The sequence below is a fragment of the Myotis yumanensis genome, unplaced genomic scaffold (genome assembly GCF_028538775.1).
Source record: "Myotis yumanensis isolate MYYU_CA2020_CCGP unplaced genomic scaffold, mMyoYum1.0.hap1 SCAF_1, whole genome shotgun sequence".
Taxonomy (NCBI): Eukaryota; Metazoa; Chordata; class Mammalia; order Chiroptera; family Vespertilionidae; genus Myotis; species Myotis yumanensis.
The window spans coordinates 79,828,805-79,891,869 of NW_027223752.1; the positions used below are offsets into that span (position 1 = coordinate 79,828,805).

General features: G+C 41.4%; 4 protein-coding genes, 1 non-coding gene and 1 pseudogene across 6 annotated transcripts in view; all 6 read left to right on the forward strand.

The window, feature by feature from the left end:
• LOC139003640 (dehydrogenase/reductase SDR family member 2, mitochondrial-like) overlaps positions 1-7,591 on the forward strand; it is a 17,787-nt gene extending 10,196 nt beyond the window's left edge. Inside the window, exons 2-9 of the mRNA XM_070405766.1 lie at positions 913-1,103; positions 2,879-3,056; positions 3,394-3,495; positions 4,656-4,726; positions 6,325-6,376; positions 6,696-6,830; positions 7,104-7,159; positions 7,429-7,591. Coding sequence (XP_070261867.1) covers positions 955-1,103; positions 2,879-3,056; positions 3,394-3,495; positions 4,656-4,726; positions 6,325-6,376; positions 6,696-6,830; positions 7,104-7,159; positions 7,429-7,540 — 855 coding nt within the window. The 5' untranslated portion in view covers positions 913-954 and the 3' untranslated portion in view covers positions 7,541-7,591. The remainder of the gene's footprint in view (positions 1-912; positions 1,104-2,878; positions 3,057-3,393; positions 3,496-4,655; positions 4,727-6,324; positions 6,377-6,695; positions 6,831-7,103; positions 7,160-7,428) is intronic.
• Positions 7,592-24,181: 16,590 nt separating this feature from the next.
• LOC139003647 (olfactory receptor 11H6-like) lies at positions 24,182-25,123 on the forward strand. The gene has a single exon (XM_070405776.1). The coding sequence runs from the start codon at positions 24,182-24,184 to the stop codon at positions 25,121-25,123; it is 942 nt and encodes a 313-aa protein (XP_070261877.1).
• Positions 25,124-31,870: 6,747 nt separating this feature from the next.
• LOC139006266 (sodium/potassium-transporting ATPase subunit alpha-1 pseudogene) lies at positions 31,871-33,469 on the forward strand (annotated as a pseudogene).
• A 3,562-nt stretch (positions 33,470-37,031) lies between these two features.
• On the forward strand, positions 37,032-38,043 carry LOC139003653 (olfactory receptor 11G2-like). The gene has a single exon (XM_070405789.1). It carries the CDS (start codon positions 37,087-37,089, stop codon positions 38,041-38,043), a length of 957 nt encoding a protein of 318 aa, XP_070261890.1. The 5' UTR covers positions 37,032-37,086.
• A 10,486-nt stretch (positions 38,044-48,529) lies between these two features.
• LOC139000042 (U6 spliceosomal RNA) lies at positions 48,530-48,635 on the forward strand. Its single transcript, XR_011469512.1, has one exon. It is a non-coding gene; the product is annotated as a U6 spliceosomal RNA (small nuclear RNA).
• A 4,149-nt stretch (positions 48,636-52,784) lies between these two features.
• LOC139003660 (olfactory receptor 11G2) lies at positions 52,785-55,737 on the forward strand. 2 transcript variants are annotated; one of them, XM_070405798.1, is made up of 2 exons: positions 52,785-52,819; positions 54,834-55,737. In XM_070405798.1, exons 1-2 carry the CDS (start codon positions 52,785-52,787, stop codon positions 55,735-55,737), a joined length of 939 nt encoding a protein of 312 aa, XP_070261899.1. The 2 variants fall into 2 exon arrangements, with proteins under 2 accessions (XP_070261899.1, XP_070261908.1); XM_070405807.1 differs by lacking the exon at positions 52,785-52,819 and adding an exon at positions 53,088-53,169 and having other exon boundaries at positions 54,797-55,737.
• The last annotated feature ends 7,328 nt before the right edge of the window (positions 55,738-63,065 follow it).

Consider the following 63,065-nt stretch of genomic DNA (forward strand, 5'->3'; position numbering starts at 1 on the left):
TTCAGTTACCAATAGACATAACTCACTTGATAATGTACCATTTATGGGCTATTTCCCCTTCTGTCGCACTCCTTCCACTCCCCTAACATTGCTTCCCAAGGCCATCTCCAAAAAAACTATTTGATTTTTTTTAGTGTGATTCTGAGGTAGCCAACCCAAGACAACTATTGTTCCTTGATCTCCCCATAAGATGGAGGGAAGGTTTGGGATGAAAGGTGTGGGTTTAGAGAAAGTTACTGAAGAAATGAGGTATTGCTGAAACAGTTACAATGAAACAGGTGCCATAGGATCTTTGGGCAGGTGGGGCTGGAAAATATGGCCTGGAGTTCAAGAGATGTGAGGTATAGGCCCTATGAAAGATTTTTAAACAAAGGGGGAGTGGCTGGACTTTTATCTCAGTTGGATCAGAGTCATTTGTGATGTGAGAAAACAACTTGCCTCCCAGAAATGCTGACACATCTGGTATATTTGATGAGGGGACAATCGCTGTTGCTTCAGGTGAGGAGCTGAAGGAAGAGGAGTTTGCAGCAGGTGGGGAAGGTGACAAGAACTTGGACCGGGGTGGTTGCAACAGGCTGGGGAAAGATAAGAAGAAAGCCCAATGCAATTTCTTTGTGGAAGAATAGATGTATGGAGAGAAGTACAAAGGTGACTCTCAGAAGACCACAGTGATATTCCTTGTTAGGGGCTGGGGAGGTGAGTCAGGCAAGTATCACTCAGGCATCTACCAGGGACCCAGCATTGCAGGGAAGCCCATTTGGGGAACTGGTCATGGAAAGGACATGAGCAGCTCTGTGCTTCCTGGTAAGTTTAAAGGATGGTAGGACACCTATCAGAGACTTCAGTGGAACCCTCCCACGAAGAATGGGTGGAGTCAGATTCTAACATGGTTCATGGTGATTGTCTTCCCAGGTTCTTCCCCAGCTTTGAGTCCAGGAGGCCGGAGGCCAGACAATGACTAGCATGTTCAGGGCCACGTCTTGGGCCTTTAAGGGTCTTCAATGCTCCTCAGTCCTTCTCTCAGCAAGAATGAGCAGCAAAACAGCAGATAGAAGCTGTCCACTGGCTGGGAAATTGGCTGTGGTCACTGGGTCCACAAGCGGGTGAGTGAATGGGAGTCCATGTAATCAACAGATTTAGAGTCCCATCCAGGGCAGGGGATGTCCTTCTCACACATCCTTCCTGACACCCCCATCTCATTACACAGCCTGGTGTTTATCATTAACCCCAAACTCAGTGTTTCTTCCTAAAACATCCCGTTTCTAAGTTCCAAGAATGATAGATTTGGAAAATCAACTGCTTTTGGTTCAATCAGAGCAGTGTTTGAATCTAGCCTCTGCCGCTTACTGGCTGGGTAACCCTCAGGTATTTAACTTATCATCATCAAGACAGCTCTCTCTCCCCATCCTTCATGGGCACGTGGCCATGGGCTTTTAGGGTCCTGGTCTAATAGGGAGAAGCCAGAGACCTATTGGTCTCTCAGACTTAGGCATTCCATTGACTGCAGAGTGTTCACTGGCAGTAGGGCACCGGGCAAGGAGAAATCTCAAGATCAGCTCAGAGAGCTCACATAGATGACCCTCTCCTGGTCACATCTCTTCCTATGTACCTCCAATTCCACTCATCCTCTAACTGCCATAATGGGCCACAGTCTTTAATGAGTCATTACCACAGGCAGGAGGGGGGAATTCTGGTGTTCAGGGACTCTGTCTTCCTTTTGACCTTTCATGGTCAAATTTAGAACGCTTTATTTTAGAACTGTTAATATCCCAGACTTCCACATCACCATGATGTTTTATTTTTTTAATATGTTTTTATTGATTTCAGAGAGAGGAAGGGAGAAGGAAAGATAAAAACATCAATGATGAGAATCATTGATTGGCTGCTTCCTACACGTCCCCTAATGGGGTTCCAGACAGCAACCCAGAAATGTGTCCTGACCAGGAATCAAATCATAACCTCCTGGTACATAGGTCAATGCTCACTACTGAGCAAAACTGGCTGGGCCCCAATGATGTTTTAAATCTGCGTGTCCCCAATGCCCAGCCCTCATCACAAATGAGTAATTCAAAACTCTATGTTGCCCTAGCAGTTTCTATAAGAGAAGGGACATATGCCTTCTGCCCTTGATCACAGGTACTCAACCAGCCCAAGTCAAGTGTGCTTCAGACCTCCTTAAAGTAAGAAGACGGAGAATGGAGGCAGAACATGGTCTCAGCATCAAAGTTTTTAAATTGCAGGACAGACAAAAACTTTAAGGCTTAGAGAAAGTGCAATTTACAACAGAGGCCTCTGGCTAGAACAGCCGTGGGCAAACTATGGCCCGCGGGCCCGATCCGGCCCGTTTGAAATGAATAAAACTAAAAAAAAAAAAAAAGATCGTACCCTTTTATGTAATGATGTTTACTTTGAATTTATATTAGTTCACACAAACACTCCATCCATGCTTTTGTTCCGGCCCTCCGGTCCAGTTTAAGAACCCATTGTGGCCCTCGAGTCAAAAAGTTTGCCCACCCCTGGGCTAGAACCAAGGGAGAAAACACTGGGCAGTTAAAGATTCTCTACCATTCACGCTTGATGCCCCGCACATGTACACGTGTTCTGAAGGATCATTACTTTTTTAAAATTCCCTTCAATTAAATTGTTATGAAAATTTTCTCATCCATATGATTATTGTACATATAGTTGTGAGAATTAACTGGGTTAGTCTTGGTGAAGGCCTGATATATAGAAAATGTTCAATAGTTCCTCTTTCCCACTCAAAAGATTTGGATGCAGTTCTTGAACCACACTGTGGAACTCAATTTGTGTCTCATGATTAGCCTCCCAGGAGGAGGATGGGGAGGGCTGAAGCTGTCATAGCCATCTCTGCCCTCAGGATTGGCTTCGCCATTGCCCGGCGTCTGGCCCAGGACGGGGCCCACATGGTGGTCAGCAGCCGGAAGCAGCAGAACGTGGACCAGGCACTGGCAGCACTGCAGGGGGAGGGGCTGAGCGTGTCTGGCACCGTGTGCCACGTGGGGAAGGCTGAGGACCGAGACCGGCTGGTGGCCACGGTGAGGAGATGGGTAGGGTTTGGACGGAGAAAGAGGAAGAGTGGTTATTTTAAGAACATAACCTGATCAAATGAACAAGCGAACAAGCGCAGGAATGAAGGCTGACCATGTGCTCTGCATTGGTTACTCCAGAGCCTGAACAGGTTTACAGATCTGGGTGGAGAGATGTTTTAAGTCTGATGAGGAGAGACAGCTCTCCACCCTCACTTGGTGTGGTCCCCTCCTGGATTTAGCCAGGCAGAGACCCAGGGAGAGCAAACAGGAAATACCTCCCACTGCAACAGGAAACTTCTTCTGCTTCCTGACCCTGGTCCTCATTGTCCCCTTCTCCCTGCAGGCCCTGAGACATTCTGGGAATGTTGACTTCCTGGTGTGTGTGGCAGGAGTCAATCCCTACGTGGGAAGTACCTTGGGGAGCAGTGAGGAGGTCTGGGACAAGGTGAGGTCTGGGGACACCCGGTAGGGCTGACGGATGTCATCCTCACCCTCTGTACGACCCTCTTTCCATCTCAGCTCCCACACACCTTCCCCTCACAGACTCACTGGCACCAAGCAGGCCAGGTGCCTGGACTCTGACCCTTAATTCCCCATCTGTGAGATGGAGGTAGGAGTGTCTACACCAAGCATGTCAAACTCTCAGCCACCAGGAGTTTGACATGCTTGCTACACCCTAGTTCTGATCCCCACTGTTCATGAGCTCCCAGTTTGCTGGTAAGGTCCAACAGAGAACCAGATCATCACAATAAATGTGGGGCACAGAGAAGGGAATGACTCCCTTCCTTGCCTAAGAATGCTTTATGTCCAAGGCTTAAACCCTGAAATCCAGCTGTATTAGTTTCAGAGGGCTGCTGTAACAAACTACCACAATCCAGGTGGCTTACATACAGAATTTATTCTCACAGTCTTGGAGTCAGAAGGCATCAGCAGGGTTTGTTCCTTCTGATGGCTATGAGAGAATCTATTCATGCCACTCCCCTAGCTACTGGTGGTTTGCTGGCAATTTTTGATGTTATTTGGCTTATAGAAAAAAGCATCACTCCAACCTCTGCCTTCATCTTCACATGGTATTCTCAGTGTGTATTTGTGTGTGCACGCACATGCGTGCAAACTTGCCTTCTTAGGACACCATTCATTTTGAATTAGGGCCCATTCTATGACCTTATTTTAACTACGTCTACAATGACTCTAGTTCCAAATAAGGTCACATTATGAGGTACTAGGGGTTATGACTTTACCATAGAGTTTGGGTGGTACACAATTCAGCTTATAATACCAACTTTCCCCAGACTCAATTGGCCAGTGCCTTCTCAGACCCAGATGGGGCATTTTTTTCTAACCGATACCCTTACAGACACAGGGAGACATCCTGCAGACTCTGGGTCTTATGCCTGCAAAGGCTTCCTGATCCCCATATTCCTGCTTTTTCAGGATGCCTCCCCCCGCCCCCCATGTATGTCAAAGAAAGCCAGCACTCTCCCCACTTCCCATTGTCAGAAGCCATCACGCCCATGTTCTAATGTGGTGTATTTGCTAATACAGTGAGAACATGCACTGGACTGAATGTCTCTCCTCCCCCACCCTCATTTGCTCTGATTTCAGATCTTGAATGTCAATGTGAAGGCTCCAGCCCTGCTGCTGAGCCAGCTGCTGCCCCACATGGAGAACAGGAGGTGAGGGCAGGGAAGGGGAGAGGGATGGAGACATTAAGTGTCAAATATGAAGCAGAGGTGGTAAACAAGAGCCAGGTGTTGAGTTAGATCTTTCTTCTGGGCAGCAGGCTTAGCTGAGCCAGTAACACAGGAGAAGTGAGAATTTGACTTTCAGACTCTATCCATTAGTGTCATTCTCTCATAGCTAGAATGCCCATGGGATCTAGCAAGGACTCTACTAGTAGCACAATAAGGGATCTACAGACAGAAAGATCCAGAGTCCTCACAGCTTTCCTGGAATCAGAGGAATGCAAGTGGTCTCTCTAGAATAGTGAAAGTTTAGCATCATATTTCTAGGTCACAAAAGAGAAAAAAAATCCTGTCTTCTTGCATGAATACCCAATTTCTAGAGTGCCCAGAAATCGGCAAGGACTGGAAGAGAGAAATGGAATTCTAATGACAGGAAGGCCCAGAGTTCCCATCACTGTCCTGGAGTTGGGGAACTGAAAGTGGCCTCTCTTAGGCTGCATGCAGCAGGTCAGGGCACAAAAGTCCAGGTTGATGGCACTGAGGCACCCTGCAGCCTGTCCATAATAAGGGTAGTGGAGTTTCCAAGTCCCACTCAACTCTTATCTCTCAAACTTTTTTACTCTTGGGCTAGCCATGTCCTCCATTATCTTCCCCATCATCCCTGCTCTGTGTGTGTTGCACAGAACGACCTTTAGATCCAGGGTGAGTGAAGAGAAGAGGTCAGAGACAAGGCTGGACAAGCAGGATGTTGCTAAATTATGGATAGCCTTGAATGTTGTGATAAGGAATTTTGTCAACATTTAGGAGACAAAGGTGAAAATTATATGATTGTTTTAATTATTTTAGGCATACTTCATCTTCTTCCTAAATTAAAAGAGAGCATGAAGAGAAAACACTTGCGGGACAATGAAAGCATCTTGATTTACGGGCCTGCACAGAATAGACACTGAGGGAAAGGGAATGAGTAGGTAAAGGGGAAAAGAGAGGCAAGAGTGCAGATTTCTCAAGAGGACCAAACAGGTTCCAGAAAGGAAATTTTAGTCTACAGTATCTGATGTGAAAGGAAACTGGAGGGTAGAGAAGTGAGGTCTGAACAAGGGTCATTAGACTTGGTGAGTGAGGGAGCACTGAGGATCCTTAAGAAAAACTTTTCCAGAGGATTTTGGGGTAGGGTTGTGGGGGGCGTGGAGCTTCTGAGATTAAGATTCCAAAGGATCCACTGGGAAGTACTTTGAATATTACTCTTAAGAATGCCTGGTATAGAACACCCTCAAAGTCAGTAAATGGAACAATAGTCTAGAATAAAGGCAAGTGTTGGCTGTATTTGATAAAAGTGTTCATACTAGTTCTCCTTAATGGATTGAGCATCCAAGTATAGGTGAAAACATAAACTTGGTCCTGGTCCTCAGGATGCTCTAGGTCAGAGGAGATAGGCTGAAGGAAGGCAGGAGCAGGCTCTAATCTGAACCTAAATTTCTTTCACTCACTTTCATGGTCCACCGTCTCCACTTCCTTTCATGCCCCAGATGTGTCTATTTGCTTCACTTATATGTGGCTCCATCGTATTTATCCCATCTTTCTCTTCCCAGGGGAAGCTCTGTGGTTCTGGTCTCCTCAATTGGGGCATACTTACCTGAAGCTGTAAGTATAAACTTCTTTGACGCTAGATGAAAAGGAAGGAAAGAGCCCCATTTGCCAAGAAACGTGGAGAGGGCCAGGAAGATCCCAGAATAGGCCATTGCTGGTGGGGCACACCTTCACCCACATTTGATCAATGGGTGTCTCAGACCCTCCTTCTCCAGAAAGGACACACATGGCAGGCTTTTAACCTTTCTTTGTGAGATTCTCAATTATCTCTGCATTGCTGAAGAGATATATTTCTACACACAGGCCTAGACATCCAATAGAAACTCTCCTCCTCAGTTACTTATTTGCCATCCACTTCCCTTTGTGTTCACAGAGGCTAGGGGCCTACGGTGTCAGTAAAGCAGCCATTCTGGGACTCACCAAGACCCTGTCATTGGAGCTGGCACCAAAGGATATCCGGGTGAACTGCCTAGTTCCAGGAGCAATTGACACAGCCTTCAGCAAAGTGGTAAGGACCAAAGACAACTTCTGCTCCTGCCCCACTGAGTGCCAGGGTCCCTTCCCCTACCAGGCCATGTCCCAGAGAAACCTGGCCCTGTGGCCTCTTGTTCTGATGCTCTGGTCCACCACCTTTGGGATCAGCGGCAGAATCAGGATTGTAGTCCTCTGTGAGGGACGAGCCCAGAGTGTCCCAGAAGCCCCTCCACAAAGGTGTTTATGGGGTGGTGCCATTGTGATTCCATCTGGATGAGCAGCACTAACCTTTTGACTTTTCCTTTAGCTGTTTGAGGATCCAGACTTTTGGAACCATATGAAGGGACGCCATGGAATACAGAGGTAGGTTGTGCATGAGGCAGTGTCCTTTTTAGATCTGGGTTAATGTAACTTCAGACCTTCATGATGAATAAAGATCACCATCACCTCTCTGCATTCCTCTTTCTGAGATTTGAGCCCTGGGGTGAGTAAAAGTCCCTGTAGAGCCCACATATCTCCACTTGCAGCCTTTCTCTCATGACCATAGGGGTCTTGACTTCCCAACATCTGACAGGAGCCCAGGGCTCACGGGAAGCATCATCACTCTCAGCCCATCTCCTCTTTCCATACAGAGTGGGTCAGCCTGAGGACTGTTCGGGGCTGGTGTCCTTCCTCTGCTCTCCAGATGCCAGCTACATCACCGGTGAGAGCATTGTGGTGGCCGGCTTCTCACCCCGCCTCTGAAGGACATGAGCTCAGAGCTCGGGCTTGCCTCTCATTGTAGAAGCGCCCTGTGGCTCTGGGGCCACCATGTGGGGACACCTCTATATATGATGAGCCTGTGCTTCAAATACACACTTTAAGTTCAACATAATCAGAGTATGAAACAATAAAGAACATCAGAAAAAAAGTTTACAGCATGAAACTGTCATTAATGTTGTCACTTTTCTTCAGCCCTTTCCCACCTTGGTAATTAGGAACCATGGTCTGAGAGAGCATGGTTACCAGAAGATCAGAGTTCTCAGGGATGAAAGTCTGGTCCATTCTATGAGGGATGAGCAACCTAGACTAGAGGACTTGCTGACCAAGGGTGAAGGGAATTTAGAAAGGGTGTAGACTGAGCTCATTTGTAGCTGCGGGAAATTCCTGGCACACTGACTTTCTCAAGCATCTGCATCTCCCAGCACCATGGGAGATTGCTTGGATATACACAGAAACAACTCAGAAAAACAAGGGAGTTAATGTGAGGAGAGACAACCCTCTACAACAGAGGAATGGAATGGATGAATCAATGCTGAGCCTCCCCAGTTGGTTTTTCAGAGTGTCAGGCAAGAATGAGACTCTGGCCAGGCCTGTGTGGTTCAGTGGTTGAGCATCAACCTATGAACCAGGAGGTCACAGTTTGATTCCAGGTCAGGGCACATGCCCAGGTTGCTGGCTCAATCCCTGGTGTGGGGTGTGTAGGAGGCAGCCGATCAATGATTTTGTCTCATCATTGATGTTTCTATCTTTCCCTTTCCCTTCTTCTCTGAAATCAATTAAAAAAAAAAATGAGACCCTGTTACTCACAATGGTAACCTTCACAGTAATATTGACTTTTTTTCTTCCTTGTCTCATTTTTCCCACTTGTTTCTTGACCTGGGTCATAGTTATTTAGGCATTGGTTTTAAAATACTTAAACTCTACATTATATTTTATTACTTTTTGTATATATATTACATTTCTCAATTAAATCTTACAATATACTAGGTGTGAGTAGGACTTTGGTTTTGATTCATTGTAACATCAATGAAAGAATTCATAATTTAAAAAATAATAAATAAGATGACATATAAGTTGGAAGGGAGTAAACAGAGTTAGACTACTTTAGGTTCATATACTGTCTATGTCTCAGTCAGAATCCTAGGAAGAAACAAACTTTTAAACTGAGTAATTTGAGAAGGGTTTCATAAAAGTATCTACAAAGCTGTGGACAGGGTTTAAGGAAACCAATAGTAGGGAGCCAGCACCACCTCTAGGCCCAAAGGAAAAGAGGTGAGAACAGATGCAGGAACCAAATGGGGTAGCTCTAAGGAATAGGCCAACTGACAGGTACCCCAGACTTTAGTAGAGTCCCAGCCCACGCATTGTGACCTAGCAGAGGGAGTTGGGGAAATAAATACCCAACCAGAGGGAAGGGGACCAGTTGATCAATCTATACGGATCAATCTCCTGAGGCACAGAGCAGAGAGAGGAAGGGAGGAAATAGGCTATGGACAGGTAAACAGAAGCTATCCAGCTAGAGTAGGAGGATGGTAAAGTTATTAATCCTAGATTTTGACAGTTAAGCTAATGCATTGTAATTTCTAGAGTAACCACTAAATGAAATTAGAGATATTATACCAAAGTAGCAGACAGAGAAAAATAAAATGACTTTAAAAAATCAATCCAGTGTGGTGAGGGCCTGAGGTGGGCAGGAGCTGGGTGGAGGAGGGAAGTAGGAGGAAAATAGAGGACATCTGTAATAATGTCAACAATAAAAAGTAAACTTAATCCAGTGGTTGAGAGTCAAACTATGAACCAGGAGGTCACAGTTCAATTCCCCATCAGGGCACAGGCCCAGGATGTGGGCTCGGTCCCCAGGAGGGGACATGCAGAAGGCAACTGATCAATGATTCTCTCTTATCATTGATGTTTCTATCTTTACCACTCCCTTTCTCTTTGAAATCAATAAAAAATAGATTTTTTTTAAAAAACTTTAAAAAATGAAAACAAAACAAAAATCAATCCAAAATAAAGCTTAAAAAGAAAATACCAAACACCTAGGATAAGTAGAAAGTAAAAAATAAGAGGATGTATATAAACACAAATATATATATATATATATATATATATATATATATATATATATATATATAATATATATATATACTAGAGGCCTGGTGCACAAAAATTTGTGCACTGGCAGGGGAGGGGGGTGGGGAGGTGTCCCTCAGCCCCACTTGTGCCCTCTCACAGTCTGGGACCCCTAGGGAGATAACCACCTGCTGGCTTAGGCCCGCTCCCTGGGTGGCAGATGGCAGGCCCAATCCCTCGGTGCCTGCCCCGCCTCCCCAGGTCATGCACACAGCAGGGCCAATCCGGGGGTTGGGGCGCCCCAGGTCGGGTCGCACACGGACACCCACTGCCCCGGGTCGCAGATAGCAGGCCCAGATGGCAGCGGGGCAGGCGGGATGGCGCTGTCCTGCCCTACGTGCAGTATGCAAATTAGCCGCCATCTTTGTTGGCGGTTAATTTGCATATCACACTGATTAGCCAATTGGAGGCGTAGCAAAGGTATGGTCAATTACCATATTTGTCTATTAATAGATAGGATATATATATATACACACACACACACACACACACACACATACACACTCACACTAGAGGCCCAGTGCACAAAATATGTGCAGTGGGGGTGGGAGTCTCTCAGCCCAGCCTGCACTCTCTCACAGTCTGAGACCCCTTGCTCCTTACCACCCACCTTCTCACTGCTCCATACTGCTCAGGTCACTGCTCCTTAGCTCTGCCAAAGAGGCAGGAGAGGCTCCCACTACCACCGCTGTGCTCGCCAGCTGTAAGCCTGGCTCAGAGCTTCTGGCTGAATGGCACTCCCCCTATGGGAGCACACTGACCACCAGTGGGGAGCTCCTGCATTGAGCATCTGTTCCCTGGTGGTCAGTGTGCATCATAGCAACTGGTCATTCTGCCGTAACGGTTGCTTAGGCTTTTATATACATATATGTGTATGTATAAATAGACTGACTGCTTTACTTTAAAAAAAAAAAAGGTTATCAAACTGGATAAGAAAGGAAGCAAGGAATCCAACCATATGCTGTCAACAATAAACACATATGAAGTGTTAAAGATAAAATCTCAAGTATATAAGGAGGTTGAAAGTAAAAGCATGGAAAAGGGTATATATACTGTGTTGAGGGCCCCCAAGATCACAGTCAGGCTTGATGATTCACTAAAAGGACTCACAGGATTCAGAAAAGTTGTAATACTCATAGTTTATTACAGTGAAAAAATACAGATTAAAATCAACAAAGGGAAAAGGCAAATCGGATAGAGCCCCAGAGCAACCAGGTGCAAGCTTCCATGGGTCTCCTCATAGTGAAGTCATATGGGAACATGCTTAATTGTCCTAGCAACAGTATTGACAATTACATGCAAAGTGTTGTCAACCAGGGAAGCTCACCCAATCCTTGGTGTCCAGAGTTTTTATTGGGGGTTAGTTATGAAGCACTCACATGACTGATCTTAACTACTCAGTCTCCAGCCCTCAAGAGATCAAACTAATACAGTGTGTCCCAAGGCCTCAGGCACACAAAAACACTTACCAGGAAAAATACTCCCAGTTTATCCTCCAGGAGGCAGTCATGGGCCAGTACTAAAAACAGGCCAATTTGGGGAATGTATAGTTTGACCACACAGCCCTACTGAGTTAACCCTTTCCTGCACATATATAGATGTTTTTTTAAAAAAAGAATTTATAGCAAAATATACATATAATTAGGTATAAGGAAGGTAACTTCATTTAAAAAGATTCAACTCAATAGAACAATATGTAAAATTTAGCTTACAGACCTAATGAGGTGGCTCAGTTGATTGAAGCATCCCCCATACACCAAAAAGGTTATGGGTTCAATTCCCAGTAGGGGCACAAACATAGGTTGGGAGTTCAATCTCAGATTGCAGCATGTATGGGAGTATCAGTTTTCTTTCTCTCTCTCTCTTTCTTTCTTCCTTTCTTTCTTTCTTTCTTTCTTTCTTTCTTCCTTTCTTTCTTTCTGTCTTTTTCTTTCTTTTGTTCTTTCTTTCTTTCTTTCTTCCTTCCTTCCTTTCATTTCATTTCTTCTTTCTTTCTCTCTCTCTCTTTTCCCCTCCTCCCTTCCTTTCTCTCTAAAAATCAATAAAAATTTATCTTCTGGTAAGGATTAAAAGAATGTTTTTTTTAGCTTACATAAACATAACCTTAAATTACATAAAAGAAATCTGGACAGAAATACAACAAGAATCAGCAATTATGTTGAACTTTTCTTGGTAACTGATAGCATAAGCAGATCAAAAGTCACTATGGCCCTAACTGGTTTGGCTCAGTGGATAGAGCATTGGCCTGTGGACTGAAAGGTCCCAGGTTCGATTCTGGTCAAGAGCATGTACCTTGGTTGCAGGCACATTTCCAGTAGGAGGTGTGCAGGAGGCAGATGATCGATGTTTCTCTCTCATCGATGTTTCTAACTCTCTATCACTCTCCCTTCCTCTCTGTAAAAAAAAATTAATAAAATATATATTTTTTAAAAAGTCACTATGAACATAGAAGATTTAAATGATGTGATTAACAAATTGATTTAATGGTCATATATAAGATCATACACAGCATACACATTATTTTTAAGAAAACTGACCATGTTCTAGACCAAAATATAAGTCTCAAAACTTTTTGAAATTATTGAAATTATGTAGATTATATTATTTGACCACAATGCAACCCAACTGGAAATCACTAATAAAATGAGAATTATACTGTCCCTATGTGTTAGAAATTAAGGATATACTTCTAAATTACCTTAGCTTGAAGAAGAAATTATAAAGTAAATTAGAAAATATTTAGAAGTAAATAATAAGTGAAACTTTCACTATCTAAACTTACCAAATGCAGTTTAAACAGTACTTAGAGGGAAAGTTATATCTACCTTATTTATATTAGAAAAGCCAAAAATTAATGAAATAAGCATCACAAGAAGTTTGAAATATACATATATATATGTATATATACGTATATATATACATATATATACATATACATATATATGTATATATATTAGAGGCCTGTTGCACAAAGAGATTTGTGCAATAGGCCTTCCCTTCTCCTGGCTGCCGACACCGGTTTTCCTCCAGCACCCGGGACCCAGGCCTTCGCTCCTGCTGGAGCCGCCTTCCGTCCTCCGTCTTCACAGCCCCAGCTGAAGCTGCCTTCCATCTTCCATCTTCGTGGCTCCAGCTCACCTTCAGTCTTCACTCCACTGCTTGGAGCCTATGTATGCAAATTAACCGCCATCTTTGTTGGCAGTTAATTTGCATATTGCACTGATTAGCCAATGGGAGGAGTAGCGAAGGAACAGTCAATTACTCTGTCTATTATTAGATAGGATATATATATATATATATATATATATATATATATCAAAATAAAGTATAAATAAGAATATAATGAAAATGTGAGTGGAGATTAGCAAATAGAAAACATGTAATAGAAAGAATTTTTTAAAAGAATTGGTTCTGTTAAAAGACTCAGTAAAATTGACAAAAATCTGGAGAGAGTGGTTAAGAAAAAAGAGTTAGTGGAAAATAGTTAATATCAGAAATAAAAAAAGAGGACTACTAAATAGACACCTTTCAAAAGAGGACATTCAGAAAGCCAAGAGACATATGAAAACATGCTCAAAGTCACTAATCATCCGAGAGATGCAAATCAAAACAACAATGAGGTACCATCTCACACCTGTCAGATTGGCTATTATCAACAAATCAACAAACGACAAGTGCTGGAGAGGATGAGGAGAAAAAGGAACACTTGTGCACTGCTGGTGGGAATGCAGACTAGTGCAGCCACTGTGGAGAACAGTATGGAGTTTCCTCAAAAAACTAAAAATGGAACTCCCATTTGACCCTGTGATCCCACTTCTAGGAATATATCCCAAGAAACCAGAAACACCAATCAGAAAGGATCTATGCACCCCTATGTTCATAGCAGCACAATTCACCATAGCTAAGATCTGGAAACAGCGTAAGTGCCCATCAGTAGATGAATGGATTAGAAAACTGTGGTAAATCTACACGATGGAATACTATGCTGCTGTAAAAAAGAAGGAACTCTTACCATTTGCAACAGCATGGATGGAACTGGAGAGCATTATGCTAAGTGAAATAAGCCAGTCAATGAAGGAAAAATACCACATGATCTCACCCATTTATGAATAATAAAGACCACTATAAACTTTTGAACAAAAATAGATACAGAGGCAGAGCTGCCTCGAACAGACTGTCGAACTACAACGGGAAGGCCGGGGAGGGTTGGGGGACAGGAGGGGGTGGTAAGAGATCAACCGAAGAACTTGTATGCATGCATATAAGCATAACCAATGGACATAAGACACTGGGGGGTAGGGGAGGCTGGGGGATTGTCAAGGGTGAGGGGGAAAAAAAGGAGACATATGTAATACTCTTTGTAATACTTTAAGCAATTAAAAAAAGAAAAAAACTTTAAAAAAATTATTTAAAAAATTATAAATAGATAGATAGATAGCATTTCAGAAAGGCAAAAAAAAGGGGGGGGGGCAGGGGCAGCTAGAACAAACAAGATAGGTGTTCCTTTAATCAGAGAAAGAGGCTCAGAATTGCATGCCAAATGGACAGTGCAAATGGAATAGAATCTTTGGCCTAATGTGAAAAAAGAACTTATCAGATGTTTGAAATAAACTCATCCAAAGCTGGGTCCCTGGGGTAATGTCCATCCAGCTGAGAGAATCTCAGCACAAAGTCCCGTTAGGGAAGTTGGCTGTGGTCCAGCAATAGCTTCACGGGGGACAAGTGGAGAATCCAGGCTTTCATTCTTATTATTGCTGGGGGAAGAAACACATATTTTCCAACCTCAAAAAAAATTTTTCCCCAAGTGCACTGCATGTGAAACGCCCAGGGACAGAACTCTGAGGTCCAGAGGACGTGAAGAGCAGGGGAAGGCTTATCTGCAGACAATTCCTTGTTCCTAATCAGTGACTGAATCAACTCCAACAAAGGGAAGGTACCAATATTTCATGAATATGGGGCAAAGAAAAATATGTGTTATATTTTGAGTGTGGAAATGTAAGTTTGATAAAGTGCCTTTCTAGTTGAAAAAGAAACTATTACTTTCAAATTTTGTTAACTGAAAGGCAAAATTATTTTATTATTTTTATATTGTCTTCATTTCATCCTTTCTACTATTTGCCATGGGTTTTGTGACATTTATTCTAAACTACAGGGTGCTCCTTAAAATAAAACTTACTGAAGAAAAGTAAAAGCCAAATTGGAAACTAATATCATTTTCCTTTTTGTTTCTTGTAGGGAACAAAAGTATACTGAAGATGAGATGTGACTCTTTCCAATGGGAAAAGTAACAACACAAATCCTCTCTGGAAGGTGGTGGCTATTATTTCTCACAACACTGCATTTGAATTTTTAAACTTACCTGCTAATTCCTGTCCTAGGCTTATGAAATGGTGTTGGTCACCCAAAAGTAAAATGCAGCCTTCAGATGCCCTGTTGGAAATGTTCCCTTTCTCCTCAACCCTGGCACAGAGGCTGATTTCATTGACATGTGAAGGGGAGATGATACCCTGCATGGTAAGTCAATCATGACACAAATAGTGATGAACTTGCTTATTATTAATTTTTTCTAGACCTCTGATTGCTACTTAATGGGTATAAATGTTTTAAAGATCTGGGTATTTCCAAATTACCTGCTAGAAAAAAAATTTATGAGTTTATATTCTCTCCAACAATTCTTCTGAATATCTTTTCATTGCACCTTCACCAACACTGCTATCATGATTATTTATCTGTGCTAATTTGAAAAGCAAAAGAAAAATTATATTTTTCATACATAAATTAGCAACCTTCATCCAGAAATATAGAGGTCATATAAACCTAACTCCCACAATTTACACTAGGATTTCATATTCACTTCTTAAAATTTCCCTTCACTTTACTGAGAAGAATAGTTCTAATTGTTAAGACATTTCAACATGCAGAAATATAAATATACATCCTTAAACATCCCTTGCATTGAAAAGTAAACAAGAATACAGTAGGCCTGCCCTAACAGGTTTGGCTCAGTGGATAGAGCGTCGGCCTGCAGACTCAGGGGTCCCGGGTTCAATTCCGGTCGGGGCACGTGCCTTGGTTGTGGGCACATCCCCAGTGGGGAGTGTGCAAGAGGCAGCTGATCAGTGTTTCTCTCTCATCGATGTTTCTAACTCTCTATCCCTCTCCCTCCTTCTCTGTAAAGAAATCAATAAAATATATATATTTTTAAAAAGAATACAGTAGGCCCTCCATGAACTTTCACTCAGTTCTTGAAATGCTTTAGGCCAGCAATCAGCTATGAAGTTTAGAAGATAAGCTTGAAAAGACTGTACCCACCACATCAATATTCAATAAATGGTGGCTAAGTGATAGTTAATAGAAAATGAATTTAAATTCATGATGGACAGTAATAAAAAGTTAATGCTGATATTTAAAAACATTTTGCCAAAAATGTTATGAAATATTGTTCTTTAATTATATAAGTACTGAAACTATATAAGATGGGTAGTGTTGTAGCCAGTTCTTAAATTTCCCAGGGTCAGAAATCCAAAGTCATATTGCAATCTTAGAAGTAACTCTAAGAAAATAAGTAACTGGAGGGAACGAGAGGAAGAGACAAACATACTAAGAGACAAGTGAAATAAAGTGATTATAAAGAAAGAATGAGTTTCTCTAAGGAATTTAGTGAGCTTTTCGCTGGATTAATGCCTGAATAAGAAAGTATTTCTATGTAATACCTTAATCAATAAAGAAAAGGAAAAAAAAACTGAAGAAAAAGAAAGAACATATTTCTAGCACCACCTGATAGCATTATGGTGAAAGTCTCCTTATTTGCAAAGTTTATGAGATGAACGGAAAAGACTGGGCCATGTCTTTCCTCTGGAGAGAGAAAGAGATGCAACCCATCAATTTAAAATAGAGTACGGACAGCTCCAAAGGAAGATCTTTCCAAAAGGAGAAGTACTTGAAATTAGTCTGAATTGATATGTGCTATAAGCATAAAACACATGCTGGATATTTTAGACCTGGTATTTAAAGATGCAAAAGAGCACATTGGTAGTTTTTAAAAGTAATTTCATGTTAAAATGACATTATTTGGGATAAATTGGGTTAAACAATATATATTATTAAAATAATTTCACCAGGAAAAGAAGGGATTGACATGACAATAAAATAAAACAGCACTCAATTACCTATATAATAAAGAGCTATGTGCTAATTAGACTGGATGGCAGAAGGACCTTCTGGACGACCAGTGGGCGGGAGGTGGGGGGCAGGGCCAAGAGGCAGCCTGGGCTGCTGCGAGGACCAAGCCCCTTGCACGAATTTTGTGCATCGTGCCTCTAGTTTTAAATAAGCTTAAACTTTTAGACATAGGCAAATTATATCCCAGGTGCAGAGCGAATTTACAGATATGATTTAAAAATCACTAATGGTGTCTTTAAAGAATCTTCGAGAATGAAAGAACATTTTTTAAAAACTGAACAAGTATACCAGTTTAAAGTCCAAAACTTGTTTTTAAAATTTTTCATAAGCCATTTGTTTTATAATTTTTGCCAGAATGTTTTCCAGAAATACAAGGTCATTTTCATCACCTTTGTATTATTTATCTATTTTTAGCTTAGCTATCTTTCTACAATTGTTGGTAATAGTAGGTGTTAACCTAGAAAAAGTTTCAAGTGATCTGAAAAACATTTTCTTGTATTCTACATAATATTTTAATCAAAGATGTAGGTGAAACACACAAGAAATTTTATCGAATTTATACGCAAAAAAATAGGAGGGAAGGCTAATATTTGAAAGTATTAAAATATTAATAGACTGAAACACTTGGTGAAATTCAGTCATTAACGTCTCTCACTTAAAAAAATTAATGACCCAAGCATCAGATGGGACCAATCTGGTTTTAAAGAAATCCTTGTGAACAAACTCTAAGGGCTTTGGTAAAATGAAAATTCAATAAACGTAAAAGTATAAAGTTACTGCCAATGTCAACTAAAGTCGACATGACTTTCTAGAGATTACTAGAATACTACTGTGCACTGCATCAGTCAAAGTAGGAGGAATGTTATGTTTGGTTTTAGTAAGATCACATCTTAGAAAGCATAGAACAATCACAAGAAGGCACCGAGGATGGTGAGCACCCTGGGAAGTATGTCATATTCAGTTGAAACCAAGAGTGCTAGTGTAAATAGAGAAGACTCAAAGAAACATGTGTACCTTCCTCAAATACATTTTTTAATCTTTATTGTTGGAAGTGTTGCATGTGTCCCCTTTTTCCCCCATTGACCTCTCCCATCCCCTCCCACCCACCCCCCAGGTCTTCAACATCCTATTGTCTGTGTCTATGGGTTATGCATATACATATATGAGTTCATTTGTTGATCTCTTCCCCTCCCTACCCTACCCTGCCTTTCCTCTGAGGTTTGACAATCTGTTTAATGTTCCTCAAATATTTTTTAAGTGCTACTGTGTAGATTTATTCTGAGCAATCAGTATAATGTGGTTGAAAGAATTCAAATATGCCTAGCACTGCTACTTGTGGCTTTCATATGGCTCAATCACTACCTCTGTAATTGTTAGAAGAGTAAGAAAGAAAATGCATGTTCAAAATCCTAACAGAATCTGTGCCTATGATGGTCACATAGTGTTAACCTCTCTTCCCTGAGGCAGAAGTAAGACCAACAGGATAAATCAAGATGGCAAAACTACCCAGGAATGTAAGAGAGAACAAGGAAGTTTATTACAACTTCTAAAAATGAAAGCTGTTTGCCTTTCAGCGAGCACTTTGTCATGGATTATTCCAGCAGAAGCTAGATAACCAACTAGCAAGAAGGTAGAAGAGAGAGGGTCTTACTGCTGATTGAAGGAGAGCTTAGAGAACCCCTTAACTCTCGTCCTGCTCCAAGATTCAGTGAGTTCAGATCAGTAAGAAAATGTGATTTTGTATGTCCATTCTAATCCATGATATCTCTGAGACTAGTGAATATGAGCAATACATTATTCCAAGAAACAGAAGGCTTGACTTGACAGATTTTTTATTTCCTCCAGAGCACAGGAGAAAACATGTGAACATGGAACAGAACTCAACTACTCCCTTAAGTGAGTCCTTAGGACATAACACATTGACTCACTCGTCCTTTATGCTGCAAAAACATTTGGAAAATAAAGACTCAGGAAGGCAGTGGTAGAAATCAAATGGCATCTAATTGGTGAAAAATTCTTAAATGATGAAAGTAATGATAAATCAAAGGCTCCAACAAATAGAATTATAACATCCCAGAATATAAGGAAATGTGTGGTGTATCTCTTTTCCATGTCTCCTCAGCATCTATCGTTGCTTCCTAGTTTATTTTCTCTATTTTTTAAATCTTCTTTTGATTTTACTTCATTTATCTTGATTTTGTGTAAATGGATGAATGGTGATTTGCCTCAGGTTATGGATAATGATGGGGAGCTGAATATTGCAGATCATACAGGTCAGGTAAGAGTAAAATAACTCTACATCTAACTGCCTCTCTGCCCTTCTCATGTCAGTTCATTTGAGAGGGATCAGCTCTCCTCTCTTTTTTTTAAATTACTGCCATGAAATAACACCTTCAACATCTCATTTTCAATGGCCAATTGGTGCCATTTTATGAACATACTTGGGAATACATTCAGTTCAGCTCTTGAAATATGTACATGCTTTATGACTTATTACAAAAAATAAGATAGTCATATAAAAATGAAAAGAACATAATTCTACCTAAGTGGTATGATTGAGGGGTATTAGGAAGGCCTCACTTCTTCCCTTCAAATGATGTGTCACACTAGCTATAGTTACTCATTTTATTAATCCAATTAACTTTTTTTCCCTGCAGTGAGGGACATTTTGGACATTATGCTGGAGGTCCTCTAAAGCAGTAAAAAAAAGAAATCTGTAAAGTAGGAGCCGAAAAGCATGGAATCTTGTCCTGACCCTGTCATTCACTGGTTTGGGTTTAACCTCTTCCAGTCTTTAACCTCCTCATATATAAAATAGAAGCCATAATCCTATCATTCCCCCACTGAGTAATTAAGAAAGCCCTTCCCAAAACAAAATACATGTTAGACATAAGGATTAACTTGTTCAAAACTAATCCCTTTCAAAGTGCCCTCCCAAAGCGGAAGTTGCCTCCTGTTAACCTCCATGGAAATGGAGTGACTGTTGCCCAATGGTTAAGGCAATTACTTTCTCTGTCACATGGCTGATGTAAAGAATCCTGCTATTTGCTTTATCATTTCCCACAACTGCAGCTGCAAAGCTTGAACCACAGCCCCCAATCACACCAGGAGAAGATCTGGTGTCCTTCTTTCCCCCCAGCCACAAGCTCTGAGCCTGGGAACAGGACTAGAGCCAAGTTTTCTTCATCTTGACATTAAAATAGCATTAAGGGAGCGGTTAGCACTTCCCTAATGACACAGTTAAAAGAAAACTCATAGTTCAAAGGTTGTGGTGCTCTCTTGGAATGGAGTATCCTAGATCTCTGTGTGCCACTGTAGTTACAATGAGCAAAAGGGATCTGCACACCTGTGACAGGTCTACAAGTTTCCTCCAGTAAATGCCACTCCAATAAATTTGGTGAGTGTGCCATCTGCTAAAATCTTCACAGATGCTGGATTTAAGCCTATGCATGTGTTCATTGGATTTCTTTGTTCCCGGATAAGAAAACCTGAACAGAGAATGTAAACTCTGAGCACTTAAAATGGGAAAGCAGGAAAAAAAAAAAAAAAAAGAAAAAGAAAAAGAGATGAAGCAAAAATGTAAGCCCATATTCCAAACTTCATCTAGATTAAACTTTTGCCTAGGCCAAAGCCTATATTTCAGAAATACTTCTCTCTATTCCCCTTTATTCAAAATAGTTAAGCTTTCCTCCAGGGCTGAATAAACCACAAAATCAAAGAACACCAGGAAGAAAAAAGATTGCACCAAAAACCAGATTTTCATAAGGCTACCTATGTTGAAATAGTATCTGTTGGCGCTCCTCTGTTATGAACATTTGAGTACAGCTGATCCTCATTTCCCAGGAAATCCCACAGGTGTGTGTGGAGGGTGGGGATGAAGTGTGGGAAAGGATCACTCAGGAAGCTTGGCAGATTCTACTAGGTGGCCTTAGTACAATCTACAGTGTAACTATCAGGGAAATGATCCTATCATTTATTTTTTTATTAAATTTGCTAGAGGCCCAGTGCACGGGGTCCCTAAGCCTGGCCAGTGATCAGGGCCGATCTGTGGGGAGACCAGCAAGGTGATCGGGGGACCCCCGCTGGCATCCACCTTGGACAGCCTGGGGCCTGCAGGTTGGGGGCAGCTCCTTCGTTAAGTGTGGTGGTCAGTAAGCGTCATAGTGTCCGGTTGTTCCATCATTTGGTCAATTTGCATATTAGGCTTTTATTATATAGGACTAGAGGCCCGGTGCATGAAATTCATGCATGGGCGGTCCCTCAGCCTGGCCTGTGCACTCTTGCAATCTGGGACATCCCTCTCACAATTTGGGACCACTGGCTCCTAACTAATCACCTGCCTGGGTGCCTGCCTAATCACCCCTAACTGCTCTGCCTGTCTGCCTGATTGCCCCTAACCATTCTGCCTGCCTGCCTGATCACCCCTAACCGCTCTGCCTGCCTACTTGATCACCTCTAACTGCTCGCCTTCCTGCCTGATGGCCCCTAACTGCTTGCCTGTCTGCCTGCTCAGTGCACATCATAGCAACTGATAGTTCCACTCTTCAGTCAATTTGCATATTAACCTTTTATTATATAGGATTGGGGCAACATTGGTTAATAAGATTTTATAGGTTTCAAGTATACATTTCTATGATACTTTATCTGTATATCACATTGTGTGCCCACCACCCAAAGTCAAATCTTCTTCTGTCACCATATATTTGATCCCCTTTACCCTTTACTATCCCCCACCCCCCTTTCCCTCTGGGAACCACCATACTGTTGTCTGTGTCTATGAGTTTTTGTTTGTTTTTCTTGTTTGTTCATGTGTTGCTTTCAGTTTTATATCCCACATATAAATGAAATCATATAGTTCTCAACTTTTTCTGTCTGACTTATTTTGCTTAGCATGGTATTCTCAAGGTCCATCCATGCTTCTCAAATGGCAGTATTTCATCTTTTCTTATGCCTGAGTACTAATCCATTGTATATATGTATCACATCTTTATCCACTCATCTATTGAAGGACACTTCAGTTGTTTCCATGTCTTGGCCACCATGAATAATGATCACTGAAAACTATAATGGTAATCCCTATAAGGAAGGCAGTCAATACAGAATAAAATGAGCACTCTGGTGTGTTTTATGGGTAAAAAATTGTCTTAAAAGGAAGCTTATTAGGGAGTTGTAATGGTTGTGGTCTGCGAGGACTGAGGAGTGCCCTCCTATTCATACACACACACATACAAACATGTACTTAGCCTGTCACATGACTAAAATTCCACAAACAAAAAACTTTCCTTGGCATTTGGAAATTAGCTCTATTTATAAAAATTAGTAAGGGATAGTTAATAAGCTAGCATCATAATAACATAAAATCCTATATAATAAAAGGCTAATATGCAAATCAACCAAATGGCAGAACAACTGGTTGCTATGACGTGCACTGACCACCAGGGGGTAGATGCTCAATGCAGAAGCTGCCCCCTGGTGGTCAGTGTGCTCCCACAGGGAGAGTGCCGCTCAGCCAGAAGCCAGCAGTAGTGGTAGTAGGAGCCTCTCCCACCTCTGCGGCAGTGCTAAGGATATCCAACTGATGGCTTAGGTCCACTCCATCCCCCAAGGCTCCCAGACTGTGAGAGGGTGCAGGCCAGGCTGAGAGACACCCCTCAAGTGCACAAATTTCATGCACCAGGTCTCTAGTAATAACATAAAATTCCTGAATGGTTTTTAATAATTTACATTTCTATAACATTTTATAATTTGTAAACTGCTTTTGTACATATCATTTTATGCAATTCTCATACCATCCTTGCTATGGAGGTATTATTATTCATATTTTACAGAGCAAGTAACATAGTCTCAGAACTTAAGTCTGTCCCTGAGGAAATGCTCCCTGGGAAGTGGGAGAGCCAGGACCTGTAATCCCAAAGCCCGTGCTTGGTTATGCCCAAACCCGAACTGGAGCCCAGAAATCTACACCTTTCAATGGTTCCTCCATAAAATTCTGATAATATCAAAGTCTGGAGCCAATGTACCACACCATCCTATAAAGAGAGAAATCTATATATATAAAAGCCTAAGTGACCGAACAACCAAACGACTGGTCAACCAATCTCTATGATGTGCACTGACCACCACACTCAACACAGGAGCTGCACTCTGGTGGTCAGTGCACTCCCACAGCGGGAGCGCCACTCAGCTGACTGAGGGGTGCCAGCCGTAGGGTTCATGGCTGGCGAGCCTCTCCCACCTCCGCAGCAGTGCTACCAAGTGACGATAGCAGATGTAGCAGGGCCGGGATGAGAGGGAGCAGTCTGGGCGTGGGATCCTCCCCAGCCATCGGCCACTTTATGCACTACTCCATCCCTAGGGGGATGTTGGACTGCCGTTTTCAGCCCGATCTTTGGCCTATCCTGCAGGGACCGAGCCTCTAGCATACTAATAATGGCCTATAAATGGTCACTTAATATAGCCAAATTGTAACTTACTTAAAGTCACTCTGTAGTTATTTTCACTCCTGGCTATCTCATGCTCCCTCCTTTATGTCACTTACCTGATATCACTGTTTTGTTCAGTATATTTGTCAGTTCTAGTTGTTTTAGGATTGAATTGCCCATGTTAAAGTTTACATCTCATTTTTAAAGTTTATCTTTATTGTTGAAAGCATTACAGATGTCCCCTTTTCTTTCCTCTATTGTACATCTCAAGTTAGCTTTAGCCAGCCACCTATCTGTATTTAGAATGTTCTTCAGGGTTGCGTGTACCAGGAAACCCAATGAAGGATGCAGAAAGGAAGTATCTGAATTCCTATTTTTAATTTAATTCTAAGAAAGTTTTTGTCAAAATATTTACCAATATTTACTATAGTGATTGATAGTAGTTTGTATACAGTTTATTTTTTTTAATGTATTTTATTGATTTTTTACAGAGAGGAAGGGAGAGAGATAGAGAGTTAGAAACATTGATGAGAGAGAAACATCGATCAGCTGCCTCCTGCACATCTCCTACTGGGGATGTGCCCCCAACCCAGGTACATTCCCTTGACCGGAATCGAACCCGGGACCTTTCAGTCCACAGGCCGATGCTCTACCCACTGAGCCAAACCGGTTTCAGCTTGTATACAGTTTAAGAGCAAATAGTCATATATAAGAGAGTGTACTCAATAACTGTATTGTTGGGGTGCCCAATTAAAAACAGAAACCACTGGTCTAGACCCCTTCCCTATGAGCAGGAAAATGTGCTCACTCTCCTGGGGAAGAATAGGGAGGCAAAATTCTCTTTGTATATGTAATTTCTGTCGTAATCCTCACAGGATGGAAGAAAATGACCTCAGAGCCCAGGAACATTTCTCACACTGTGAGTGAGTTTATTCTCCTGGGCTTCTCTTGCCGCTGGGAAATACAGATCCTCCTCTTTTCCATATTCTTAGTGACTTACATCCTGACCCTCTTTGGAAACATGGCCATCATGTGTGCAGTGCGCTGGGACCACCGGCTCCACACCCCAATGTACATTCTGCTAGCTAACTTCTCCTTCCTGGAGATCTGCTATGTCAACTCTGATGTGCCCAACATGCTGGCCAACTTCCTCTCCCAGACCAAAACCATCTCCTTTGCACGATGCCTGCTCCAGTTGTACTTCTTCTTCTCACTGGGTACAACCGAATGCTTATTTCTCTCCATCATGGCCTATGACCGGTTCCTGGCCATCTGCCGCCCCCTGCACTACCCCACCGTCATGACTATTAAGTTCTGCAGCAGCCTGGTTATTTTTTGCTGGGTGTATGGATTCCTCTGGTTTCTGATTCCGGTGATACTCGTCACACAGCTACCATTTTGTGGCCTGAATGTGATTGATGACTTTCTGTGTGACCTGGGTCCTCTGCTGGCCCTGGCTTCAACCTGTGCCCCAATTCCAGGGACTGTTCTTATGTGTGGCACCATGAGCTCCCTCCTCATATTTGCCACCTTTTTCTACATTATTGGCTCCTATACCTTGGTGCTGAGGGCCGTAATCCAAGTCCCCTCTGTTGCTGGCCGGAAGAAGGCCTTCTCCACCTGCTCCTCACACCTGGCCGTTGTGTTTTTATTCTATGGTTCTGTGATGATGACATATGTAAACCCAGGGAAAGGACAAGCAGAGAGCATGCAGAAGCTCACAACTTTGTTCTACTCAGTTTTGACCCCTTTTTTCAACCCCATGATCTACAGCCTTCGGAATAAAGAAATGAAGGATGCCCTGAAGAAAGTTCTAAGAGGTTCCTAAAATTGGTCTGTGACTTAGTGACTTATTCCCCAATAAATTCAAACTGTGAGTCTCCTGTCAGTGAACTTAAGAAACTGGAAAATAGGTGTGAACTTTTTGAAGGAGCCATTTCAAAATCCTAAGTGCCAGGACACTGATGAAGTCTTTCCTTGGGCAGAATTAATTGCCTCTTCCATAGTACATTACTTATACTTCTACTTAACATGTCCTTTCTTCTTTCTTGTATTATAGTTAGCTGTTCACAAATCCATCTCCACATGCCTCCCCATCCTTATTAGACTGTGAATTTCTTAAGAGCAGAGACTATGCTTTATTTATTTCTATATTCCCAGAACCTAGCACAAAAATGTCAATAATGTCAATTTAAATAAAAATATATATACTATTCATATTTCCTCATTAGACTATCATTCCTGACATTCAGGACAATATATAAAGAAACTATGCAAATTCTGTAACAATCTGTATTTTATATGTCCTATGGATGAAATGAAAAGAACTTTCCTAGAAAAATGTGAGATTGACCTGAATTGGTTGGACTAATCATTACATGATAATCCAATCAATGGAAAAGTCTCACCAGATGAAAATTAATGTCTAAGAAATTATCTGCTTCCTGCCCTTCACCAATCCCTTTTACCTAATAAGGTAACTACTTTATTTCATTTTCTTCTTACTAACCATACTTCCACTACTGCATATTTTAAAACACATTATGCAACCCTTATCACTGAAATATGGTTTGGGGATCATTAGCCAGGCATCACTAGGAAACATTTATTTATTTATTTATTTTTATTGAAAACTATTTTTCTTCATTTTTTAAATTTTGTTTTTCAATTACAGTTTACATTCAAAATTACACAGCATGATCAAGTGAGATCTATCTCTGGGATAAAATGTGGTTTTAACATATGCAAGTCAATAATTATGATCCTTCACATTGACAAACTGAAGAAGAAAAATCATATAGTCCTCTCAGTAAATGCAGAAAAGTATTTGACAGAAAATTTAATCATGCATGAGTTTTAAAAAACTTTCAACAAATTAGGTATAGCAGAAACATACCTCAACATAATAAAGGCCATATGAGATAAGCCCACAGCTAACATACTCAAAGGTGAAAGCTGGGAGCTCTTCCTTTATATTGAGAAACAAGACAAGAGTGTCAATTCTCAGTATTCTTATTCAACTCTAGAGGCCCAGTGCACAGATTCGTGCACTGGTGGGATCCCTCGGCCTGGCCTGTGGACATTGGGCCGAAACTGACTCTCTGACATCCCCTGAGGGGTCCCAGATTGTGAGAGGGTGTCTTGCAGGTGATGCACCCTGGAATCGGGCTCCCTCCTCTTTGGTTCTGGGTGCATCACCCAAGAACCACAGCTGCCAAATCACCACAGTTCGGCAAATCCTGAGTTGTGGTCAGTGGGCTTCATAGCCACCAGTCGGAGTGTCTGCCCCCTGGTGGTCATTGCTCATTATAGCTACCAGTCCAACAGTCGCTTATATATATAATTGCTCTTGCTAGGACTATTACTGGAAGTCGTAGCCAGAGCAATTAAACAAGAAGAAGAAATAAAAAGCATCCAAATTTGAAAGAAATAAAACTGTATTGGTTGCAGATGACATGATCTTACAAAAATAAATAAATAAATAAATACAATTTTTAAAAACATCTTAAATACTTCACCAAAAAACTGTTAGAACTAAAAAACTATTTCAATAAGGTTCAGTAATACAAAATCAGTATACAAAAATCAGTTGTGTTTTTATACACTAACAGCATACTACCCAAAAAAAGAAATTACAAAACAATCCCATTTACAATAGCATAATAAAAAATACATAGGAGTAAATTTAACCAAGAAAGTGAAAATCTGTACACTAAAAATGATGAAACATGGATGAAAGAAACTGAATAAGAGGCAAAACATGGAAATGTATCCTGTTTTGGTAGATTGGAAGAATTAATATTATTAAAATGTCTATAACACTCAAAACAATCTATAAATTCAATACAAACCTTATCAAAATTCCAATGGCATTTTTTACAAAAATAGAAAAAATCATTTTAAAATTTGTACTAAAACCATGAAAATCCTGAACAGCCAAAACAATCCTGAGAAAAAAGAACAAAGCTGGGGGGCGAAGGCAGGGTGGAAGAGGTCAATGGGGGGGCAGGAGGGGACAAAGGGCACATCTGTAATACTTTCAACAATAAAGAGAAAAAAATAAAAAAAGCAATAAATTAATCATCTAGCTAAAAAAAAAGAACAAAGCCAAAAGTATCACACATGCTTATATCAAACTCTACTGCAAAGCTACAGCGATCAAAAGAGTAGCACTAGCATAAAAACAGACTCGTAAACCAATGTAATAGCATTGAAAGGCCAGATAAAACCCATACTTATGCGGTAAACTAATCATGACAAAGATGCAAAGAATACACAATGAAGAAAGGGTAATCTCTTCAATAAACAGTGTTAAAAAAAAACAAATATCAACTTGTAAAAGAATAAAATTGGAATATCTTACATCAAAATTAATTCAAAATAAATTAAAGACTTACATGTAAGGCCTGAAACTATAAACTCCAAGAAAAAAAAATACAAGGAGAAAGCTCCTTGACATAATATCAAAATCACAAGCAACTGCCTGGCCAGTGTGGCTTGGTGTTGAGCATCAGCCCATGAACCACGAGGTCAGGGTTCAATTCCCAGTCAGGCACATGCCCAGGTTGCAGGCTCAATCCCCAGCAGGGGGTGTACAAGAGGCAGCCCATCAATGACTCTCTCTCATCGTTGATGTTTCTATCTCTCTCTCCTTTTCCCCTCCTCTCTCTGAAATCAATAAAAACATCTTTTTTTAAAAAATAACAAATGCATAAAAAGATGGGGGTGGGGGAAACTACATCAAACTAAAACATTTCTGTAGAGCAAAGGAAACAGCAAGCAAAATGAAAGGCAACCTCTGCAATGGGAGAATAACTGCAAACCATGCCTAATAAGGGGTTCATTCCAAAATATATAAAGAAACCCTATAACTCAATAGCAAAAGTAAACATATAACCTTATTAAAAATGGGTGAAGGACCTGAAAAGTCACTTTCCAAAGAAGATATGCAAATGGCCAACAGATATAGGGGAAAAAATGCTCAACATCACTAATCACCTGGGAAATGCAAATCAAAACCATAATGAGATATTACCTAACACATGATATAATGGTTTTTGTAAAATAAAAAAGAGAGAGAGATAGCAAATGCTAGTAAAAATATGAAGAAGCATTATTTACAATAGACAAGACAGGGAAACAACCTACACGAATAAATGGATAAAGTTGTGGAATACAGATGCAATGAAGTTTTACTCAGATATAAAAGTAGAATAAACTTTTGGCAAGCTGATTTTGCTTGTGTTTGTTTGTTTTCCAATACATGGACTTTAATCAGATTTCACCCATTGTCTTACTTATCTTGTGTAGTAAGAATTTTTGAGAGATAGCATTTAATCCAAGATCACCTGTTACACTTCAGTTTGTCATGTCTCTTTAGCCCGCCTTCATCTGAATCACTCTTAGTCTTTCTTTATCCTTTAGCTTTGACATTTTGAAAAGATGGGGCCAGTTATTTTGTAGAATGTCCCTCAATTTGGTTCATCTGATACTTCAGTAGAGTCAGGTTATGCATAGTTGGCAAGAATACCGCAAAAGTGATGCTGTGTTCTCCTCATTGATCCTATCAGGTGGCAGGTGATTGTGACTTGTTCCCATATTGGTGATATTAGCTCCATCACCAAATCCTGGACATGTCCTCCAACTTTCTCTAATGTAAATTACTATTTTCCCATCTGTAATTAACAACTAACCTGTGGGGAGATTATTTGAAGTTATGTGACTATCCTTACAGTACATTACTATAAGGATTGCCAGATAGTGGTTTTTAAACTCTATCATCCCTTCTGCATTTATTACTTAACATTTTACTGTAAGGGTCTTTCCTTCTTCCTTACTTATTTACTTTTGTTAATATGGATCCATGGTTTCTGATTTCATTCAATGGGTTGTGACTGATTATTATTATTACTTATTTTGAAGCTCAGATTGCCCCAGATTTGGCCAGTGGGAAGCTCCTTTCAGCTAACTTCTATGACTGTAATTTTCTGAGAAAATTATTACTTCTATCACAAGGTGGTCCAGGCTTACTATCCCAAACATAGCGCTGGACTCAGCCATTTTGCTAAGGTCCCCTTCCTTTTTCATGAAGAGTGATATTTGAACCTGAGATCACTAGGTGTGTTCATAGCTACTAAGGTGTCATTGCTCATCCTTTTAGTGGACAAACTGGGGAAAATAGCCATTTCATATTATTCTTTTCTTTCACCATTTTATATTTATAGTTCCTTTCTCTCACCATGAGAAGTCTGGCTCCTAAGAAAATAAATATATTTACTCCTTTGCACAATTCTATAATGCACATAAACTTGTTTCAGAATTACTATACCCATACCTCTATTAACAATAAACATATTAACTTATTTAGCTAAATTAAAGTTTTCTTTGGAGTTCGTTTGGTTCTTTTATCTTCACTTTTCTTTAATATGATTGTTACCTATTTGATATACAGTTTAAGTTTATTTTATTGTTTGTTTCCAACTTTGAAGTTTAAAAAAAAAATCCTTGTTGATTTAACTTTGGGCATTTTAATTATCATGTTATATTATGTTATAATATGTTAATTATGATGTGTGTTGCTGTGGATTTCTTTAGGTTCATCTTATTTGGGGCTCTCTGCACTTCCTGGACATGGATGTCTGTTTCCTTTACCAGGTTGGGGAAGTTTTCATTCATTATTTCTTTAAGTACTTTTTTTGGTCACTTTTTCTCTCTCTCTTCTCCTTCTGGTACCCCTATAATGTGAATGTTGGTATGCCTGATGTTGTCCTAGAGGTTCTTTAAACTATCCTCATTTTTTTTTCTTATTTCTGTTTCCTGTTCCAAGTGGGTGTTTTTTGCTACCTTGTCTTCCAAATCTCTCATTTGACCCTCTGCTTCATCTAATGTGGTATTGACTTCCTCTAATGGATTCTTCATTTCAGTTATTGTATTTGTCATTTCTTTTTTATGTTTTCTATCTCATTGCTGAAATTCTCACTGAGTTCATCTATGCTTCTCCCAAGTTCACTGAAAATCCTTATAACCAGTATTGTGAGCTCTTTATCTGATAGATTGCTTGTCTTTGTTTTATTCAGTTCTTTTTCTGGGCCTTTGTCTGGTCTTTCATGTGGGACATATTTCTCTGTCTCCTTATTTTGGCTGTCTCTCTACATTTGTTTCTATGAAGTATACAGAGGAGTGACCTTGTGTAGGAGATACCTCTCTGTAGACTGTGTGTGCTGGGTGTCTTTGATGGACTAGATGGAGCTGGAGCATGTGTGGGTCACTGGGGGCAAACCTTACCAGGGCCTGGAGTGGTAGCTGGAATAGAGAGGGGTCAAGGGCAAGCTGCACTGGGACACTCTTGACAGGCCACTTGAAGTTGTAGATGGAGTGGGCTCAGGCCTTAGGTAGTGCCAGGGGCAAGTCACACCAGGACCTGGAGCTAAAGCTGGACTGGTGTGACTTGTAGGGATTCCCAGAAGTAAGCCACTGGGAGTGTACCTGAAGCTGATGTGGTCTACAGGAAGTCCAGGGGACAAGCCACACCTGAGAAGGAGCTGTAGCTAGAACTACAGCTGAGGGAAGTCACATGGCTAGAATCTGGAGCTAGAGCAGGCTGCAGAGAGACCTGCTTCTGTGTCATCTCTCATGTGCAGAAGCTGTTCAATTGGCCCTCAGTTTTTCTTCAGGGGAATGCTCTGTCTGCAAATGTAAATTAGATGTGTTCCTGGAAGGAGGTGAGTTCAGGATCTTCCTATGCCACCAGCTTGGACTGAAAGCCAAGCTAATTTTTAAATTCATGTGGGAATGCAAAGAACTTAGACTAGACAAAACGAAGTTGGAGGAGTAATCCTATCTGATTTTTAAAAGCTTATCATAAAATTTTAATGATCAAAACAATGTGGCATTGTCATTAATTTGAACAAATAGATCAATGGTACAAATAGAGAATCCAGAAATAACACCATATACATGGAAAGATGATTTTTAACAAAGGTGCAAAAGCAATTCAGTGTGGAAAGGAGAGCATTTTTAATAAATTGTGCTGGAATAGTTAGATATTCATATCAAAAAAATAAACTTTAATATTTCAACACCTCACAAAATACACAAAAAATAGCTTAAATTGTTTGTAGGTTATAAAACCTAAAACTATAAAATATCTAAAAGAAAATAGAAGGGAAAATCTTTGTGACTCTTGGCTTAGGCAAAGATTTCTTAAACACATCACCAGAAGCACAATCCATAAAAGAACAAAGTGATAAACTGGACTCCAATCAAAATTTAAAATATCTGCTTTTCGAAAGACACTATTAAGAGAATGAAGAGGGAGCTTCGGGGGTAGTCTGGGGCACAGAGCAGTGGCGGGGGAGGAGCAGACACGGGGCAGCAACAGTGGTAGCAACTCTGGAGGCGGAAGCGGCATTGGCCCAACCTCCCCGACCTCTGGCTGTCCTCCCCTCCGTCCCACCCCATGGCAGCCAAAGCTCCCACCTTGCCTCTCCCCTAATAGCGCCTGCTCGCCCTGCTCTCTTATTTCCTCTGATTCTCCAGCAGCAGGGCCCAGTGCCGGGTGCCGACCACTGCCACCATGGAAAAGGGGGTTGGACGTTACAAATATGAGCCTGCAGCCATTTCAGAGCAAGACAACAAGAAAAGGCCAAGAAAGAGAGGGATATAGATGAGCTGAATAAAGAAGTGTCTATGGATGACCATAAACTTAGCCTTGACGAACTTCATCGCAACTGCAGAACAGACTTGGACCAAGGCTTAAGCTCTGTTCCAGCTGCTGAAATCCTGGCCCGAGCAGGTCCCAACGCCCTCACTTCGCCTCCCACCACCCCCGAGTGGGTCAAATTCTGCCGGCAGCTGTTTAGGGGGCTCTCAATGTTACTGTGGATTGAGGCGATTCTTTTTCTTGGCTTATGGCATCCAAGCTACCATCGAAGAGGGACTTCAGAATGATAATCTGTATCTCGTTGTGGTGCTGTCTGCTGTCGTCATCATCACTGGCTGGTTCTCCTACTATCAAGAAGCTAAGAGCTCAAAGATCATGGAATCCTTCAAAAACATGGTTCCACAGCAAGCCCTGGTGATTTGAAATCGTGAGAAAATGAGCATAAACACGGAGGAGGTGGATGTTGGGGACCTGGTAGAAAGAAAAGGCGAGGATTGGATCCCTGCTAACCTCAGGATCGTAACTGCCAGCAGCTGCAAGGTGGGTAACTCCTCGCTCACCGGTGAATCAGAGCCCCAGACCAGGTCTCCGGACTTCAGAAATGAAAAACCCTTGGAAACAAGGAACATTGCCTTCTTTTCAGCCAACTGCATTGAAGGCACTGCCCTTGGCATCGTCATGTACACTGGAGGCCACAGTGTCATGGGAAGAATGGCCACGCTGGCCTCTGGGCTGGGAGGCAGCCAGACCCACAGCACTGCAGAAATTGAATGCTTTAGTCAGCCCATCATGGGTGTGGCCATGTTCCTGGGGGTGTCCTTCTTCTTCATCCTCTCACTGATCCTCGAATATACCAAGCTTGAGGCCATCATCTTCCTCATTGATATCATTGTAGCCAATGTGCCCAAAGGTCTGCTGGCCACTGTCACGGTGTTTCTGATCCTCACTGCCTAACACATGGCCCGGGAAAACTGCTTAATGAAGAACTAAGAGGCTGTATCCATATCCACCATCTGCTCCCATAAAACTTGAACTCTGACTCAGAACTGGATGGCGGTGGCCCACATGTGGTTTGGCAATCATATCCACGAAGCCAACACCACAGAGAATCAGAACAGAGTCTCCTTCAACAAGTCTTCAGCTACCTGACTCATCCTGTCCAGAATCTCAGGGCTTTGTAACAGAGCCGTGTTACAGGCCAGCCAGGAAAACCTGCCTATCCTGAAGTGGGCAGTGACAGGCGAGCCTGCGAGTTGGTACTCGAAGTGCATCGAGCTATGTTGTGAGACCTTGAAGGAGATGAGAGAGTGGTACCCCAGAATCATCGAGATACCCTTCGACTCCACCAACAAGTACCAGTTGTCCATTCACAAGAACCCCAACACGGCTGAGCCCCTGCTGGTAATTAAAGGGGCCCCAGAGAGGATCCTGGACTGCTGCAGCTCCATCCTGTTCCACTGCAAAGAGCGTGGTACAACATGGATAAATCTCAAAATAATTTTACTGAGTTAAAAAAAAAAACTCTTTTTTGCCCCCCCAAAAAAAGAGTAGAAATGGTATGATACCATTAATATAAAGCAGTAGAAAATACAAACTCATCTATAATTGAGAGAAAGATCAGCAGTTATCTGGGGCATGACTGAGATTTTACTTGTGAGATTATGTCCAATAACAGAACAGCATGACCTATCTGAGAGTGGCAGACCAGCTTATAATAATTTTGAGGCCTAGTTGTGAATGTCAGGTCCGTTATGAACGTCTGGAGCTGCTTTTATCCGCTTCAGGTTTGTAAAATTTTTCATTGACCACATAGTAAGCACTTAGGGGAGTTAGAGACAGACTTACTGGTGTGTTAATTTATCAAACAATCAATCAATTGATTTGTTAACACTAGTATTTAATTCTATCTGTGAGAGGTTTAAAGCAAAGAAAAGGCATCATTTAAACTTGAACAGAAGAAGAAAAAAAAAACAGAAATTGAGGCAGGCCCCAAGGGAAGTAAATAACAAGCATAGAGATGTCTCTTGACACTGTTCCTTTTAGGAAGCGGTAAAGGAATCCTCAAGGACCATGAAGAACAGGGCTTACTTCCTGGCAGGCTCTGCTTATAACGCCTCCCTCCTTCAGCAGACACAATCTAGGATCCTTATCATAACCATTTCTCCTCTTTTCTCCTCTCCAATTATTGCCAAGAAGACTATCTCTTCTCTCTATGAAAGTAAAAGAGAAACTTTTGAGAAGTTTCAGTTTGGAATTTCCTTTGCTGATCCAGGTAATAAGGTTATGTAGTGTTTAGTCGAGTAAAAAATATAATCTCTTAGTCTTTACTGATAGTTCTCTTTGAAGTTGCTATGATCATACATATAACCAATATTTCTTAAGCATGGGTCAAGCAATTATCAAGATACTTCCACAGATATTTACCTCATTCAGTAATCTTTGTAACAGCCCTTTGAAGGTGGCATAATTATGCCCATTTTATAGCTTAGAAATCTGAATATTAATTTCCTATAACTAGTTTTAAAAAATCTCTTGACTCTAAATTCAGTGCTTTTTCTATTATATCCAGCTGCCTACCACTCATCCCAAACTTGAAAATTATCTTTACTTTTAAGTATTTTCCAGAAATAGATTTCCCAGTGTTACAGATGTGGCAGCCCCCTCACAAACTAGCTAAGGGAAATAATTGAGTTGTCATGAAACATCTCTGGACTGGCTGTGGAGAGAGGGCCAACAAATGAACATACCAAGATTTCTACTGTACTGAACTTTGAGGGAAAATTAAATTATCAGGAAATGTCTTCCTCACACTGACATAAACTACCTCAACCTTTCTGGAATTGCCTAATTTAACAAGTAAACCATAAAAAGGTGATTGTTGTTAGTTGACTCATACTTTTGTGCACAGAGCCTTCTGCCATGGATAAAGGATGACTCAACCAGCCTAAAGTGAGTAACAATACAGTCTGGTTAAATATATTAGATTGAGCATAAAATGATGATGGCCATTCTTGTATTCTAGAATACCTCCCTGTTTTCTTAAACAGCTTTGTAAGACTTTCTGACAGAGTTGTTCTGAGAGGGAATGGTTTTACTCAAAAGTCTAACATTCTCATTTGTTTTGGGTTGGTTTTGTTTTGTTGGTTTTGTTTTTTCATTTTTAAGGCATAGTCTGCTGCTGTGTGGAAATGGAGGGCACAGAGGTAAGGAGAAGCGAGGAGCTCTGTTAGGATGCTTCCGCAGAAGTCCAAGGAAGAAAGGATGATAATTTGAACTTGGGAGATGACAGTGAAGACAAAGAGAAGTGAATTATATGTCATATTTTAGAAACAAAAGCATCTTGCTGGTGAGTTGGATGTGAGGGGCAAAAGAAAGGAAGACATAGAACATTAAAATAGGCTAGAGCAGGAAAATAAGTCCTTGAACATTAACTAAACTATTCAAAGTGCTAAAAAAATATTTTGAGATGATGGACAAAGTGATTATCACACAAAAATAACCATTTAGAAACACCCTGCAGAACACTTTGGTTCAGTAGATAGAATGTCAGCCTGAGGACTGAAGGGTCCCAGAGTTGATTCCAGCCAAGGGAACATGCCCAGTTGGTGGCTTGATCCCCAGTATGAACAATGCAGGAGGCAGCTGATCAATGATTCTCTCTCATCATTGACGTTTCTATCTCTCTCTCCCTCTCCCTTCCTCTCTGAAATCAATAAAAATATATTCTTTTAAAAAAGAAAGATGCCCAACCACAATTAGTAACAAATTATTTTGACCTATTGAAGACTAAATGACTTTCCTCTCAGTTGGTGGTAAACCTATAGGCCCAAAAGGGATTTTTTTAACATTATGGTATTTAAAGTCCATAAGTGACCTTCACATGTTATAGCAAATTTTTTTGAGTCATTCCTACAATTCATTAGCAGTTGATGTATTCTCATGGCCCCAACATTTGTTAACAGCCCCATTCAAAAAATGGGGCATTTGGGAAAATGGTTGCCTCAGAAAAGACCATATTCTGAATATTTTCATCCTGAATGAGACTAATGTAAAATAATGGAAATATTTATTAAATATTTTATGTCTGGTTTAAGTTCACTTTCAAAAAAGATGACTCTTTGGTATCTGAAACTTAATCTCAGTCCATAGTCACATATCCTTAAAATGAAAAAAAGAGGAAAGGGCGTTTAGAAAGTGTAAGTTTATGGTACAAGAACCAAAACCAGTTCATCCCACAGCTAAGCCACTAAAAGACCCAAGGCAATATAAGTTAATACATAATAATAAATTTTATTGGCCACATGCGTCACCCATGTCATAGAAATATAAAATCCAAAACTAGATCTGGCTCAGAGAGGGAGGCTTTTGTACATATTTTATAAGTTCCAAAATATTATTCAGTTTGCTGGTCCCCTGTCACACATTTCCATGCTCTCCAAAAACAAAGAAGTGCATTATAGTCAACTAGCTCTCCCTTGGTACCTTCCGCCATTTGTCCAGGGAGGTCTTACTGTTTTTGAATATTCCAAAGAGACCACTGGCAGACTCCTAACTTGAAATTTCCTTATTATTGATTAATTGATGTTATATTCAATATAATGGAAAAATAAGTTATTTTTCATGTTTCTATTTACAGATGCTATAATAGCCAAAACCAAGGTCTAGATGCAGAATTATTTAGCAAAGGTTGGGGTAGGGTTTTTTTTACTCAGAAAAACATAAAGTCATTATGCAAATGTATAACCATCCAAAGTCATTCTGCCTTGAGGTGCTCCCAAGACATGATTAGGAGAGAGAGCAAAAAATTTAAAGTTTTCTCTTCTTTACAAGTGTTCTGCTACATGTATCTTAACATTAGATCCATAACATCAGGATGCACAGTTTATATGGATTTTTCAGCAACATATTTCCAACCTAGACAATCAGAGACCTATTTCAGCAAGACCAGATTAGTGCTAGTCTACCCTGGATAAACCAGGACAGTATTTCAGGTTTGGAAAAAAATAATAACTATTGATACATAAGTGTTTATTGCATTCCCCATGGTGGTGTCAATACATACCAGGGTCCCCATCTATCTATACACAGTCATTCAATGATTTGATGGTCTTTTTGCAGCTCACAGACCCATGAAAATTTTCAACAACTCCAGCACCATCACTGGCTTCATCCTCCTGGGCTTCCCTGGCCCCAGAGAGAAGCAGGTCCTCCTCTTTGTGCTCTTCTCTGTTGTCTTCCTCCTGACCCTCATGGGCAATGGTTTGATCATCTGTGCTGTGCACTGGGATCAGAGACTGCACACCCCCATGTACATCCTGCTCGCCAACTTCTCCTTCCTGGAGATCTGGTATGTCACCTCCACTGTCCCCAACATGTTGGCTAACTTCCTCTCTGACACCAAGGTCATCTCCTTCTCGGGGTGCTTTCTCCAGTTCTATTTTTTCTTCTCCTTGGGTTCTACAGAATGCTTTTTCTTGGCTGTTATGGCATTTGACCGATACCTTGCCATCTGCCAGCCTCTACACTACCCAACCATTATGACTGGACGTCTCTGCACCAATCTTGTGGTCAGCTGCTGGGTACTTGGCTTCCTCTGGTTCTTGATTCCTATCACTATTATTTCCCAAATGTCCTTCTGTGGCTCCAGGATCATTGACCACTTCCTGTGTGACCCAGGTCCTCTGTTGGCCCTCACCTGTACCAGATACCCTGCAATAGAGTTAACTAGCTCCACCTTAAGTTCTCTGCTCTTATTTATTCCCTTTATTTGTATCATGGTGTCCTATTCTCTGGTTCTACAAGCTGTGTTGAGGGTTCCCTCAGCAGCTGGACGAAGAAAGGCTTTCTCCACCTGTGGATCCCATCTGGCTGTGGTTTCTCTTTTCTATGGCTCAGTGATGGTCATGTATATAAGCCCAACATCAGAACATAAAGCTGGAATGCAGAAGATAATGACTTTGCTTTATGCTGTAGTTACTCCACTCATTAACCCTGTAATATATAGCTTGAGGAACAAAGATATGAAACATGCGATAAAGAAACTATTTGGGATAGAAACAGAGGCACGGATACATGGAACAGTCTGACAGCTGTCAGAGGGAAGGTTGAGAGGACTGAATGAAAGAAGATGAAGGGATTAGCCAAAGAATATATATGCATAATTCATAGACACAGACAACAGTGTGGTGATGTCAAGAGGGAAGGTGGGGCTAGGTGGAAGGGGTAAAGGGGAGGAATGGGGACATCTGTAATAGTTTCAATAATAAAAATAAAGAAAAAGCAATTATTGGGGACATAAAAGTAAGAGTCTTGATTTAAAATATTTGGGGGGACATTATCTGTTTTTAATTTCTTTGATTAAAAAAGAAGACTATCTGACATCACTCAGAAAATTGTTCATTGCTTCGGGCAATGAGCACATGGTGCAGTGTGCAGATGATGTTTTGTTGAGTTAGACACTTGAACCCATATGGCTTTGTGAACTGATGTCACCCCAATAAATTCAATAAAAAGAAAGAAATTTAATAGAAATTTTTTAAAAAGAAAATTGTTCATGGTTTTTGTGTGTGTTTTTTTATTTCCTAGAATTTATAGGACTATAAGGAATCTCAAAGATGTACTCCATCCCCCTAATTTTACAAATGATAGAACATATATTGAAAAACTGAGTTGTTTGTTAGGAAAATATAATTAAAAGCAAATCTCCTGCCAGCCCAGAAAAATCTCTCCACATGGGTAGAAAAGAATAAAATAGCTTTATTATTAAATAAGCATAAAAGCAATAGAATATGTACATCACAGGCAATCTACTAAGAGACAGCAAAGACAGAAAGAAAGCTAATCCTTTTATATAGCCAGGCAAATACATCCATTACATGCATGGTCTCAAGATAAACAATAACTGGTCCTCGAAAGACCTGACTGCATCATTTATCACACAGAGTTAATCCTAGATTCACCTGGTAATTGGCTCATACAAAGGAAAAATAAACACATCTGTATGGACAGAAGGTAGTTTTGCAACTTGGAAGCTAGGGCACCAAAGTTAGACTCCTACCCTCCACAGAAACTGGGACACTGGGGGGTGCTATCTACCTTGATGACTACATTTCAAAGTGACTTGCCGGGTCCGTCCTTGACAAAGACATTCTGGAGTCATAAAGCTGGCAAGAGGGGTTTTTTTGCTTTTACATGTATTTCAAAGATTTACATGTATTTCAAAGACAGAGAAAGAACTTAATTACACGTTTTCTTAAGTATGTTCTAAAATTTTTTTAAAAAATAAAATAAAAGGAGAGAAGAAAGTCTCTTCCCTTGTTTTCAACAGAGATAACTTTTTATGTGTATTTGCCCTTACAAATTACACAAGGTTAAAACCCTAAGGCAAAACCTATTATTTTTTTAACAACATTAAATTGTCTTTTCTAGCTGAACTTATAGCGTTATCCTTGAGAACATCTGTCATGGTAGCATCAATTATAAACAAAAGATAAATATGCATAGTATGGATAAATATCTTCAGATCATTAATGAAAATAACACCCAGCCAGCATGGATCAGTGGTTGAGTGTTGACCTATGAACCAGGAGGTCACGGTTCAATTCCCCGTCAGGGCACATGCCTGAATTGTGGGCTCGATTCCCAGTAGGGGGCGTGCAGAAAGAAGCCCATCAATGATTCTCTCTCATCATTGGTGTTTCTATCTTTCTCTCCCTCTCCTTTCCTCTCTAAAATCAATGAAAATATATTTTAAAAATAATAATAATGAAAATAACATCAGCACAATAGGAAAGATGCCAAATATATGAAAAAAAGACTTTCTATTTCATTCAGAATTAGAGAAAACAAAGAAAACTATAACACATGTACCTATTTTCCCTAAAAATTTATAAAGATCACAAATGGTGCTGTGAAAAACAGAACTCTAATTCTTTGCTCATAGGGCATAAATTGGTACAACATTTATGGAAGACATTTTGCCTAAAACCATGAACATTTAAAGGGCATTCCCTTTGACTTAGCAATTCCACCCCTAAATATTTGTTTGAGTAATATTCTGACACATAAGAATAATGGTGTATGTACAAGAATATTAACTACTGTTTTTAATAACAAAATATTAAAACAATCTAAATTCCCATTAATTAATAACTAATTAAGTAAATTATTGTATATCCATAGATTGGAATATACTATATCACTGTTAAAAATGAAGATCTGGTCTGGCCAGTGTGGCTCAGCAGTAGAGCACTGACCCAGGAACCAAGAGGTTGCTGGTTCGACTTGGTTCAATTCCCCGTCAGGGCACATGCCCAGGTTGTGGGCTCCATCCCCAGTAGGGGGTGTGCAGGAGGTGGCTGATCAGTGATTCTCTCTCATCATTGATGTTTCTATCTCTTTCTCCCTCTTCCTTCTCTCTCTAAAAATCAATGAAAACATATTTTTTTTAAAAAAATAAAGATCTGTACATGTCTGTTGATATAAAAATATCCTCAAAGTGTACTGTAAATGAAAAGCAAGATAAAAGAGTTCCAGGTCTTGGGCTATCTTTCATGTGAAGAAAAATTATGTAGATATGTATATGTTTATGTTCATAAATACATTGTATGCTTCTTAAATAAGAAAAAAACTAGTAACTGAATGCTTTTGAGAAAGAGAATTGGGTGTCTGGAGACAGGGAAGGAGGCATTTTCATTTTATATGCCTTTATATTTTTAAAATTTCATTTTATATGCATGTATCACTATTAAACATACATTTAAACAACATTTAATATTTACATTAAAAATAAAATTTTTAAGTATTTCACTATAAAATTAAAACCAGGGAGGTATTTCTTCATAATTCTTTGATACTTTGGGAAACTAGAAAGAGGACTAATCGTTGATGGAATATGAAAAAGAACAAAACTGATAACCTCTGGGTATCATCTCACTAAAATTCTTTGGTTCTGTTGGAACAAAGTAGTAAATGTCTTCCTCCTATGAGAGTAAATAAAGTATAAAAATTGAAAGTAACCTTTTTTCTTTAAATCTTCACCCAAGGATATTTTTCCATTGATTTTTAGAGAGAGTGGAAGAGAGAAGGAAAGACAGAGAGAAATATCTGTCATTCCCTCTCTCAAAATGAGAGAAACACATCAATTGTGTTGCCTTCTGCATGAGCCTCAACCAGAACCTGGGACTCTTCAGTTCGCAGGCCGACACTCTATCTACTGAACCAAACCGGCTTGGGTGAAAGTGGCCACTATTTTTTGTAATTATTGTATTAACTTCCTCCTCTGTCATTTTTTTCATTTAAACAGTTAAACATATTCAATATGCTAGGCACTGAGCTAGAAAGTGAATCATACACAGAAGTGAATAGGACATATTTCCTTCCCTTGTGGAGCTCATTAACAAGTGGTAAATGAAATAAGATGTGCTGTAAACAAGGAAATCATAAGTTTTTATGGGAGCAAGTAAAAGAACAGTAAAGATAAAATCCAGGAGTATTAAAAGGCAAGAAAGCATGGCAGTCCTGGCCCGTGTTTCCCAATGGTTAGAGTGCTGGCCTGTCCCTCCAACGCTCATGGGTTCGATTCCCAATCCAGGACACATACTTTGGTTGCGGATTTGCTCCATGAATTGTATGTCCCTAAAGAGTTGACAGATTGTTTATATTTCATTTCTATTTAAATTGATTTATCTTACAAGTGTCAATAAACTCCTAGAATGGAAGTAGGACTACACAGTATAATACAAATCACAACTTAGGACCCAGTTTATTTATTTAAATACAGATATATATACATATATATGTGTGTATGTGTGTAAATGTGTGTATATATGAGAAAATATGAAAAATAATTTTAAAAAATATCACAATGTGTAAATATATTACTGAAGAAGTTTTCACATCTTAAAATATATTTTTATTGATTTCAGAGAGGAAGGGAGAGGGAAAGAGAGAGAGAAAAACATCAATGATGAGAGAGAATCATCGATTGGCTGCCTCCTGCATGCCCACCACTGGGGATCAAGGCTGCAACCCAGGCATATGTCCTGACCTGGAATTGAACCATGATCTTCCGGGTCATAGGTCAATGCTCAACCACTGAGCAACACTGGCTGGAGAGAAGTTTTCACATTTTACTTCAGTGACAGATCTACATGAAATATGTTTCAGATCATGAGTAGATCTTTATATTTAGAATATAACTCTTCTTCTAACCTAAGGTAAATGACCTTCAGAGCTCCAAAATTCTTACACAGTAAATAATTCTGTGAAATCACTTATCCATAGAATCTTTTCCATATTTTTCTTCTGAAATATTCATGTTAATTTCCCCAAGATAAATGCTTTATCTGTGAAGACAATCTTTTTTGTAAATTGATTTCAGAGAGGAAGGGAGATGGGGAGAGAGATAGAAACATCAATGATGAGAGAGAATCATTGATTGGCTGCCTCCTGCACACCTCATACTGAGGATTAAGCTCCCAACCCAGCCATGTGCCCTGACCAGGAATTGAACCATGACTCCTGGTCAACCCTCAATCACTGAGCCACACCAGCTGGGTGTGAGGACAATCTTTTACAGTTCTTCGAATTTCTCCACTTTTTCAATTTTCATATTCATTCACAACCCAGAAAAGTGGTAGTTACACAGTAAATGTTGATTAACTAGTTGCTAATGGATTAACTAGTTGCTAATGCATGCTCTCAGTCAGGCATAAATCACAAAAGATCTGCTGTGGTTTAAGAGCTGATTCTAAAAGTGACCATGAGGCACTAAAAACGAAAGCTCCAAATCACTTGATAAATATAAGCAATCTGACTGTTTTTTATGCTAAATAGGTTTTTTATATTATAGTAAAGTGACAAATTCAGTGTTCTAAAGTAGTTTTCTAAAAGTCAAATCACTCCTTCAAGTACATGTAAACGCATCAGAATTCTACAAAAAAAAGTACACTTCTACTTTAAAAGTATCTTTGACATTGGAAAATAAAACTGGCTGCTGTGCAACATACATGAGTTGCAGAATAGAGTAAGAAACTCTGAAATATTCATGAAAGTCTACTCAAAAGGTTTTCTTTATTTTGTTTGTTTTTATAAGGAAATAAAGTATTTTCAGGTATTACCCAGAACTCATTGGTGAACACTAAACTGAATGGCTCTGCTAGTTTAGTTTCATAATTAGGATAAAGAAAAATGGAAAATTCACCCATGATCTAATCTCTTTCAGCTAGTATACCAATAGAAAGGAGACAGCAGAATAGGTAAAGCAAAAATGTTTTGTAGTTTCTCCTAAAAAAGTGTAGGGCAGCAGGAGAGAGAATATGATGAATGTATATAGATGACATATTTAGATACATTCTTTTTTTTTTAAATATATTTTATTGATTTTTTACAGAGAGGAAGGGAGAGAGATAGAGAGTTAGAAACATCGATGAGAGAGAAACATCGATCTGCTGCCTCCTGCACATCTCCCACTGGGGATGTGCCCGCAACCCAGGTACATGCCCTTGACCGGACTCGAACCTGGGACCATCCAGTCCGCAGGCCAACACTCTATCCACTGAGCCAAACCGGTTTCGGCTAGATACATTCTTAAAGAGCTAAATTGTTTGATGTTTTTTGTTTCACAAACTTTCATAATTCACCTTTCCAAATAGAGTGAATAGTGCTGTTAAAAATCTATAATAATAAAAGCATAATATGCTAATTAGACCAGAGAGTCAAATGTCCTTCCAGACAAAACCTCAGCACTGCAAGGGCTGAAGGCAGGCAGTGGCAGCAGCTGTGGGCTGATGGGGGCAGTGCCTTCCCCTGATCCGCCAGGGTTGCCTCCAGCAGAGGGAGGCCAGACTGTGGCTTAGGCGCGCTCCCCATGAGGAGTGGGCCTAAGCTGTCAGTAGGACATCCCCTGAGGGCTCCGGGACTGTGAGAGGGGTCAGGCCAGGCTGAGGGGACCCCGCCCCCCCAGTGCACAAATTTTCATGTACCAGGCCTCTAGTACCATTATATGACTGTTAGGAGATTTGACTTGTGGTGGTGAACACAATACAATATACAGATAATGTATTATAGAATTGTATACCTGAAACCTTTATAATTTTATTAACCAATGCCACCCCCAATAAATTCAATAAAAAAGTTTCTAAAGCTGAAACCGGTTTGGCTCAGTGGATAGAGCGTCCGCCTGCGGACTGAAGGGTCCCAGGTTCGATTCTGGTCAAGGGCATGTGCCTGGGTTGCGTACACATCCCCAGTAGGGGGTGTGCAAGAGGCAGCTGATCGATGTTTCTAATCCTCTATCCCTCTCCCTTCCTCTCTGTAAAAAATCAATAAAATATATTCTTTAAAAAAGTTTCTAAAGAAGTACTAATTGGTAGTTACAAAATAGTCATGGGGCCCTGGCTGGTTTGGCTCAGGGAATTGGCCTATAGACTGAAGGGTCCCAGGTTCAATTCCGGTCAAGGGCATATGCACAGGTTGCAGGCTTGATCCCCACTGTGGGGTGTGCAGGTGGCAGCCAATCAATGATTCTCTCTCATCATTGATGTTTCTCTCTCTCTCTCCCTTCATCTCTGAAATCAATAAAAAAAAAAAATTTTTAAATAGTTGTGGGAAAGTAAATTACAGCATAAGGAATATAGTCAATATTATGTATGGTGCCAGGTAAGTACTGGAAATATGCCAGGGAAAGGGTCATTTTGTAAAGTATATTTTTGTTTATCCACTATGCTGTACACCTAAAACTAATTCAAAATATTAAATGTAGGCTGTAACTGAAAAAAAAAGAAATTAAAAAGAGGCCAAGGTTTGGTGGATGCATTGAGCAGCTGCTGACCAAACACCTGGAGTACTGCGCCACAAGTCCTGTACCACCTGACTGCTCCAAGGCCGTGGTGCTGAGATCCGTGACTACGCAGGTACAGTAGCATTATCAGCTTGTCTGGTCCTGCTACCTCAGACATCAGGGAAATCGCATCCAGCTGGTGGTGCAGGTGACTGTAGGAGAAAACTCCAAGACCGCAGAGTCTCAGCTGAGACCTCATGGTGGCGCTGGTGACTTTGGCAGGTACCCTGCTGGAGAGACTGTGGAACTGGAGGAATGGGGTGTCCACGTTGACCAGGACTGCCAGAGCCTGATGGCCTTGCTATGCGACTGGCTCAGGGGGCAGCACCGCTCCTGGTGGGAGGCACCAGGAGGCTGGGATGGCTTTTGTTGCTTCTTTACACCCACACTGACATTTTATTGGAGCAGACTACTGGCCCATGTTCTGTGGACAAAATTATCATGAGTTCCAACATTGTCAACCCATTTCTACCTACCTAACTGTGACCAGCCAAATGAATCTGAGCTGTGAAAGAACAGAACAGAGTAAAGCACCTTCTGAGACATTTCCCCTGTATTCCTGTAAGGAGTCCTGTGGTAACAAATACTCAAAGGTGTTAGGACAAAGGCTCTTGAGTGGGGAAAATGGGAATCTAAAGGCTTATTGCTCCAAAGAATTGTAAAAGTGCATTCCATTAAATGGGAAACCTGGTGCTATTTGCTGCGTTTAGATAAATATAACTATGAGACTTTTATCTATTCACTGCTCCTGCTGGTGGCAATGGGTCAAGGGTGAAATAGTGAAATGAAATGAAAAGTGCTCTAAATGCCAGTCTAACAAAGAATGTAATATTAACACCTTTTACAATAATTCTCTCTAAAGCAGCGCTTCTCAACCTGTGGGTCGCGACCCCTGAAAATACATCCTGCATATCAGATATTTACATTATGATTCATAACAGTAGCAAAATTACAGTTATGAAGTAGCAACAAAAATAATTTTATGGTTGGGGATCACCACAACATGAGGAACTGTATTAAAGGGTTGCAGCATTAGGAAGGTTGAGAACCACTGCAAAGCCTTTAAATTAAACTTCTGGGACTTCTCGGGTTTCTAGAGTTAATATTAAGAATTTATATTTTTGACTTCAATAGATTGTTAAATGTCTTCAAAGTTTTAATAGATATATGTATCTTTAAAAAAAAAGAAAAGTAAAAAAAAAAAAAAAAAAAGAAAGGAAAAATATATAACAAATAGCATCCATCTGACAAAATCAGTATTTAAGTTGTCCAAAAGTTTAATTGGGGGAAAAAAAAAAGTTTAACTCGTTGGAACTTGAAACAAGTTTGCTCATTTCAGCAGTGTTAGGCCATAATGTCCCTGTCCCTGTGTCTTTGTTGGTTTCCACAGAAGTTAATCCTGAGAACAGTGCAAGTAGTTTATTTGGGTAATGAAGGGAACATTGATAGAGAAGAATGAAACAAGGAACGGAAGTCTTCCAACAAGGAGTGCATTGTCAAGCCAGCCACCACTGTGGGTAACTGGAGCTAATCCCTGTGGAGAACACCAGGATGGTCAAGCAGACAGTCCAGGGCTATCCTACTACAAGGGCAAGGGGGCTGGGATGTTGATATCCCAATTCCCATCTGTCCATTGTTAAGAGCTACTGGGGAGGTCATTAACTTCCCAGCTATTCTGGCCCGGAGGAATGAAGAACAGGCAGTTTCCCAGTCAGGGGGCAGGAAATAACAAAAATAAATGTGGGTGCTGGCAGTCGCACGAAAGTGGAAAGAAGGAGAAAATACAGAGGGGATATGGACAGGGAACCAATGACCTCTGTACTAACACCACCTCTGAGAATTCTGTGAGAATATATCTGGGATGAAGGGACAATGAGAGGAGAAGCTAAGAATAAAAAAGAATGAAAGAAAAAGAGGACATTTCATAAGTTAGCTCTCTACATCCACGTGAGTAAATTAATCTCCCTGGGTTCCTCACTCCACAGGGTTTACCTCTCCCACCATCAGTCATCAATGCAGAATGTTCCTGTCAACTTTTCAGAGGGTAAAATTACTCACTCAATAAAAATATATCATCTTCCATTATGTGCCCGTATCATAAGGTGGCTGTGACACAAGGACATATGCAAGAAATGGTGAAGAACACGGAAAACAACAATAGCAATGATAACAATAGGTTATGGCTAAATCACAGGGGTCCTGGTTTGCCACTTTTGAATTTATGTTGTGGACAGAGGGAAACATCAAAGCTATTCAAACAAGGAAATAAACTGGGCTGACAAGTCTTTGAGATGAAACTCCTTCCACAGTTGGGGGTAAATGGACAGAAAATGAGAATGAAGAAGGTGAAGAGCCCCACTCCCAGACGCACCTGCTGGAGGGGAGCTACAGATGCCCTGCTCTGCCCTCTCTTGGGCCTGGGAAGTGTTCCCCGAGCTGTTTGAGGCTCACGGGGCCTCAAGAAAGGAAAGGAAAAGATTTATAAGAAAGCCAAGGTGATCCTTGGAAGAGATTGATTCCTGCTGTAACTGTACAGCCCTCCATGCCCGAGGTCTCATCATACTTCCAGCCCATCTCTTCTTTCTAGGAAATCAGAGGAGGCTTTGTCCTCAAAACCCATAACTGGCACCACTCATTAGATGTCCAATAAATACCTTCCTGCATTGGAGCTACTACACCGTGTGTTATGTGGGGGAGGTGAAAATTTCCCCCTTCCCTTCTTGGTTCTGTGGCTGGTTGAATAATTAACATGATGTAAGACAGATTAACAGGAGAAAATCAAGTTTTGATACTTATTTATGGGGAATTCACATAAGCAAGAAAATTCCATGGACACTAAGGGAAAAAGAGGTTTATGTGTCATTCGGGACTAGAGAGAAAGAGACAGGAGTCTGGAACTTCAACAGAAATTAAGACAGGAACAGGCCTATCTTAAATTCCCTGAGGTGATTTGAGAAGAGGTGGAATGTTCTTCCTGAGTCTTTTGTTTCTTAAAAATAAAATAATGCTCATGCCAGACACATTTTGGGATGGCGAATTTTGCTTCCCTACAGTTGGCAGTTACTCTGAGTCGGCTTAGAGACTGATTAGATCTCATGCTGTCCCTGAGAAGTTTGGGGCTGGAAAAGGTAATATTTTCTACTCTTACTGGAAAGCAAAGGCAGTAGGCATCACGGTCTCCAGAGAAGGCAGGCTCTAGGGAAAGGGAAGAACTAACACAGAAAAGTCTCCTGACACTGCTCTCCTTCAGGAAGTGGTAAGTTAATCCTCATGGAGCAGGGCTCACTCCCTGGAGGCTCTGCTTATAATCCTTCCATCCTCCAGCAAACACTGAGAGAGCTTCACCCTATCTCTACGCCTCCGCTCACTTATGGTTATTGTCGAGGAGACCACCTCTCCTCCCAGGAAGATCAGACACCATCTTCAGGTTTGGATTCCCCTCTCATCCATGAAAGGAGATGATATAATGCTTAGATAAAAAAAGAAACATTAAACATCTAGAAAAGCTCCTCCCCTTTAAGTAAGGCTCCTGTTCACTTTGCCTCAGCCATTTCACATGGCTAACGATTCCCAAGCATCACTGTGTGCCAGGCCCTAGAAAGTACTTCCACATGTGACCTCATTCAGAGTCCTCAGTCCTTTGGTGAAAGTGTTACTGTGCCCATTTTACATTGAAGGAACTGGGAAATAGTTTATATGAATGAAATAGTTCCACAATTGGCAAATTATGAGTGCTCACTTCGGCGGCATATATACTAAATTGGAACGATACAGAAAAGGTTGGCATGGCCACTGCGCAAGGATGACATGCAAATTTGTGAAGCGTTCCATATTTTTTTTTAAATGTCAAATTATGATTTATAATTCAAACCCTAAGTTCCTTGCTCCAAATCCTTGGTTTTCCTACTGCTTTAGCTGCCTACTGCTGCTCATAAATAGGAAAATTGTTCTTATTTTCAAGGGCTTTGCAGACATGGGGCAGGTGTGAAAACCACCTGTCCAAATGGAATAAAGCAGGCAGATGTGCTGCTGTGAGAGCAGGCCAATCATACTTCCACACCATTGTGCCTTCTTAGACCAGCTTTGGAGGACAAAAATTAAAGTATCAAAGAAATGCCTTTCTCTCATCTTATATATTATAGCTCAGGACCAGCTAACCTGATTGGATCTACTTCCACCTTTCCAAGATATAATGGGGGTGAGGGCGTAGTTTGTTTTGTTTGGCTTTGTTAAGTAACTCAGCAAAGCATTCCGTATGCATAAACACAGCTGGGACGCCACTGCGTCCACACTCTCACTCTGTCACAGTGCTTTCGGTAGCTGACTCAGACCTGTCACTGTGGACAACGCCAGCCTACCTTTGTGCCTAGTACACACCACTGCTGCTTCTGTACACGGGAACCCGATAATAAAAGGTGAGTAGCATTACTTGTTAGAAATTTTTTTCACCCACTGTCAATTCTGTTAGGTCAAGCATTAAATGATGATGGCACACTGAGAATCATTTTTCACACACTGCTTGTTATGTAAGGCAGCTTTGTCAGACTCTGAAAGTTGAAGAATTGCCTAGAGGGAGTTGGCAGAATCTTTGGGCTTCATGTATAAGTGACAAGCTATCCAACTGATGTTTTCATCTGAGAGATCAATGTAACTACAAGATCACCTCTAGATTTGTCAAAATCTTGATATCATGAGTATTGTGATATACTTGCAGTGGGATTAACTCATTTTATAATGAAAAGTGATCAAAAATCATACAATCCTATTCCCTTTTCATAGAAAGAAAACAACTCTTATAGAGATTTAAGGACTCCACTAGCACCACTAAGCAAATTTGTTGCAATGCTGAAACAAATTTGTCCATCCTGCTCTCTCTCCTATTTCAACATCCAGAGCTGGGGGACCATAATTATCTTTAGCAGTCAGAGAGGTAACATCTGGGTGGGGTGGGACATGTCCTACCACCCAGAACATTTGATCTCCCGTTACTTTCTTTCCATGGAATTCCTCTCAAGTCTGGGCCAACACTCTGGTAGCTTCATGTTATTTGGAGCCTTTCTTGTATATTTTATATGTTTCATTTCCTAAAATTTCACATCTCAGGTTTTCTGAAGTTCAAATGAAGTAATTGGCAAGTATCTATTATCTATCTATATTTTCTATCTTTATAAACTGTTAGACAATTGTTTCTTTGATAAATATTTGCAAAATTCCTAGTATCTTCCGCAAACTGTGCTGAGCACTGGGGACAAGTGAACATGAAGGACAATAAGAACAAAGACCCTAAGTTAGGCTGTTTCTAAAAACTGAAAGAAGGCCAATGTTATATCACTGAAGTACTGTGTGGAGGAGGGAAGATGTGAGTGTGTGTGTGTGTGTGTGTGTGTGAGTGTGTGTGTGAGTGTGTGTGTGTGTGTGTGTGTGTGTGTGTGTGTGTGTAAAAACAGAGAGAGAAAGAGGTAAATCCTGATGACTTTGGGAAATTATTTTTGTAATTTAGTGGAAATCTGGTGCCAAAGTTGTGTTCACTCAGCAAACAGGCTGATTCCAGCTGCTGGCCTCTAGAGGTCTCCTCAATTTCTGATAAGGTCACTTGCTAGACCAAGAAGCTGCCATGGTTCCACCATTAAATAGATGGCCCTTGCTTTCCTGTCCCTATACATGTGTAGGGCTGTGCTCAGTAAATTATGGCCAGTGGAACAAATCTGGCCAGCTCCCTGTTTTATGGCCAGTGAACTAAAACTTCTGCCATTTTAAATTTAAAAAGCAATATAAGATTAACATTCTGCAACACATGTAAGTTATATGAAATTCAAATTTCAGTGGACATAAAGGTTAATTGGAGCACAGCCATGTGCATTCATTTGTCTATGGCTGCTTTCACACAATGGCAGAGGTCAGTAGCAGAGACTATAGTCTGCAAGCCTAAAATATTTAGAAAAAGTTTGCTGACCCCTTAAAGAATTGCAGAAGTGAGTCCCTCTCCACTGAAATGCTGGCTAGTGTGGGTGTAGTCCAAATACACAACCTCCCAGTGGGATCAGTAGTGCACAGGGGATGGTGTATACTCTGCTACCCTCTGCTTGTTGAACCCTATTTTATATTTTCTGTGTTTATGCTAGTGAAGTATGTTTGTGCCTCCTTTGCACAAAAGTGTGGTGTGTGTGTGTGTGTGTGAGAGAGAGAGAGAGAGAGAGAGAGAGAGAGAGAGAGACTGCCCAGAAGAGCAGAGTCTATTAAACCCTATTCCAGTTATGTACATCAAAATAGAGTCTGTAGATCTGTGGAGATTTTTTTTTTTTTTTTTATGATTTCAACTCTTTTATTTTTTTTTTTCGCTAAAAGTATTACAAAGAGTATTACATAAGTGTCCTTTTTCCCCCCCGCCCTTGACAAGCCCCTGCCCTCCCTTACCCCCCAGTGTCTTATGTCCATTAGTTATGGTTATATGGATGCATACAAGTCCTTCGGTTGATCTCTTACTCCCCTCCCTCCTGTCCCCCAACCCTCCCTGGCCTTCCCACTGAAGTCCGACAATCAGTTTGAGGCAGCTCTGCCACTGTATTTATTATTGTTCAAAAGTTTGCAATGGTCTTAATTATCCATGAAAGAGTGAGATCATGTGGTATTTTTCCTTCATTGACTGGCTTGTTTCACTTAGCATAATGCTCTCCAGTTCCATCCATGCTGTTGCAAATGGTAAGAGTTCCTTCTTTTTAACAGCAGCATAGTATTCCATTGTGTAGATGTACCACAGTTTTCTAATCCATTCATCTACTGATGGGCACTTAGGCTGTTTCCAGATCTTAGCTATGGTGAATTGTGCTGCTATGAACATCTGGGTGCATATATCCTTTCTGATTGGTGTTTCTGGTTTCTTGGGATATATTCCTAGAAGTGGGATCACAGGGTCAAATGGGAGTTCCATTTCTGTGGAGATTTTATTGTCCCAAGCATCCATCACACAATAGAAATCAGGAAATCTTTAATTTAAAATGACCCAGAATAGGTTTTAAAATATTATAAACTAGAGGCCCAGTGCATGAAATTCGTGCACTGGTAGGATCCCTAGCAGCTGCCGGCTGCCGGCCAGGGCTTCCCTCCCTTCCCCCGGCCAGCCCTGCCCCCTGGTCGAACTCCCAGACAACTCCCCGGTTGAGGGGACAATTTGCATGCTATGCTTTTATTATATAAGATTGTGTTATCAATACTCACCCAGGCTCCTCACCCCCAACAAAATTGTAATCCTCCTCCCCCATGACACTCTAAACACCCACACCTATATTTGAGAAGGGGTGTCATCTTGCTGCTACCACCTTTTACTCTTGGTCCTAGAGGTTTCTTAGGCCTTGACTATTCCTAGTAAAAAATTATTAGACTCCCTGGGCCCCTTGCCAAATTTCAAAAACCAAAACATGGGCTTAGCATTGAAGAAAGGGTAGGGGACACAGACTCTCTCTATGTTGCTCACTTATACATTTATTTACAGAGGATTCTAATTGATTCCAAGGCTTGAGTGCATGCTCATTTAACAAAGGTATTCTGACTCATTTAGGACCAAAGAAAGTCATTATGCAGATATTCAATCTCTAGAAGCCACTCTGCCTTGAGATGCTCCCAAGTAGTTACTGGGGAAAGGAGCAAAGTTTTCTCTTCCCACCCCCTACAAATCCACTGCTATTTAGAATTCCATGTTACCAATAATATCCACAGTTGGTATTATTGGGATAGAATTACATGTATAACTATACACTGGGAAAATTCATATCTCTTTTCCAAGTAAGCACACACCTATTTCAGCATTAATAATTATTTTACCTTGGTCTTTCTGTTTTAACACAGCAGAAACTAAGGCTAACTTTCTCTAGTTGATTTCACTGTTTTGCACGTGAAATAGGTATGCAATATTATTTAATTAATAAGTTAATTTAATTTTAAATAAGGCCAGTTCTGAAGTCACATAAAAGAACTAATTCAAAAAGTTCTATGAGTTCATATTACATGGCTACAAATTTGACTCAGTTTCTGCCAACTGTCATTGGTGTCACCTCTTCTGTAGATGAAAGAAATTCCATTTTTGTAAGAATACAGAGATAGTAGATAGAGACTCTATTAAGTGTAACATTCAATGTAATCTTTAAATATCTCTATGTCACTCTCCTTCAAGAGCTTATCAATTCTGATAAAAGTTTTCTTGAGTCCACAGTGAAAATACGGATGAGAAGAAAGAAGCAACCCAGGTCAATATTCAGTTAAAGGAAAAAAGTGGCTATTGATATATGTCTTTATTTTCTTCTCCAAGATAGTTTAAATATAAATCTGGGTCCCCATCTATCTATACCCAGTCATTTAATATTTGCTGGTCATTTCACACAAACCCATGAAAATCTCCAACAACTCCAGCACCACCACTGGCTTCATCCTGCTAATAGTCATTGACTTCTAGTACTTTTACAGTCTAACAGCTAAGCCAGGGCAGTATTTCAGGTTTAGAAAAAAATAGCAACTATCTACACTAATAAAAGAGAAACATGGTAATTAGTGTACGACCGCTACCCTTTTCATTGGCTAATCAGTGAGTATATGCAAATTAACTGTCAGCCAAGATGGTGGCCGGCAGCCAGGCAGCTGGAAGCAAACATGAGGCTTGCTTACTGCAGTGAAGGAGGACTCCAACGTTCCCCGCCTGTGCTGCCAGCCTCTGAGCTGGCAGTTTGAAACATTGTAACAAATATAGCCTGCTGGGATCTCAGAGCTGGAATTATACATTGTTTTGATTATAGAACGCAAACAAACCAGTGGAAGCCTCAGAGCTGGAGCCAGAGTTAAAGCTGGCCCAGAATAAAATTTAAAAAAAGAGAAAAAAAAGGAGCGGTTGGGAGCTTCCTGAAAGCAGCCCCCAGCCCCTCACCCAGACTGGCCAGACACCCCAGTGGGGACCCTCACCCTGACGGGTGTGTGACCAGCTACAAACAGCCATCATCCCCTCATCCAGGCTGGCCAGGCACCCCAGTGGGGACCCCCACCCTGATCCAGGACACCCTTCAGGGCAAACCAGCCAGCCCCCAGGCCTCTATCCTATATAGGAAAAGGGTAATATGCCTCCCAGCACCAGGATCAGCGGAGCCATGAGGCCTCCTGGCACTGGATCAGCGTGACAGGGGGCAGCGCCCAAACCCCCTGATCACCCTGCGGCTCCGTGTGTAACAGGGGGCGGGGCCACAACCCCCTGATCGGCCCTGCTCTGTGTGTGACAGGGTAGAGCCATAACCTCCCCATCCGCCCTGCCCTGAGTGTGACAGTGGAGGCGCCCCAACCCGCCCCCCCCTTAACAGGCCCTGCTCTGTGTGTGATGGGGTAGAGCCATAACCTCCCCATTGGCCCTGCCCTGAGTGTGACAGTGGCAGCACCCCAACCCCCTGATCGGCCCTGCTCTGCGGGTGATAGAGGGCAGCACCCCAAACCCCTGATCCGCCCTGCTCTGTGTGTGACAGGGGGGAGCTCCCCAACCCCCTGATGGGCCCTGCTCTGTGCATGACAGGGGGTGGCGCCGCAACCTCCCCATCAACCCTGCCTTGAGTGTGACAGGGGGCGGTGCCCCAACCCCTCAATCGGCCCTACCCTGAGCGTGACTGAGGGTAGCATTGCAACCTCCCAATCCGCCCTGCTCTGTGCATGACAGGGGGCGGCGCACCAACTCCCCAATCGGCCCTGCTCTGAGCCTGACCAGGGGCTGCACCTAGGGATTGGGCCTGCCCTCTGCCACCCAGGAGCAGGCCTAAGCCAGCAAGTCGTTATCTCCCGAGGGGTCCCAGACTGCGAGAGGGCACAGGCCGGGCTGAGGGACTGCACCCTCCCTCCCCGAGTGCACAAATTTTTGTGCACCGGGCCTCTAGTTGATATATAAGTGTTTATTGCTTCCTCCATGGTGGCGTCAATATATACCTGAGTCCCCATCTATCTATATACAGTTATTCAATGATTTGATGGTCTTTTTGCAGCTCACAGACCCATGAAATTTTTCAACAACTCCAGCACCATCACTGGCTTCATCCTCCTGGGCTTCCCTGGCCCCAGGGAGAAGCAGGTCCTCCTCTTTGTGCTTTTCTCTGTTGTCTTCCTCCTGACCCTCATGGGCAATGGTTCGATCATCTGTGCTGTGCACTGGGATCAGAGACTGCACACCCCCATGTACATCCTGCTCGCCAACTTCTCCTTCCTGGAGATCTGGTATGTCACCTCCACTGTCCCCAACATGTTGGCTAACTTCCTCTCTGACACCAAGGTCATCTCCTTCTCGGGGTGCTTTCTCCAGTTCTATTTTTTCTTCTCCTTGGGTTCTACAGAATGCTTTTTCTTGGCTGTTATGGCATTTGACCGATACCTTGCCATCTGCCAGCCTCTACACTACCCAACCATTATGACTGGACGTCTCTGCACCGATCTTGTGGTCAGCTGCTGGGTACTTGGCTTCCTCTGGTTCTTGATTCCTATCACTGTTATTTCCCAAATGTCCTTCTGTGGGTCCAGGATCATTGACCACTTCCTGTGTGACCCGGCTCCTCTTCTAGCACTCACTTGCAAGAAAGTTCCTGTGGTAGAGCTTGTCTTCTCCATTTTAAGTCCTCTGCCACTCATCATTCCCTTTCTCTTCATCGTGGTGTCCTATGCTCTGGTCCTAAGAGCTGTATTGAAAGTCCCTTCAGCAGCTGGACGAAGAAAGGCTTTCTCCACCTGTGGGTCCCATCTGGCTGTGGTTTCACTGTTCTATGGCTCAGTACTGGTCATGTATGGGAGCCCAACATCTGAGCATGAAGCTGGAATGCAGAAGATTGTGACTCTGTTTTATTCCGTTGTGACCCCACTTCTTAACCCTGTGATATATAGTCTTAGGAACAAAGATATGAAAAAGGCCCTGCAGAAATTTCTGGGAATATAAAAAGTGTTAATCAACAAGGCTCTTGGGCAATAAGAGCTCAAAAATGTATTTTACCTATTATCAAACATTTTTAAATATTTTTATTGATTTCAGAGAGGGAGGAAGAGAGAAAAAGAGATAGAAACATCAATCATGAGAGAGAATCATGGGTTAGCTGCCTCCTGCACGTCCTCCACTGGGGATGAGCCTGCAACCCAGGCATGTGCTCTGACCAGGAATCAAACTGTGACCTCCTGGTTCATAGGTTGATGCTCAACTATTGAGCCATGCCAGCCAGGCTACAAACATTTTTTTAAATGGCATTTAACTTATTTCGGGGTTTAAAAACTGATTTTACTCGATAATTGTTCATTTTAGCACTGGCCAAAACCTCAATCACCTATGAGCATGTGTGTGTTGTTTATTTCTTCTCTTGGCTTTTTATCATTTGTCTTGTTTCTTAGCATTCTTCAATTTTTTATATTGAAAAATTAAAGAATTATATTGAAAAATTGTGAAGATAATGGGTGTAATAGCTCAATAAAAGTTGTTTTCTTCTTAAAACATAAATACCGTAGAGGCAGATGACTTTGATCTCATTTAAGGACTATTTTTAGGTGTTATAAACAGAGTCTATGCAAGTTTTGTTCTTATTTCTGAGATGTAATCCTTACTCTGGGAACATAGCTTTTCTGAGCTCTTACTGCAAAAGCCTGGACTGTTGTTAGGACCCCTCTACCTTTGTGGACAAAGATTTCTATTTTTGTGCTGCTTGAATCCTATGACTCCTGAAACCTCTCCTCAGTTCTTTAGCTACCCGCTCAGTTTCTGCTTTCTGCTAGATTTCTTGAAATCTCATCTTGCACATGAATGGCTTAGAAATCCAAAAATGTTTTGAAAAGAGATTATATCATATATTGAGCCTCACTTTTCTGTGGTCCTTCTCTCTCCAGGATTTCTCAAACCCCAGCTGGTTTGGCAGCCACAAACACCAAATCCCTTATCTCCTCAGTTCAGTGAAACTACTGCTTTCTGCTGAGACTTTATTCTTCCTTCTCCCTCTTCTTTCCCTCCAGCCTCCATATCCCATACTCCCTCTACCCAGTGAATTGTCATGTCCTCAGGGAAAAATGTCCAAGGCGAATGTGAAATTCATCTCCTGTCCCTCCCTTCTTGGAATTGTAGCCCCTGGAGCTTTGCCTGTGTTGATTTCTCTCCAGTGCCTCCCAATGGTTGTTTTATGTATTTTGTCCAGGTTTTATAGTTACTTTTGGCAGAACAGTTTGTTTAGTCATGACCATAACTAGAAATTCTTTTCTATTATACCAAAATTCCATACATTCTCACTTATTTCCTCATTTTCAGAAGATGATCTTATAACCATATTCAGAGATAAGCGCATATAAGACTGGTATAGACACAAGTCTGGATATAGACCTGTTTTTCTTTTCATTGCAATCAGCTCCAGATTCCTAGGATTCTACCCCTGCAAGCAAGGCTAGGGCTGGAGGTGGAGGGCTGCTTACAGTAAAATGGAAGGTAAAACCAGGACCACAGAAAACAGATTTAGCCTTTTTTTTTTTTTTAGAAATAAATTATTTATTTATTTATTTTAATTAATCTTTATTGTTGAGATTATTACAGATGTCCCTCTTTCCCCTCCCTCCAATAGCTCCCCTTCACCCATTTCCCACCCCACCCCACCCCAGACCCTAGCCACCCTATTGTCTGTGTCCATAGGTAATGCATACATGCATATGAGATCTTTGTCTAATCTCTTCTCACACACCCCCACACCCCCTTCCCTCTGAGACTCATTAGTATGTTTCATTTCCATGCCCCTGGTTCTATCCCACTCATCAGTTTATTCTGTTCATCAGATTTTTTATTCATTTGATTTTTAAATTCAATTGTCAATATATATGTATTTGTTGCCACTTTGTTGTTCATATTTTTTATCTTTACCTTTTTCTTCTTCTTCCTCTTCTTCTTAAAGAATATCCTTTAGCATTTCATATAATACTGATTTGGTGATGATGAACTTCTTTAGCTTTTTCTTGTCTGTGAAGCTCTTTATCTGACCTTCAATTCTAAATGATAGCTCTGCTGAATAAAGTAATCTTGGCTATAGGTTCTTGTTATTCATCACTTTGAATATTTCTTGCCACTCTCTTCTGGCCTGCATATTTCTGTTGAGAAATCAGCTGACAGTCGTATGGGCACTTCCCTTGTAGGTAACTAACTGCTTTTCTCTTGCTGCTTTTAAGATTCTCTCTTTATCTTTTGCCCTTAGCATTGTAATTATGATGTGTCTTGGTGTGGTCCTTTTTGGGTTCCTCTTGTTTGGGGTTCTCTGTGCTTCCTGGACTTGTAAGTTTATTTCTTTCACCAGGGAGGGGAAGTTTTCTGTCTTTATTTCTTCAAATAGGTTTTCAATATCTTGTTCTCTCGCTTCTTTGGCACCCCCATAATTCAGATGTTGGTACACTTGAAGTTGTCCCAGAGGCTCCTTATACTACGGAGAATAAGGAGCACAATGAAAGGAAATTAATTAGAAGGTGGCCAGTGGGGTGGAACTGGGCAAGCCGGGCCGGAGCCAAACTCCTGTGGTCCCTCCCCAGCCAGCTGCACCTGGAATGGTGCCAGGGCTTGAAGGACATCTGCAGAGTGAGTGGGGTCCCTCCAGCAGGTGGGGTCCCTTGACCTGGCCTGCGGGGATCGGGCCGAAACCAGCAGTCCAACATCCCCCAAGGGGTGGTGGAGTGCAAGAGGGCACTCTGCAAAGTTGCTGTTGCTTGGCAGCTCCTGCATTAAACATCTGCCCCCTGGTGGTCAGTGTGTGTCATACCTATTGGCTGGTTGGCCAGTCAGCTGGTCGCTTGGCCTTTTATATAGAGAGACATTTTTGGATTCTTTTTTCTTTTTACTCTTCTCATTGGGTGTTTTTTGCTTCTTCATATTTCAGATCATTGATTTGATTCTCAAATCTACTGTCTACTGTTGAATCCCTGTTTATTATTCTTTATTTCAGTCAGTGTATGCTTAATTTCTGACTGGTCCTTTTCCTTTTTTTTTTTTTTTATCCTAACTAAGATCCTTGAAAGTGTCACTAAGTCCCTTCAAGGTTTCTAGAAGATTCTTGAGTGACCTTATAACTATGGTTTTGAACTCTATATCCAGTGGTTTGCTTTCCTTCATTTCTTTCATTTGTGACATGTTTCTTTGTCTCTGCATTTTAGCTGCTTCCCTGTGTTTGTTTCTATGTATTGGGTAGAGCTGCTAAGTCTCCTTGAGTTGATAGAGTGGCCTTGTGTAGTAAGTGTCCTATAGGGCCCAGTGGCTCAGCCTCCCCAATCACCTGAGGTGGACACTCTAGGTGCACCCTTTTGCGGACTGTGTGCACAGTCTTGTTGTAGTTGAGCCTTGATTGCTGTTGGTGTCACTGGGAGGAATTGACCTCCAAGCCAATTAGCTGTGGGGACCAGCTGCAACTACAGTAGGAGAGCTGCTGTGCAGGAGACACCCTTATGGAGCAGGACTTGCTTCAGTGGGGCTTTGGTGCTCACTGAGTCTGTCTCTTGAGTGTGTCACTTATGGATGTGAAGAGATGTAATCTGGTATGGTTTCACACTGATCACTGGGTATACTGGCTCTTGGGTCTCCAGGGAGGTGCAAAGTCAGCCACTGCCTAGGGCCACCCAGCAGGAGCTACAGAGAGATCTGCAGATTCCTCCTCTTTATTTTAGGTTTGGAAGTGCCCAGACGAGGCCCAGCTGTAAAGCAAAGCAGGCTTATGCTGGTGCCAGTCTTGGGCCTTTTATTGATAGGTTTGGGGCTCCTCGACCCAGCAGCAGCTTGTTTGACAGGTTTTTAGCCTGAGAAAGGAGAAGCCATTCATATGCAAAAGCCATTGCCCACAGCTTGCATGGGGTTGTAAATTGGGTGGTACAGGGTCTCAGGGAATCACCAGGGTAGAGCAAACAGAAATGGCTGCTAGTCAGCCCTGCAACTGGGGAGGTCCCAGCATGGGAACAATGACCGCTGCAAGCACCTCCATCTGGAAGAAAGCCACCCCCAAGTTCCTGCCCCAATGCCCAACAGTCCAGTTTCTCCTCTTATGTGTCTGGGTCCCCCAGAGCCTTGCCTGGCACTGGAGCTCAGAGGAAGCGGGAGCTTATAAATTTAGTTCATGGTGCTGGCCATTTAAGAGTAGTAGCTGCTCTGACCGGTTTGGCTCAGTGGATAGAGAGTCGGCCTGCGGACTCAAAGGTCCCAGGTTTGATTCCGGTCAAGGGCGTGTACCTTGGTTGCGTGCACATCCCCAGTGGGGAGTGTGCAGGAGGCAGCTAATCATTGTTTCTCTATCATTGATGTTTCTAACTCTGTCCCTCTCCCTTCCTCTCTGTAAAAAATCAATAAAATATATTTTAAAAAAAAAAAAGAGTAGTAGCTGGGTCTACAGGAGCCTGTGTGTCACTCAGCCCCAATCCACACTGGTTTTTACAGCCTGTGATTCTTACTGCCCATAGGCACTTCTTTTCCCAGCTCTGTGATCCTGGGCTGGGCGTCTGGTGTGGGGTTGGGACCCCTTGCTCCTCCGGGCGGCCTCCACAGAGGTGATCTCCCTCCTGATTAAAAAAGCCACACATATGGGTGCTAGACCAGCCTGTTCCGCACCTCCACACTTCCTACCAGTCTCAATGTGCTTTCTTCTTTACTTCTCTAGTTGTAGTACTTCCATTCAGCCAGCTTTCCAGCAGTTCTGGATGATGGTTGTTCTATATTTTAGTTGTAATTTTGATGTGGAGGCAGAAAGTATAGGCATTTGCCTACACCATCATCTTGGTTCTCCTCAAGCCTTTTTTAATGGGAGGTACTCAGCAACTACAGATCAATAAAAATATTTACTCAGTATTTGCATGAGTAACTTGGGCTAGTTCTCCTTAAACTCCCTCCTAGGCCTTGAATAAAAGGCCATACTGTTATTAAAGTGTCTTTACTAATTCAACTACCTGATTGGAATCAGGAATGATTTGCTGAAGATAATAACTTTAATGGTAAAAAATAATAATAATTTCCTATCTACCATCCTTTTTACTAGCCCAAGAAACCTGGAGAGAAAACTCCATGACATTGGATTTGGCAATGATTTCTTGAATGTGACATAGAAAACACAGGCAACAGCCCAGCCAGTGTGGCTGAGTGGTTGAGCATTGACCCATGAACCAGGAGGTCATGGTTCAATTCCAGTCAGGACACATGCCTGGGTTTCAGTAGGAGGTGTGCAGGAGGTAACCAATCAATGCTTCTAGCTCTCTTTCTCTCTCTCTCCCTCTCCCTTCCTCTCTCTGAAATCAATAAAAACATATTTTTTAAAGAGAAAAAAATAGATACATTGGAGTACATCAGAATTGAAAACTTCTGTGCATCAAAGGACATTATGAACAGAATAAAATGGTGAGAGAAAATATTTGCAAATTATTTACCTGAATATTCAGAATACAGTGGTGGACAAAAGTAGGTTTATAGTTGTAATACAATAATCAATAAGTAATAATAATACAAGAATGAACTCTGTTCATTTACTCACACTGTAAACCTACTTTTTCCCACCTCTGTATATAGAGAACTTTCATAACTCAATAAAAAAAAAACATCTTTTTTTTTAATAAGGCAAAGGACTTCTCCACAGATGTACAAATGGCCAATAAGCACATGAAAAGATGCTCAGCATCACTAATCATTAGGAAAATACAAATCAAAACTATGATGAGCTACCATTTCACACCCATTAGAATAGTTATTATCAATTTTTTTAAGTAAAAAAGAATCTAAGGCCATACCACCCTGGACATGCCATCTCTTCTGATCTCAGAAACTAAGCAGGGTCTAATCTTCTTAGTACTTGGATAGGAGACCACCTGGGAATACCGAGTGCTGTAGGCTTTGCCCTAGCCAGTTTGGCTCTGTGAATAAAGCATTGGCCCATGGACTGAAGGGTTCCAGATTCAATTTCTATCTTTGAAAAATAATTAAACATAGAAAGAATTACCATGTGATTCAGTAATTCCAGTTCTAGGTATATATTCAAACAAACTAAATGTAGGTGATCAAATAGATATTTGTACATCCACATTCATAGCAGTGTTATTTACAACTAGTGGCCCGGTGCATGAAATTCATGCACATTAAAAGAGAATTAATTAGAGGAAATATTTTAATATTGCTATTTGCCCTTTCTCTATAATAGAAGTGTCAGAGATGAAAGAAAATTAGTAAAATGTATATGGAAAATCTTCCTCCTGTTGGAGTTTGTCAGAGTTTGGGGCATGTCACAGGACCCAGAGTCAAGTCCCCGCCCACTCGCATGCACCTCAACATTGCACGAGACTCAGACCCGGCTGGCCTCACTCCCATTGGATGAGATCCAGCCCTGCCCCCATCAAGCCCCGCCAGGTGGGGGGCACAGCCTCAGGTCCCCTGACCCAGCATCAGGCAGGGGGTGCAGCCTCAGGTCCCCCGGCACACCCCCAGGCCCCCTGGCCCAGTGCTGGGGCAGGGGGAACAGCCTGAGGTCCCGTGGCCTGGTTCCAGGGAAGGGAGCATGGCCTGAGATCCACCAGCCTGGTGCTGGGGTGGGGGATGCGGACTGAGGTCCCCTGGCACAGCCTAAGTTCCCCTGTCAAGCCCCAACAGGTGGGGGGCACAGCCTCAAGTCCCTGCTGATCGCTCATTACAGTTCATTATGGGAACCTCGCCTCTGTTGTGGGTGCAGCCATCTTGTGTTACAGGAACCCTACCTCTGCTGTGGGCACAGCCACCTTGTGATGGTGTGACAGAGTGAGGGTCAATTTGCATATTACCTCTTTATTATATAGGATAGCCAAAAAGTGGAAGCAATCTGTGTTATTCAATAGATGAATGGATTTTTAAAATGCTCTATACACAAACAATAGAACATTTGTATGTTTTTTAACTTTAATTCTTTTCATCACCATTTATCCCCTCATACCTGCTTCCACCTCCACTCACCCACTTCCTCCCTGCAATCACCACACTGTTTGTGTCAATGAGCTCTTTCTCTTCTTTTTTTCTATCTGCTCAATCCCTCCACCCTTCTTTACCTCTCCCAGGTGTCAGCCTGCTCTCTATCTATGCGTCTGTCTCTATTTTGCTTGTTAGTTCAGTTTGATGGCCATTATACATATGAAAAGATGCTCAATGTCACTAATCATCACAGAAATGCAAATTAAGACCACAATAAGATATCACCTCACACCTGTCTGAATGGCTACCATCAATGAATCAACAAACAAGTGTTGGCGAGGATGTAGAGAAAGGGAACCCTC

Coding starts and splice junctions, on each gene's coding strand:
- LOC139003660 (XM_070405798.1), top strand. CDS start 52,785: ATGAGTTCATATTACATGGCTACAAATTTGACTCA. Junction 52,820..54,833: donor ATGGCTACAAATTTGACTCA/GTTTCTGCCAAC, acceptor CAACAACTCCAG/CACCATCACTGGCTTCATCC.
- LOC139003653 (XM_070405789.1), top strand. CDS start 37,087: ATGAAAATTTTCAACAACTCCAGCACCATCACTGGCTTCATCCTCCTG.
- LOC139003647 (XM_070405776.1), top strand. CDS start 24,182: ATGACCTCAGAGCCCAGGAACATTTCTCACACTGTGAGTGAGTTTATT.